General features: G+C 46.8%; 1 long non-coding RNA gene across 1 annotated transcript; it reads left to right on the top strand.

The window, feature by feature from the left end:
* The first annotated feature begins 38,559 nt into the window (after positions 1–38,559).
* On the top strand, positions 38,560–40,927 carry LOC119285674. The gene is made up of 5 exons (XR_005139645.1): positions 38,560–39,089; positions 39,517–39,647; positions 39,807–40,125; positions 40,258–40,369; positions 40,499–40,927. It is a non-coding gene; the product is annotated as an uncharacterized LOC119285674 (long non-coding RNA).
* Positions 40,928–72,089: the final 31,162 nt, after the last annotated feature.

Genomic DNA, 72,089 nt, shown 5'->3' with positions numbered 1-72,089 from the left:
GGCCTCTAGATGAATCGAAATGAAAACAACTCATGAAAAGGATTTGGGACGGTCATGAAAAGAATTTCTCACAATTGGAAACAATTTGAGAGGATGGCATCCAGCTTGAAGTATTAATCTTCAAGAGAACGGACCAAGATTTTAATGAAATCTTCTTCGGTCCTCAATGCTAAGAATGACGAGGAGGAATACCACCAAATTGTTGAGACACTCCGGATAAATTAATAGATAAAAGGTTGAGCGAAAGATGAAAATAATTTGAAAGTGATCTTGGGGAAGGCATTTTACTGATGAAAATTCATTCTTACATGAACTTTTAAAAGAATATGAGAATAACTCCAGAAAAATTAGAAGAGTCAGGTAAGATCCTAGAAAAGGACCAGTGGGTTATGAACCCTCTCAAAAGAGAACACCGTTGAACAACTTTTAAGGAGAGACTGCACCGGTTGAATTAAATGGCTTGAATGAAATAACAACCTCAAAATAACTTGAACAGATTAAGAATGGAAACGTTAATCTTCTTAGATATCCTTAGCACTCCGGATATGAATAGAGAGAGGAAAATAAACAAGGGTAGCTTGGATAATAAATTCCAACATGGGAAAACATGTGAAACAAAAGGAAGATATATGATCAACGTTGAAGCATGAATTTAGACCACCAAAGAAGAAAACAAGAATGAGTGATGAACTTGTAGCTCCTGAGCATCTTCACGAGAATCACCGTCTAAGAATAGCGAAGGAAAAGAATGGAGAGACTTCTCATGAGTAAACGGATACTTGATTTGACATTTCAAGCTCCTTGAAGAAGGTGGGAGGGTGGAAAAATAAAGACAACTTGGGACGGATGGAATGGACACCGTTGAAAAAAACTTAGAATTGATCCTGCAAATGAGGAAAATGAGAGGATCATCTTGAAGAGAAGCACGCCGATTGGGAAGAAATTTCCTTGACAACGCGATTGATCAAAATGATCGGCATTCATAGAGAAATATGAGAACACCGCTTAGGAAAAGGTTTGGATCAACACTTGACTTCGAAGCAACTTGAGTACCACAAATAGAACAAAACAAAGGATTTGGCTTGCAGAGTTAGCCAGAACAAACATATGATAGAGATTTCATCCAAAATTTTCATGGTGGGCCCACACGGGCTCAATCGTACATCACCATCATGTACAAGGCAGTGCACATGACATACATAGCGTCCCCGAGCCATAGCAAAGTTACACATGGCTCATTAATACACAACGAGACTACTTTAAAACCAACCGTAGACAGGCGGACCACTAGACATCAAACCCCAATCTCATATCATGCGTCTGTTCGGAAGATATCTTAGGTAACTACTTGAATTCCCACCTGAGAACTCCCGCAGTTTTCCGGTTATGCCATCTGGTCCAACGGATACAACGAGCAAAAATAATCACACAACTCCTAGCAGAATTCTATGCTCCATATATATATCATACCTTAGGCACAGCTCAAGCTGGCAGATAATACAGCGGAATTATACGTAGTCGCTAAGTTAGGCTCCATCAACGCCACTGGGCTCATTGAGTGTAGACCACAACCCTATCGTCTCTTAATTTGTCGAGATCTGCACATGACAGGTGCAGATGAGTACGTGGAATGTACTCGCAAGTTGCAAAAGAGAGTATAACAGATTATATATGCAGGGTAATTATTGGTGGAGGGTTCCTTTGCATAAAGCCAATTTTCTACTATAATAAATTTTGTAAACTTTGTTTAAAGTAGAAATATTTTTTTAGTATAAAAGATAGGAGTGAGACACTTGGATATACACACCAGTGCTCATTCTCTAAAATAGTTTTTAAAAATACATAAGGTTGAAGTGAAACACATTCACTATGCTCATTCCTCAACTTTAACCCTTAAAAATAGACTTTTAGAAAAGAAAGGGGAGATTCTTCTTCAGTCCAAGTCTTCAGTTGCTCAAAATTGCCCGTAACCGAGGGCATGGCTAATTGATTAGGTTAAAGCTTCTTCAGAGGTCGTACATGTTCCCCACATGACACAACCAACCCCGTTTATCGTTAAACACTTGGGTGTACGACTAGGAGGAGATTGCAACGAAGCCTTCCATAACAGCCCCCTATACCTGACCAAGCCGCCCGCAACTTAGGCAATGAAAGCCCCTCTCCGATGGCGGTCCTGAGGTAAGGGTTTCCCGTTAGTACTAAGCTAAGCCAGAGCCCATAGTAGCATGTGGCTATACTGGAAGCTACATCAAACTGTACTTGTAAGATCTCATTCACCTGGATGGCAATCCCGACCAAAAACCTGTGTGCAAGACCCCAGTCGGGCGCATTCACTGCAAGACCCCGATGGGCGCAATCACTTGTAGACGCTCCCGTCAATACCATTCCGCCCAGGGAGTAGAAGTAAAATAGTATATAGTTTTGGTTTTCAAAAGTTTTCACAAAACATTGTCCCAAAAGAGGGCAAGTTTATTTGTTTAAAACTTGTTTGATTTTCAACCCACCCATTTGTGCAAGCGCGGCCAAGCATAGTAGTTAGTCCTTATGGCTCTAGCTAAAAATAATACTTTGCAAAACTTTTATAAAATATGCATAGTATTAAAATTTAAAGAAATATGCATAATATGATAATATAGGTCAAAGCATGATTAATTTGCAACTTGCCTGAGTCTTGAAGTTTATTCCCTACTTGTTATCGTCACTCCTTTACTTTACGATATATCTAATGACGAAAGAAAATACTTCAACACACAACAATTCAAATAAAGATCCAAATAAAAGATTCAAATTAACAATACAAACACATTCTAAGGATAATTATCACGTCATGGCTATGGTTGAGATAAGAAGTTTCTTTGGATGGGAATGTGGCATAGATTTTATTCTAGGGTGGGTGAAGTTGGTTCAAGGAAAGATCATGGTGTCAATATATAGAGTGATTGAGAGACAAGTTTTGATAACCAAATTTCCATAAAGAAACTATTTAAAATATTAGACTTGTGGTCAACTATGAGAATTGAAAGTCATGAGTTTATGGAATTGAAACTAATAATTTTCTAACTGCAAATTTGTGTGGTAGTAACATATGACCACAGAGATTTGTAGGGATCAATCTAAGAGATTTATCTAAGCATAAAATTTAATTGGTTAAAGATGTTAAATTATGTGTAAGGAAAGTGATTTTATGGTGTAGAGGCTAAAACATGAACTAAGCATGGTTAAAAAAATAAGGTGTGGGTCCTAACACACAGGTATGGTTCTAATGGCCAATTTTTATATAATAAGCTTTTGGGTATGAATTATAGATTAAAAGATATGGCAAAATATTCAATTTACCATTTAAATCAAAACTAAATTTTAATTTGCTCAAAAGTGAAATTTTATAATTTCATAAAAAACTACAGGTTCCAATGAATCTGGGATATCTTATTTGTCAAAATCGGACATACGGTTTGGGAGATACAAATTTCTGAGGTTTAGATATTTTACTGGAAAATGACTTACGGAATTTTAGAGGAGGCTTGCCGGAGTTGTCGCCGGAGTTGGGGAAGAAGGTCGCCGGAGTTGTGGAAGAAGGTCCCCAAAGTCAAGTAGCAGGGGGGCGGCGAAGAGCTCGACAAGGGGAGTCCGTTGGATAAGGTCACGGGCTCGGCGTTGTCCCGTAGCGGCGTGGAGCGGCTGCTGGAGCTGCCGAACTCCGATGAGCAATTGCTCGCAGAGGAGGGCGAGGTAGAGAGGGGTTTTCTTGGGAGGGGATGAGGACTGTGAGGTTCACCTATGGGTACTATTTATAGGAGAGGGGGAGGTCAGAATTCGAGCAGATGGTGATGCTTAATGGTGGCTGTTCCTCTGCCTTGTAATGGCCACTATGGGAGTTTTCCCAGGCGCACTGAGGAAGGCAAAGGGTCGAGGGAGGCGAGAGGGTTCCGTTCAGAGAAGTTTTGGGCGCGAGGAAGAGGATGGGAAGAGGTACAGGCGTCCATGGTTGTAGGCTCTCTGTAGGTGTTCGTGTTCGTGAACAAAAGAAGAGAGGAGGAAGAGGATGTTACCTGGAGTTGGGCTAAGGAAAAAAAATAACTTGGTCTTAGTGGAAACTGGACCAGGGAAAAGAATAGAAGTGGGCTTGGTCCAATTAGGCTTAGGATAGAATTACCAATTAATCTTTTTTTAAGTGTGCAAGACATTTATCTAAAACAACATATAAAATAAATGTTCACATAATATTTTCGTTTAATTTAAGTGTGTAAAACATTTTGTTTAAACAGGAAATGAGAAAACAATGTTCACATGAACCTAAACAATATTTAAACATTTCTAAAAATAGTTTTAGCCACAAATAAAATAGTTATCGTGCTCTTATTATTGAATAAGGGCTTTATAGTTTCCCCATAAATGTTTTATTTTATAAATTCTCAAGAAAAACAAATAATAATTGAGCCATATTAAACATTTCCAAATAAAATTTTGGAGAAGTCATATTATCTCCCCTCATAAATTATATTAGTTTTATTGGAAATATTTAAGTGGCATGAAACTCCAAATAAGATTTAATTTCGAATGAACTCAAAAATTCAAAGAACTCCAAATGGAATACTCATCCCCACATTTGAGAAAGTCATTTTATTCTCACTCCGTAAGTTCGAAAGTGGTTCATAATATTTCATACGATTCCAAATGAAAGAAATCTAATTTGATTTTTTAACAAGTCTCAAAAAGTTTTTTTTGACAATCACAACAACTCACTCAATTATAACTTATTATTAACATACCAAAATTTGGAAAATTTTGGGATGTGACACACCGTGTGTTAATGCTTTGTTCCGGTTCTCTATTAAAAGGAGGCATTAATATCCCCTAGTTTCCAATAGGACCCCGCTGCCTTGGGAGGGTAGGACAAAAGATGTCATGCAAGTTCTTTCCATAAGCACGTATGACTATTTACGGAATACATGCTACATTATATTTATGAACTAGAGCTAGTGCCGTATCGCCCTAGGTTATGACTGTTATATGATGAATATCATACAACAAACCGTTGATTCTGTGCCTACGATTTTCCTACATATTCATCTTGCTAAAATACTACTGTTGTTGTTACTATTGTCTCTGCTACAAAACTATTACTATCACTGTTACAGTTACTGTTGCTGCTACCACTACTATCAAAGCTATCATATTACTGTGCTACTAATCACTTTGCTGCAGATAATTAATCTCCAGGTGTGACTGAATTGACAACTCAGTTGCTAATACTTGCAAATATTCTTTGGCTCCCCTTGTGTCGAATCTATAAATTTGGGTTAAATACTCTACCCTCGAAAACAATTGCGATCCCCTATACTTGTGGGTTATCAAAGATCATTAGATATGATAAACTTGATTCCTTGTAATAGTTTTGAGATATGGAGATAGTAATATGTGAGTCACATTGGTGAATAATGATGTTTTAGTAAGAATATTGGTGTTAAGGTTTGTGATTCCCAATGCAAGCACGAAAGTCAATAGTTATGCAATGAAGTTACATCCTACTTCTGGTGCATTATTCGGTGTTAGTTATGTTTAATGCTCGTTTGTGATTGTTTTTGTCTCTTGGTTGGTTGCTTCTCAATCTATTTGCTATCCCTCTATAGCGCCCAAGATGCGATTCTATCAAAATCACGTGATGAATTCATGATTGGGGCACAACCACATTTCGAGCACATAGCAAGGTGGATATCATTATAACATACCATTTATTGAATAGATGAGAATACCAGATAAAGGCTAACATTGACCACAAGCTACAACATGAATACATGAATACATCAATACATAGCAACATCATCCAGAAGAGCAGGATCTGACTATGAATGAAATCAAACAAAAAAGAAGAGCGACATCAACCCTGCTAATCCCAAGCTCCCGACCCGGAACCTATCCCTTGATCGAAGAAGAAGAAGTAGAAGAACTCCAAAACAAGCAAGCATCCCTCTCACGTCAGATCGTCGCATTACATGTACCTACATCTTTTGTTGTAGTAATCTATGAGTCACGTGGACTTAGCAATCCCATTACCATGGGTATCAAGACTAGCAAACCTTATTGGGTATGGAATGGATAAGTGGTGAGTTTGCTGCAATCACTAAGCATTTGTATGGTGGATAACTTACGAGTACATGAGTAAGAAGAGTAACTACGCATAACGATCACAAACTAATAACGATCAAGAAGTGATCCTGAACTACTTACGAGTCAAACATAACCCCACCGTGTTCTCTTCCCGAACTCAGTCGAAAAGAGACAGTCATGGTTACGCACGCGGTTGCTATATTTTAATTCGGGTTTAGTGTCAAGTTCTCTACATCCGGATATTAAAAATTTCCAAGTCACCACATAACTGCAGTCACGGCTTCCGAAAAGATTTAACCCTGCAGGGGTGTCCCAACTTATGCCATCATAAACTCCCCGGGTCCAATCCATACAATCAGGAGGCACCAAGACAACATTCCCGCCACATCGATATCGCAACGATTCCAACAATACCAACGTGATCCTAAAACAAATTCAAAGGGGGAGGTAGTAGAATCAAAACACCTACATGACAAATCCTCACCAGAGCAACGAAGCAGATAAGGAGTAAAAAGAATTCCTACTCTTCGACATATAGGTAGACTCAAAATACTTTTTTCTAGACTTGACAATGGCAACGGTTCGATCAATCAAGGGGGCTCCTGCGGTCGGTAAGGCTCTGACACCAACTTGTAGCGCCCAAGATGTGATTCTATCCCAATCACGTGATGAATTCATGATTGGAGCAAAACCGCATTTCGAGCGCATAGCAAGGTGGATATCATTACAACATACCATGTACTAAATACATGAGAATACCATATAAAGGCTTACACTCGCCACAAGCTACAACATGAATACATGAATACATCAATACATAGCAATCATCATACAGAAGAGCAGGATCCGACTACGGATGAAATCAATCGAAAAAGAAGAATGGCATCCACCCTGCAAATCCTAGGCTCCCGACCCGAAACCTATCCCTTGATCAAAGAAGAAGAAGCAGAAGAACTCCAATACAAGCAAGCACCGCTCTCATGTCAGATCATCGCATTACATGTACCTACAACTGTCGTTGTAGTAATCTGTGAGCCACGAGGACTCAGCAATCCCATTACCATGGGTATCAAGACTAGCAAACCTTAATGGGTATGGAATGGATAAGTAGTGAGTTTGCAGCAAGCACTAAGCATTTGTATGGTGGTTAACTTACGAGTACAAGAATAAGAAGAGTAATCACACATAACGATCACAAACCAGAAATGATCAAGAAGTGATTCGTAACTAGTTAAAAGTCAAACATAACCCCACCATGTTCTCTTCCCGAACTCACTCGAAAAGAGACAGTCGTAGTAACGCACGTGATTGCTGTATTTTAATTCAAGTTTAGTGTCAAGTTCTCTACAACCGGATACTGTAAATTTCCAAGTCACCACATAACCGCGGGCATGGATTCCAAAAAGATTTAACCCTGCAGGAGTGTTGCAACTTAGTCCAACATAAACTCTCACGATCCACTGAGGAAAAACCTCAATCTCAAGACAACCCGGTCAAGCTTGGAATCCTAGTGCACAAGACATTTCGACAATGGTAAAACAAAACCAGCAAGACCTGGTGACATGCCGACACCCCGATAGAAGCCGCACGTATCTCGTCTCAGGACACGATCGGATGAGCTGTCCATACAACTAAAACATGTCCTCGAGTTTCCTCGTGGTGGCACTGCAAGGGGCTCTAGGTTGGACCAACACTCATGAGGAGCACCGACCTGGGTTGTTGAGTAATTATCCTCGGGTGCTATCCGGTTCTTATGCAAATTTTAGTTGTTATTAGGCAAATGGTAAAATCAAAGTTGGGCCTTGATGAAAGAGTTTTATTCAAAGCGAACTATCGAGGGGGGCACATAAACCCCGGCCGTGTAAGGAACACAAATCAATGAACATAACACTATTTTGATGAAAACGAGGGCAGAAAGAGTGGGACAAAACACCAAACAAAAGGCCAAGCCTTCCACCCTTTACCAAGTATATAGATGCATTAATTAAATAATAGATATTGTGATATCCCATGATATCCATGTCCCAACATGGAACAACCTGCATTTCACCTGCAACTAGCAACGCTATAAGAGTGGGCTGAGCAAAGCAGTAACATAGCCAAACAACGGTTTGCTGGGATGGTGGAAAAGGTTAGAGGTTATATCATGGCAAATTGGGAGGCTTGACAAACAAGTGGTTGGTAGTTCGACATAGCGAAAGCATCGAGACAACTCGCAAATCAAAGATAGTAGTGATATCCAAGGTAATAATCATCTTGCCTGATATCCCGCTAGGAAGAAGACCAAATTCATGAAGAAGACAAACGGGCGTAGTCGAACGAATCCTCACAATCGGAATGTAACCTGAACTATCAAGAAGAAGCACAACCGAAAAGAAGCAAACAACATGGTAAACCAACAAGCATAAACATGGCATGATGCGCAACCAAGTATGATGCATGTCTAGTTTAATGAGGCATGGCATGACGAAGTGCAACAAACAAGCATTCATATTAACTGGAGCTCAATATGCAATGAGTTGCATATCGATGAAACACCACATTTAATTACTTAGTTCGCTCTCGTTTATGAACAAGACAAGATTAAATGTTGGTAAACATGGCAAGAGGTGAAGCACAAGTAAAATAACTATTTAGGCTAGTTTAAATGAGGTCGGAAACAATAAACAACAATTCCGAAAAATCCCCATATACATATTTCGAATTTGGTACCATTCTCCCCTTAACAATATTTTAGAATCATTAAACATGAAAAGTAAGTGCACCATGCTAATCTACGTATTTTTGTACCTCATTTACATATAAAGTTTATTTAATTCGGAGCTATGGTTATTTAGTTATGAAATAAACCATTTAGCATGTTATTTATGTAAATTGATGCAAATAACAATTTAAAACATTTTAACATGGATGAAAGTTGCATATTGTGAAAGTACATGAAAATCTACTCAAGTTTCATATATGATATAGTTTATTTTGATGCACGGTTCTTTAATTATGAGCAATGCAAAATAATGGCAGTTTTTCTGTAATTATGCATGCAATGGATATTTAGCAAGTTCGTCTAGGAAAAAAACGTCCACGGGATGAAACTTTATCTGGCCCAATAGTGTATCAGAGAGAGGAAGATGCGCTTGGCTCACAATAGGCCATTGGCCCGGCTAGGGTTGGGAGCTCGGCCTTGGAGAGGCCGACTGCAGCTTGCAGTCACTAGTGGCCCAGGCACGCTGGAGGAGCAGTCAATGCGAGGCAAAGGATCGAACGAGCTTCTCGTCTCCTGGTTTGAGCTTGAGTGCCTGGAGAAGACGAACATGGCAGCAGGAAATCCGGTAGGCGGCAACGCGGCTAACGGCAACGCGAGCGGCGGTAATGAGGAAGCGATGGGGGCGTGTGGATCTGGGGCGGGGAAGACCGGAGGCGCTGAAGGGCCGGTACTGGCTACTACTCATTGCAGGGGAAGCAGAGGACAAATGCGGACTTGGCATGAGCTCTTGGTGATGTGGCGTGATACATGGGAGGCACACGAGGTCCTGTACAGGCGGCTTCATGGATCTTGCCGAAGATGGGGCAGATCGGGCAGAACCGAGGTCGGGGAGGCGTGGAACTACTCGATCCGATGGCGAGGCAAGCTACGTCCGGCGTTTATGGAGGTTCCAGTGCAAGAGTTTCCTGGAGAGAGATATGGGATAGGTGAGGCATCATCTGCTCAAGGAAGCAGGTAGGGAAAAGAAGAAGACAGAGAGGGAGAGGAGCGGATCACCGGGGTGCTGCTGCTCCGGTAGCTCGCCATCCGGCCGGACGCGAAAAGGAGGCGGAAGGGTCGAGACAGGAGGAGCTCTCGATCCAAGATCGAGGAAGCGGCTCAGGAGGCGTGGCTGTGGGTCACCCGGATTGCTAGTGGCCGTCGGATCTCCATCCGGTGGTCCCAGATGCTTGGATTGGTGGTTGGTGGATCTGGTGGTGCGAGGTGGCGGTTGCGGGCTGGACATGAGCGGAAAACAAGGAGCGGCGGGGGATGCTCGGGAATGGATGGCTAGGGCTAGGCTTAGTCCAGATTTTGAATGTGGTGGGCAGCTATTTATAGTAGGTGGTAGGTAGGAGGGAGTGTGGGGCAATTTGGACCCTCCGATTGTAATCGGATGGTCCGCAACAATTGGATTAGGGTAGACCAAAAGAAATGAAGATGCTTAGGGGGTATTCGGGGTTGGTCCGGACTCTGTTGGGGAATGTAGTATTTCAAAAAAAATCCTATGATCACGCAAGATCTATCTAGGAGATGCATAGCAACGAGAGGGGAGAGTGTGTCCATGTACTCTCCTAGACCAAAAGCGGAAGCGTTTAGTAACGCGGTTAATGTAGTCGAACGTCTTCGCGATTCAACCGATCCTAGCACCAAACGTACGACACCTCCGTGTTCAGCACACCGTCAGTAGGATGACATCCCTCGAGCTCTTGATCCATTTGAGGACGAGGGAGAGTTCTGTCAGCATGACGGCGTGGCGACGGTGATGATGAAGTTATCGGCGCAGGGCTTCGCCTAAGCACTACGACGATATGACCAAGGTGTGTAACTGCGGAGGGGGCATCGCACACGGATAAGAGATTATCTGTTGTGCTATTGGGATGCCCCCTCCCACGTATATAAAGGAGGGAGGGAGAGAGGCCGGCCACCTAGGGGCGTGCCAAGAGTATGGAGTCCTACTAGGACTTCCAAGTCCTAGTAGGAATCCCTTTCCTTTTTGGAGTAGGAGAGAAGGAAAGAGGAAAAGAGAGAGGGAGTAGGAAAAGGCAAGGGGGGCGTCGCCCCCTTCCCATAGTCCAATTCATACCCATGGTGGGGGCGCCACCTCCCCTTGGTCTGCCTCCTCTTTTTCCTGTATGGCCCAATAAGGCCCATTACTTCTCCCGATGAATTCCCGTAACTCCACGGTACTCCAAAAAACACCCGAATCACTCGGAACCTTTCCGATGTGCGAATATGGCCTTCCAATATATGAATCTTTACCTCTCAACCATTTAGAGACTCCTCGTCATGTCCATGATCTCATCCGGGACTCCGAGAAAACTTCAGTCATCAAATCACATAACTCATAATACAAATCGTCATCGAACATTAAGCGTGCGGACCCTACGGTTTTGAGAACTATGTAGACATAACCGAGACATATATCCGGTCAATAACCAATAGCGGAACCTGGATGCTCATATTGGCTCCTACATATTCTACGATGATCTTTATCGGTTAAACCGCATAACAACATACATTGTTCCATTTGTCATCGGTATGTTACTCGCCCGAGATTCGATCGTCGGTATCCTCATACCTAGTTCAATCTTGTTACCGGCAAGTCTCTTTACTCGTTTTGTAATGCATCATCCGGCAACTAACTCATTACTCACATTTCTTGCAAGGCTTATAGTGATGTGCATTAGCGAGAGGGCCCGGAGATACCTCTCTGATACACAGAGTGACAAATCCTAATATCGATCTATGCCAACCCAACACACACCTTTGGGGACACCTATAGATAATCTTTATAATCACCTAGTTACGTTGTGACGTTTGATAGCACACAAGGTGTTCCTCCAGTATTCGGGAGTTACATAATCTCATAGTCAGAGGAACATGTATAAGTCATGAAGAAAACAATAGCAATAAAACTAAACGATCATAATGCTAAACTAACGGATGGGTCTTGTCCATCACATCATTCTCTAATGATGTTATACCGTTTTCCAAATGACAACACATGTCTATGGTAAGGAAACTTAACAATCTTTGATTAGCAAGCTAGTCTAGTAGAGGCATACTAGGGACACTTTGTTTTGTCTATGTATTCACACATGTATCAAGTTTCCGGTTAATACAATTCTAGCATGGATAATAAACATTTATCATGATATAAGGAAATAAAATAATAACTTTATTATTGCCTCTAGGGCATATTTCCTTCAGTCTCCCACTTGCACTAGAGTCAATAATCTAGTTCACATCGCCATGTGATTTAACACCAATAGTTCACATCTTTATGTGACCAACACTCAAAGGGTTTACTAGAGTCAATAATCTAGTTCACATCGCTATGTGATTAACACCCAAGAGTAATAAGGTGTGATCATGTTTTACTTGTGAGAGAAATTTAGTCAACGGGTCTGCCACATTCAAAGCCGTATGTATTTTGCAAATTTTCTATCTCTACAATGCTCTGCACGGAGCTACTCTGGCTAATTGCTCCTACTTTAAATGTATCTAGATCGAGACACAGAGTCATCCAGATCGGTGTCAAAACTTGCATCACGTAACTCTTTACGACGAACTCTTTATGACCTCCATAACCAAGAAATATTTCTTTAGTCCTCTAAGGATAATTTTGACCGCTATCTAGTGATCTACTCCTGGATCACTATTGTACCCCTTTGCCAAATACATGGCGAGGTACATGATAGGTCTGGTATACAGCATGGCATACTTTATAGAACCTATTGCCGAGGCATAGGGAATGACTTTCATTCTCTCTCTATCTTCTGCCGTGGTCGGGTTTTGAGTCTTACTCAACTTCATAGCTTACAATTCAGGCAAGAACTCCTTCTTTGACTGATCCATTTTTGAATTCCTTCAAAATCTTATCATGGTATGTACTCATTGAAAAACTATCAAGCGTCTTGATCTATCTCTATAGACACTACTAGGGAAAAGCCTAGCAGTAGCGTGGGTTTTGGGTGTATCAGTAGCACGGGCGCCCGCGCTACTGATACGACGCCACAGCTAACTTGTAGCAGTAGCGCGTGTTGACACGCGCTACTGCTATACATGGTTAGCTGTAGCGTGCGTTGCAGTACAAAGCTACTGCTAATTATCTGTAGCGGGTCTTATACCCCGCGCTACTACTATTACTTTCAAAAGTAAAAAAAATATATCGATCCCGTGCGTGTTGTCAATGGCAACAGTTGTTCGATCCAGTGATGGTTGGGGTCACCGAAGGCATGAACAAGCAGCGGTAGACCAGATTCGACGGTGGTTGTTGGAGGAGGGCCTGTTTCCATGGAAGAGCAAGGCAACGGCGTGGGGCTCCTCTTCCCGACCATGCCATATATGGTCGTCCATGGCGACTACCTGCACGGGCATGGACATGGGATTGTGAGTCAAACTAGAGGGAGAGAGAGAGAGAAAAAAAAAGAAAACTGAGGGAGAGAGGAAGGAGATGGAGGGAGTAGCGGGGCTGGTCACCGGTGGTTAGGTCTCCGGCATGGTGGCGTGAGGCGGCGGCCTCCTAGACGCCGGTGGAAGACCGGCGAGCTCCTAGACGCCAGTGGTGTGAGGCGGCACCCTCTTTTGGTGCCATGGAGGAGGAGGGGCGCATGGGCAAGAGGTCAATGTGAGAACGTATGGAGAGAGAGAGAGGAGGGAGTGACGAAAGAGAGGAGGGATTTGGGGGAGGGGGAGGACGGGTGGGGAAAAGGTGGTGGGTGCGGATTAGCAGTAGCGCGGTACGTAAAACGCGCTACTGCTAAGAAAGTAGCAGCGGCGCGCTTTCGGTACAAGCGCTACTGCTAACCGGGACCAAAAGTGTGCCCAATTTGAAAATTAGCAGCATCGACCTCAGAAAAACTGCGCTACTGCTACGGCTATAGCAGTAGCGCGGCTCGCGGCACCGCGATGCTACTAAATGGAGTTGGGTGGGCACTGTCGGTCGATATTTGTAGCAGCGCAGGTTACGCCGAGCGCACTACTGCTAAGCACTTGTCAGTAGCGGGTTTTCCACACCCGCGCTACTGCTAATTAGCAGTAGCGCTCCTTTTTGAGCCGCGTTGCTGCTAAGATTCTGTGTATAGGGTTTTCCCTAGTAGTGAGATCTTGATGCCCAATATGTAAGTAGCTTCACCAAGGTCTTTCTTTTGAAAAACCCCTTTCAAAAACTCCTTTATGCTTTCCATAAAATTCTACATCATTTCCAATCAACAATATGTCATTCACATATACTTATCAGAAAGGTCGTAGTGCTCCCACTCACTTTCTTGTAAATACAGGCTTCACCGCAAATCTTTATAAAACTATATGCTTTGATCAACTCATCAAAGCTTATATTCCAACTCCGAGATGCTTGCACCAGTCCATAGATGGATCGCTGGAGCTTGCACACTTTGTTAACATCTCTAGGATTGACAAAACCTTCTGGTTGCATCATATACAACTCTTCTTTAAGAAATCTATTAAGGAATGTAGTTTTTCCATCCATTTGCCATATTTCATAAAATGTGGCAATTGCTAACATGATTCAGACAGACTAAAGCATCGCTACGAGTGAGAAAATCTCATCATAGTCAACACCTCGAACTTTTCGAAAACTGTTTTTCGACAATTCAAGTTTTGTAGATAGTAAGACTACTATTAGTGTCTGTCTTCCTCTTGGAGATCCATTTAATCTCAATGGTTTGCCGATCGTCGGGAAAGTCAACCAAAGTCCACATTTTGATCTTCATACATGGATCCTGAGGGAGTCCTGGATTAGGGGGTATCCGGACAGCCGGACTATAACCTTTGGCCGGACTGTTGGACTATGAAGATACAAGATTGAAGACTTCGTCCCGTGTCCGGATGGGACTCTCCTTGGCGTGGAAGGCAAGCTTGGCAATACTGATATATAGATCTCCTTCTTTGTAACCGACCTTGTGTAACCCTAACCCTCTTCGGTGCCTATATAAACCGGAGGGTTTTAGTCCGTAGGACAACATACAATCATACCATAGGCTAGCTTCTAGGGTTTAGCCTCTCTGATCTCGTGGTAGATCAACTCTTGTAATACTCATATCATCAAGAATAAATCAAGCAGGACGTAGGGTTTTACCTCCATCAAGAGGGCCCGAACCTGGGTAAAACATCGTGTCCCCTGCCTCCTGTTACCATCCGCCTAGACGCACAGTTCGGGACCCCATCTACCCGAGATCCGCCGGTTTTGACACTGACATTGGTGCTTTCATTGAGAGTTCCTCTGTGTCGTCGCCGTTAGGCTTGATGGCTCCTTCTATCATCGATAGCGATGCAGTCCAGGGTGAGACTTTTCTCCCTGGACAGATCTTACTGCGGGCCAACTCGCTTGGCCATCTGGAGCAGATCGAAAGCTACGCCCTTGGCCATCAGGTCGGGTTTGGAAGCTTAAATTACACAGCTGATATCCGCGGAGACTTGATCTTCAACGGATTCGAGCCCTTGCCTTGTGCGCCACGCGGTCACGATGAGTACGATTTAGCTCTACCATCGGACCGTATTCAGGAGATCGCACCAGCAGCCGCTCCGAGCCTCAATTCGGAGCTAGTTGCGCCATCCATGGACGGGTGTATAGACCCCGTAACGGAGGCCGTATCCTCAGCGGCGATCGAGCCGAATATCAACCTTACCCTTCACAAGAGCTGTGTTGTCAAACTGCCGGATCCTTCTCCGGCCACGGACTCTGAACCGCCTGCGCCCGTGCCTATCAAATCCGACTGGGCGCCAATCATGGAGTTCACCTCCGCGGATATCTTTCATCACTCGCCCTTTCGGCGACATACTGAATTCATTAAAGTCTCTCTCCTTGTCAGGAGAGTCCTGGCCGAACTATGTCCGGCAGGATTGGGATGCGGATGACGAAGAAATTCACCACCCACCCACCACCCACTTAGTAGCCACTGTCGATGACTTAACCGACATGCTCGACTTCGACTCCGAAGACATCGACGGTATGGACGACGATGCAGGAGACGAACAGGAATCACTTCCCACAGGGCACTGGACGCCCACTTCATCACATGACGTATACATGGTGGACACACGAAAAGAAAACGACGACGAGGAACGAAAGGACACAACGAAGGGTTGTCCACTCGAGAAGCAGTCAAAACGGCGGCGTAAGCGCCGCTCCAAATCCCACCTCGGCAGAAACAATGATTATATAGACTCAGCATTAGAGCAGGGTGAACCATCGCCGGACCACGGCAACATGGAGAATCAAACCAAACAACCCGACTCTGTTAGAGATAATAGTCCTGACGACATCACACAGGACAGACACCTGGAGCAACAGAATGCCCGTCAAAGGCTTGTTTCCACCGCGAGGAGTCTAGAAAAGCAGAAGCAAAGGCTCAAAGCTGCGCAAGACACACTCAGAATCAGATGGAGTAAAGTACTCAACACAACAGCGAAGTACGGCGGTAATCGCCCCACCAAGAGCTACCCGAAGCGGAAGTTGCTACCTGAATTCGATGAGGAGGCCTTAGATCCCCCGCAACCAAAAATTAAAACGGCCATCTGGCCGGATAGACGACCTCACGGCCAACACAGAGCGGCAAACAACGCCGCACATAAGCCAATACGCGATCCATGCGAGGGCTCGCATCAAAAGCACGACGCAACCAGATCCATCTATGGACCACGCAAGCGCGCTCCAGCATACAATGCAACACAACAAACATCCGAACAACATGGTACACCTAGATACAGGGGTGCCGCACACCCCCTATGTTTCACCGACGAGGTGCTGGACCATGAATTTCTAGAGGGATTCAAACCGTAAACATAGAGGCATACGACGGAACAACAGACCCTGGGGTCTGGATTGAGGACTATATCCTCCACACCATTAAGTATTTACCCCTCAAACTCAAAGGGCCAGCTCGGCACTATCTTAAAAGTCTCCCCGAAAGCTCCATTGGAAGCTGGGAAGAGCTCGAAGACCCTTTTCGGGCAAATTTTCAAGGGACTTATGTCCGACCTCTGGATGCGGATGATTTAAGTCATATAACTCAACAGCCCGGAGAGTCAGCTCGAAAGCTTTGGAACATGTTTCTTACTAAAAAGAACCAAATAGTCGACTGTCCGGACGCCGAAGCCTTGGCAGCTTTTAAACACAGCGTCCGAGACGAATGGCTTGCCAGACACCTCGGCCAAGAAAAGCCGAGAACAATGGCAGCATTAAAAAGCCTCATGACCCGCTTTTGCGCGGGCGAGGATAGCTGGCTAGCCCGATGCAGCACCAGCGACCCAAGTACATCCGAAGTTAGAGATGGAAACGGGAAATCACGATGCAGCAAAAATAATAAGCACCAGAATAAAGAAGACAACCCGAAGAGCACGACGGTAAACGCCGGATTCAGAAGCTCTCGGCCAGGTTAGCAAAAGCCGCCCTCTAAAGGCGCCAGAGATGAACTGTCCAGCCTAAACAAAATTCTGGACCAAATATGTCAGATCCATAGTACCCCCGATAAACCTGCAAATCATACCCACAGAGAATGTTGGGTCTTCAAGCAGTCCGGCAAGCTCAACTCTGAACATAAGGGGAAGGATATACCAAGCAAAGACGAGGATGAGCCTCGCAAACAAAGCACTGGGGAACAGAAGAAATTTCCACCAGAAGTCAAAAAAGTAAACGTGTTACACGTGATAAAGGGGAGAAACAAAGCGGCACTCCTAGATAAATATGCCCAAGGGCCTATCACCGAGTTCTGCCACTGGCCGTCTCAGCCGATCACCTTCGACCATCAGGATTACTTGGCAAGTATCCGGCGCACAGGATGGGCTGCCTTGGTATTAGGTCCAATAATTGACGGATACCACTTCACACGAGTCCTGATGGACGGTGGCAGCAGTCTAAACCTGATCTATCAGGACACAGTCCGCAAAATGGGGATAGACCCAATGAAAATTTGCCACAGCAATACTACCTTTAAAGGAGCAACGCTAGGCCCAGGGGCTCATAGCACGAGCTCCCTACTACTAGAGGTTATATTCGGCTTCCACGATAACTTCCGTAGCGAAAATTTAACCTTCCACATTGCTCTGTTCCAAAGTGGCTATTAAGCACTACTCGGACGCGAAGCTTTCGCTTGCTTCAACGCAATACCACATTACGCTTCCCTCACGCTTAAGATGCCCGGTCCACATGGCATCATTACAGTAAGTGGAAACATTGAGCGATCCTTGCGCGCCGAAGAGAGTGCGACTGCCTCGGCAGCCGCACTCTAAAACGGCCTCACCAACTAAAGCATTTGATAGGTCGTCAAGACCATGAACACGGTCAGACGAGTCCGGCGCAGCTATAGGTAATCCATACAGTTTGATGGCCACACCCCTATTACAAATACAAGGGGCTCAACGCGCGCAGACAAGTGGCAATTTTTACTCATCTTAAATTGTGCATGGTTCTTTAAACCTACCTTTTTGCATGACAACTTTTCACCTAAGTTCCTCTCTTTTACAGATGACCATCGTGCTACACCCGTCCAGGATACGGCACAACGGAGACACAAGCGCAGGCGTGCAGCAAGGACCCGTTCCAATGATTCTTTTTAGATTAAGACCCTGCGTAAACCTTTCTTACTGTCTCTTGTTGATACACATCCCTCGGGTTCTCAGTACTATTGAGAAGGATGCTGACGTCTTGGCATGTGGCCACGTTAGAATAATGCATGTACCGGACACCAGGGGCTTCTTACAAAGGGCACTGTTTAGGCCCGGTTTATACCATAAAGACCGAATACCTTAGGGAGTGTTCGGCGTCGCGAGTTTGGCCTTATATGCATCAGCTCCGAATCATGTCTTTGGTCAAATGTTGGGTTTTCCCGGCTCCTGTGTTTTGTTGCCTTACGTTCCGCTCTATCGGCTAAGGCGGCACCAGGAGAACTACTCGATTGTGCCCCAGTTCATCCGGACGAGCACCTCAGTAGAGAAAGCCGAAAACTGACTGTCATGATATAGCGTGAGACTGGTCAACCACTCGATGACCTATCGGAATGTTAGAATTCCTCCGCCTTAACAAAGGGCCGTTTCCCGGCCAGGCATGTACGCACCCCGAATTCGGGAGAGTGCGGAGCCACCAGGGGCTATATAGTAGCCCCACCATCAAACTCCTATGGCTAAGTGAAAGTGCTAAAGCATTATAGTCCGGTTGCCTCGTTCGCTGCGCTATCACCTCCTCAATAGGACCAAGACGTTGGATTAAGTGTGAACACACGTCTTCTGCGAACACCTCCGCATTATATGCGTGGGGGTTGAAGCCGACGACTGCAATCTTTCAGGTTATATACATATATACATAAACAGCCGCACAGGAGGCATCATATTACTTTCAGGAAAAAGTATAAATACAACCTTAATAAATTTCATAAACATTGTTTTGGGAATACATGTCACTCAAACATAACATTCTTCGAGCACCGGGCCTCTATCGAACGAGCGCCCTAAAGAACTTCTTCAAAATAGTGCTCGGCTGCCACTCGACCTATGGCCGAACCCTGCGCCGCGACAGTGGTGGCAGCCATCTCCGCCCAGTATATGTTGACACGGGCAAGGGCCATCCGCGAGCCTTCTATGCACGCCGACCTCTTCATCGCATTAATGCACGACACCGCACCAAGGAACTGCCGCACCAAGCTAAAATAGCTGTTCGGCTTTGGCCTTTCCGGCCACAGATGATCCACGACAGACCTCATGGCGAGTCCAGATAATATATTGAGTTCGGCCCATTCGACAAGCTGATCAGTCAATGGAAGCGGACGCTCTGGAATGTTAAATTGCGACCAGAACAGCTTGTCCACTTCATGATCTATTGGATCTCAGAAGTATTCAGCCGCATCGACAGCGCTCGCTGCTAAGTCCATATATGCGTCGGCCGAACTCCATAGCCGATCCATAGGGGCATACCGTGGATCGCCGAACTTCCTCCGTAGCATAAAGGGCTTCCCAGCCACAATGTCCCCAGCTTCACGCAGTTCCTCCTTCTTCGCTCTCATTGCAGAGCGGGTGTCTTTGGTCGCCATTGTGGCCTTTTGAAGGTCCGTCGCCTACGCTCGGTTTTCTTCTTCAAGGAGCTGGCAACGATCGGCAGTGTCTTTTAACTTTACAGCCATCTTGGCCATTTTCTCTTTGCTCTCGCAATGCACGGCCTTCTCGGCTCTCAACTCTTCGGCCGCCTTCAAAGCAGCCGCATTACTAATCCTTGCTTGTTCTTTGGCTCGGGCAAGTTCCGCCCGAAGGGTCTCCACGGTGGCAGCTCCATCTGCAGTCACAACATATTAAAGATATTGGCATCACATTGCTCCTCCTATGTGACATTCACCAGAAAACATTACTTACCCTGTGCCTCATCAAGCCGCTTGTTAACAAGCTCGATGTCGGCATCTGCCGCATCCAGTTGCCGCTTTAGTTCGGCAAACTCATTAGTCCGGCTAGCCATCGGAGTTTCCACGACCTGCACATAAATGTGGTATGGTTATAACCTAGGACTACGATCCTCTATTTGCCGCCGTTCTCAGCGACAACCAGAGTCTCAGGGGCTACTATCTACACAGGGCACACCTAAAAATGTGCGGTACTATCACAAATGTATATCATTTCACGCACCTCAAAACCCATCAGTAGACTCATAAAGGCTTCATGCAACCCGCTTTCGGCGGACGAAATCCTTTCAATCACCGTACCCATCAATGTATGGTGTTCTTTTAAGATAATTTCTCGCTCTAGCAGATCCCTCAGTGCGTCCGACCGCATACCATACGGTGCCGAATTCTTTTGGTTGCTCCCTTCAAGAGCCGGACACTAGGGACTTCGGGCGACCATAGGATTATCTTCTGGCCTCACCTGATCCGGCGAGGCCCTCCATGACGACACTTCAAGGTCGCCTGCTTTGTGAGTGGGGGAGTCCGGGGAAGGCGTTTCGCTCTCCATCATCTTCGGAAGAAGATCCCCCAAAGACGAGCTCTGCTGAGAAGGGCTAAGAACCGAACTGCAAGATAAATGCTTCGGTTATTTTCCTCAGAGGTAAGGTAGTATATCCTCACTATTAAAGTACCTTTTGAGTACTTACAGCTCGTTAGAGGGCTGATCCCCGCGCAGACTTTGTGCGGCAAGAGCACCCTCCAAGGTAGGACCCTCTGGTGGAGATTTCTTCTCCTGTTTGGAAACCTTGGTTTCCGGATCTTCAGAAGTAGTCCTCTTCCTTCCCCGGGGTGAGAGAATGTCAGGTTCCTCCCCTTGGTTATCCTCCCTCATGGAGGCACTCGTTTCCTCGGTTGGAATTGGTAGCGATGGAGGCCCACTTTCGCCCTCATCATTCCCCCCTTTATCTTCCTTTGAGGGCTCCGGGCAAGGTGCTAGCTCGAGCATCTTTTCCAGTACCGGATTATTCAAAACCTCAGGAAGGGGGGCCGAACACCGAATCATCTTCGCCTTTGTTAGCCAGTCCTGGTCAAAGAGCGATTTCTCAGAATGATGTCATGATAAATGTAAGACGGTGTGTTCGGCTAGAGGATTACTTACCTGGTCGGCGGTGCGGTTGCTGCTCAGGCCCACGTCCTCGGTAGTATCCGGACACTCTATTTGGGGTCCGAGGAATGATTTATACATCTCCTCGTGCGTCAGGCCGAGGAAATTCTGAATAGTGTGTGGTCCTTCTGGGTTGAACTCCCACATGCGGAGGGGCCGGCGTTTGCAACGCTGGACTCGACGAACCAGCATGACTTGCACCACCATAACCAGACTGAAATCTCCTTCGAAGAGATCTTGAATGCGGCTCTGCAGTATAGGCACGTCCTTGGCTGGACCCCAGCTCAGCCCTCTGCTAATCCATGACATCAGTTGTGGTGGAGGGCCCGAGCGGAAAGCAGGGGCAGCCACCCACTTGGCACTTCTGAGAGCTGTGATGTAAAACCAATCCTGTTGCCATAATCCGGACACCTCTGGAAAGGAACCCTTTGGCCATGGAGCTCGAGCGATCTTGCTTATTAATGCGCCTCCGCACGCTACATGCCGCCCCTCGACCATCTTCGGCTTCACGTCAAAGGTCTTGAGCCACAGGCTGAAGTGAGGGGTAATGCGGAGGAAGGCCTCACATACGACAATAAATGCCGAGATGTGGAGAAGGGAGTCCGGGGTTAGATCGTGGAAATCTAGCCCGTAATAGAACATAAAACCCCTAACAAAGGGATCCAGAGTGAGGCCTAGACCTCGGAGGAAGTGGGAGATGAACACAACGTTCTCGTTGGGTTCGGGAGTAGGGACGACCTGCCCTCGGGCAGGCAGCCGATGCGAAACCTCGGTGGTCAGGTATCTGGCCTCGCTCAACTTCTTGATATCCTCTTCCGTAATGGAGGAGGGCATCCACCAGCCTTGAAGGCTAGATCCGGACATGATTGAAGGTCCGAAGCACCTGACCTGGGCTTTGGGTGTTAGAACTCGAGGCGGGGGAATGATTTGATTGAGCACGGGAGGGAAAAAGTAAAAGCCTTGTCCCTTTATAAAGAGGGTGAATATCAAGCGTCCTCCTAGTGGCCGTTTGGGACTTGCCTAAAATCTAGGAGTCCTAGGCACGGTTAGGTTACCCACCACCGTATTGATGAGAATCCCGTAATTAGGGGAACACGATCTCTGCTTTGACAAGACGTGTCAAGAAACCGCCTCGCGTTATGTGTGGAGCTGGTTGAAGAAAAACGGTTCGAATAATCACCGAGTCATGGCCTAATGTCATGTTGCCAAAGCGTGTCAGCAGATTAAGATTTGTGGAAATATTATTCTCTCTACGGTGGTATGTGGAATTTATTTTGCAAGGTCGGACACTATCCTGGTATTCAAACTCTTCTGTGATGTGTTCGGAGGAGGAACCCGCCTTGCAATGCCGAAGACAACAGTGCGCGCCGGACTCATCGTCATTGAAGCCTGGTTCAGGGGCTACTGAGGGAGTCCTGGATTAGGGGCTATCCGGACAGCCGGACTATAACCTTTGGCTGGACTGTTGGACTATGAAAATACAAGATTGACTTCGTCCCGTGTCCGGATGGGACTCTCCTTGGCGTGGAAGGCAAGCTTGGCAATACAGATATATAGATCTCCTTCTTTGTAACCGACCTTGTGTAACCCTAACCCTCTCCGGTGTCTATATAAACCGGAGGGTTTTAGTCCGTAGGACAACATACAATCATACCATAGGCTAGCTTCTAGGGTTTAGCCTCTCTGATCTCGTGGTAGATCAACTCTTGTAATACTCATATCATCAAGAATAAATCAAGCAGGACGTAGGGTTTTACCTCCATCAAGAGGGCCTGAACCTGGGTAAAACATCGTGTCCCCTTCTTACTGTGACCATCCGCCTAGACGCACAGTTCGGGACCCCCTACCCGAGATCCGCTGGTTTTGACACCGACAGATCCCATCTCAGATTTTATGGCCTCAAGCCATTTTGCGTAATCTGGGCTCATCATCGCTTCCTCGTAGTTCGCAGGTTCGTCATGGTCTAGTAATATGACTTCCAAAACATGATTACCATACCACTCTGGTGCGGAACGTGCTTTGGTTGACCTACGAGGTTCAGTACTAACTTGATCTGAAGTTTCATGATCATTATCATTAGCTTCCTCTCTAGTTGGTGTGGGAATCATTGGAACTAATTTCTATGATGAACTACCTTCCAATTCAGGAGAAGGTATAATTACCTCATCAAGTTCTACTTTCCTCCCACTCACTTCTTTCGAGAGAAACTCCTTCTCTAGAAAGGATCCATTCTTAGCAACAAAGATATTGACTTCGGATCTGTGATAGAAGGTGTAGCCAATAGTTTCTTTTGGATATTCTATGAAGACACACTTATCCGATTTGGGTTCGAGCTTATCAAGCTGAAGCTTTTTCACATAAGCATTGCAACCCCAAACTTCAAGAAACAACAACTTAGGTTTCTTGCCAAACCTTAGTTCATATGTTGTCATCTCAACGGATTTAGATGGTGCCCTATTTAATGTGAATGCAACTGTCTCTAATGCATAACCCCAAAATGGTAGTGGTAACTTGGTAAGAGACATCATAGATTGCACCATATCTAATAAAGTACTGTCATGATGTTCGGACACACCATTACAATATGGTGTTCTAGGTGGCGTGAGTTGTGAAACTATTCCACATTGTTTTAAATGAAGGCCAAACTCGTAACTCAAATATTCGCCTCTGCGATCAGATCATAGAAAGTTTATTTTCTTGGTACGATGATTTTCCACTTCACTCTGAAATTCTTTGAACTTTTCAAATGTTTCAGACTTATGTTTCATTAAGTAGATATACCCATATCTACTCAAATTATCTATGAAGGTTAGAAAATAATGATACCTTCCGCGAGCCTCAACACTCAACGCACCGCATACATCGGTAAGTATTATTTCCAACAAGTCAGTTGCTCGCTCCAATGTTTGAGAGAACGGGGTCTTAGCCATCTTGCCCATGAGGCACGGTGCACAAGCATCAAGTGATTCCAAAAGCCCATCAGCATGGAGTTTCTTCATGCGCTTTACACCAATATGACCTAAACGATAGTGCCACAAATAAGTTGCACTATCATTATTAACTTTGCATCTTATGGTTTCAATATTATGAATACGCGTATCACTACTGTCGGATTCCGGGCTCCGCAAAACCCTTAAGATTCGAACACAGGGGCGTGATGAAGATCTCTCCCACTACACGTCTACCTAGCGCCTCGCTCTTCTCCTGGTGGTGGGAATGGAATGCAAGCAAGCAAAAAGTAGAGCACACAAGAGTTTACCCAGGTTCGGGCCACCTTGCGATGTAAAACCCTACGTCCTGCTTTAGTGGATTGGCCTCGCGAGGGCTCTAGTATGAACAAGTACAGTGGTCTCCTGAGCTCAGGAGGTGAGCTCGAGAGGGGTGAGGAAGCGGATGTTCTTGCTCCTTTGCTATCTAAGTCCCAATGGGTTGGTTCCTCCCGATGCTAGGAACCCTAGCTACTTATATAGACGGCCAGGGCCCTCTTCCCTCGAAATGTTTAGGCGGGAAGGGAATCCCACAACGGCCATTTGAGCGGGAACACAAGGACGCTACTATCCTGACAAAAGGTTGTCTTCGCCTGCAAAGAGGGCAGGTGGTGACGCGATGGTGGGCTCGGCGATGACATCCTTACAGCCGTCCTTGCGGTCTTCGGTCTTGTTGCACCAAAGGGGAAACCTTTGTCTCACCCCTCGGGAACCTGTGCCTGCGCGGTCTTCTTTGCACCGATATGGAAACTGTGTCCGCTAGCGCGCTAGCGCCCGCTGGCATGGTTCATCATGGCTTGCGTCACTGCCTCCTCCTGAGGCAGCCCTTGCTTTGAGATCTCCGCCCTCCCGAAGCAGCCTAGTTGAGGCCACTCTTGGGAGAGGTCTTGGTTGCCCCTCTGGAGTAGCCTAGGTGAGGCCGCTCCCTGAGGAGGTCTTGGTCGTTCTCCTCGCTAGGGATGCCCCCCTTGCGAGGGTCTTGAGCAGCTGGTCAATCAGCTGGGCCCTACCGGGCCGTACCAGGAACGTGACGTGGGCCGCAGACAGGCAAGTCTGGGTGCCCTAGTTCCCAGTACGCCGACAGTAGCTCCCGGGCCCAAGGCGCGCATGGAGTTGGCTTCTGGGTGAAGCCTGGCCGAGGACGAAGCGCCGCGGGCCCCAAAGTCTGCGGGCCAGGCTGGCGCGTGACAGTTGGATGGGACGTGACGACTCCACTCCCCATGAAGCCTTGGTAACCGTGTGACTTGACAACTCCTTGGCGCGGGCGATAGAACCGGCGTGCCCGCACGCGAGTGGCTGGCGATTTGCATTCTCAGTTTATAAATGGGGGACGAAACGCCACCCCCGCTCATTTGGCTGTTCCAGGCCAAAACCCCAGTTCCTCTTCCTCTGGCGAGGGTTTTTCAATGGCGCCGATTCGTAGGTTCTCCGCCGCAGAGAAGGGGAAGGACCCGGTGGTGGAGCCCGAGCAGCTCCCGCCGAAGAAGAGGCGCCGCGATTCGCCGAGGGCGCCTCGGAGCCCGGCGAATGCTCGCACGTGGTGCATGCGGGCGCCACCAGGGCTTCCGCCTCATACGGCCGCCCCGACGACGGTCGTGCGCGGCGTGGGCGACGACAACGGGGGCGGCACAGGTAACCGCCCGGCGAGGCGAGTGACGCCATGCCTCTCGCCGCTGCCCCATGCTGAGGACGACGTCCGTGAGTTCATCGTGTGGACAGGAGCTCCCCCGCACACTTGGATCCTCCTCCCCGCGTTTCTGAGGGAGGTGCTTCCAGCCCGCGGACGAGTGACGATGCAGCTTCGGCATGATGGATGTCATATCCCCCATTTGTACGCTGACGTGGAGGTGACTTTCTCCGGCCAGGTCTACATGACCTGGGTTTGGAGCATGGTGCACCGCGCATGCGCCCCTGCCGGGAGGCATGTTCTTCACTTCAGGCTGGATGGGCTGGCTTCGCTGACCTTCAAAGTCTTCGGGGAGGATGGCCGGCGACGAGCGTGCAGCGAAGAGGAGGGGCTTGCCGACGACCATTTCCGGTGCTACCTGGGCGCCGAGGCCTAGGGCGAAGTGTTCGCCGTTGGCTCCGCCCCGACTCCCCTAGTAGCAGCTCCGCTTCTCCCGCGATGGCCTCGAGCTCTGACGAGAGCTACGAGCCGCCGAGCTGCAGCCCCCGCCGCGGGAGGGATGCGGCGTCCTCCGACCGTAGTCGCCGCTGAAGGAGCTCGGGCGTCATTCCTCCGGAGGCGGTTTTCTTTTGCTTGGTCCCTGCGAGGCAACCATGAATGGCCCCCCGAGGGTGTGTAAATGTTTGCAACTTTCTTTTGCTGTCGAACAAGCGTCGTAAACCCGGGTTCCTCATGAGATCCTTTGTTAGAGCAAGACCTTCCTTCTCTTCCGTCCCTGCGGTAGCTTAGTTCCCCACGCCTGCGAGACCCAGTCCCTAGGCAAGCTTTAGTCGTCGCTGCCTCGGCTGCACGGGCGCGGGAGACCACGGAAGCCCATGCAGCGTCCTCCCAGAAGCGTCGTCAGGAGGCGGAAGACGAACTTAAGACCCTTCGTGAGGAGAGCACGAAGCACGCCCTGGAGCTTGAGAGGTTGGAGAAGGAGCTCCAGGGCGAGAAGGCCGAGACATCACGGTTGCAGGAGGAGCGGCTTGCCGACCGCGCGAGCCTAGAGAAGCTGAAGACAGAGGCCGAGGAAGCCAAGGCGTCCCAAGCCAAGCGCGAGGGCGAGCTGAAGGCCAGGGAGGACGCCCTCGCAGCCTCGGAGAAGACGGCGACGGTGGGCCGTGAGGCCCTCGCCGCCTTCGAGCTCGAGGCCCGCAGGCTGTTGTAGATCGCCTACGGGGAGGGGTTCTAAGAGCCACTGGCCACCCCGGAGGATGGCGCCACCGGGCTCCTAGCTGCGCTCGTGAAGGCCCTGGGCGACATGGCATCTGCAATCGGTCAGTTAGCTGATGCCGAGGGCCGATCGCTTTTTACCTCTGCCTTGGCGCAGGCGTGCGGCCATCTCTTCCTTCGTGACCCCAGCTTCGACCTAGCCACGCTATCCCAACCGCTGGCCGTGAGCCTGGGGGGCGCGGCTGCTGAGTGTGTGGCGGAGAACGTCAAAGAGCTCGTGGAGGCGTTCCTTCTGGCTGCTGTTGATGCGTCTGAAGAGGCAGAAGCTGATGCCAGCGCGTCCGGCGATGCCTGACCTGTTCCTGCTGAGGAGAATGTGAGTGCCTCGGGGAGGCGTGAGACTTGTTTGAGTTTGATGAACTTGAGCTTATTGTAATAGCTAGGCTTTGAATTCTGTGATTTCCGTGCTTGCTTCCATTCATGTTTGCTTAAGTGCTCTGTGTCGGCAGGGCCCAGCCCCGCGCATACCTCGATCGCCATTGAGCCCTCCGGGTCACCAGGAAAGGCTCAAGGAGTGAGGGGCTACGTGACTAGTGAGGCCCATGGGTCGCGATGCCCAAGGGTCCCCCTTAACGCTCAAGCGACCCATTTGCGTTCTGCGCCGGCAAGTGTCGATGTCAAAACCGGCAGATCTCGGGTAGGGGGATCCCAAGCTGTGCGTCTAAGGCGGATGGTAACAGGAGGCAGGGGACACGATGTTTTACCCAGGTTCGGGCCCTCTTGATGGAGGTAAAACCCTACGTCTTGCTTGATTTATTCTTGATGATATGAGTATTACAAGAGTTGATCTACCACGAGATCGGAGAGGCTAAACCCTAGAAGCTAGCCTATGGTATGATTGTATGTTGTATATGTCCTGTATCGACTAGCCTGGCCTCAGTTTATATAATGCACCAAAGGCCTAGGATAACAAGAGTCCTAGACGAATACGCCGGTGGGGAGGAGTCCTTGTCTTGATCACCAAGTCTTGTGGAATCTTCCATGTATGCGACAGGTGTCCGAACTGGCCCATGAGTATACGGCCATGGGGGTCCTCGGCCCAATCTAACAGATCGGGAGATGACGTGTTGAGTACCCCCTAGTCCAGGACACCGTCAGTAGCCCCCTGAACCGGTCTTCAAGTTAGGGACGCTCCTCGATTCTTCTGAACTGTTCTTCATCTTCGGTTGTCGGTCTTGAAAACTGGTTCAACAAATCTTCTCATCTTCGATCTTGAGGATCGCCGAAATGCATTCGACGAGTTTATATGTTGGGTATCGGAGGAGCCCCTTTAAGTTTCCGCCCTTTATCAATGCCTTGTTATTTTTATGCCACACCTCGGGTTTGAAGTTCTTCCCGGGAGGCAGTGTCCTCTTGCGTCCGAGCTCCAACGGTGGACTGCATTCGAGGTATCTTTTGTAGACGAGCACCAACGCCGGACCGCTTCCGAGCTCCAATGTCGGAATGTATCCGAGCTCCAACGCCGGACTGTATATGAGCTCCAACGCCGGACTATGTCCAAGCTCCAACGCCGGACTGTCATAAATCACCTTGGTTCAAAAAAGTTGAAGGAGTTTAGCCGAGCTTAATGCCGTAAATGCCCTCTATGGAGCCAACCACTAGCGCCTGAGCTTTATGCCGGACTGCTTCCGAGGTGGTTCACCACCCCGACTGTGGGCCGATTTTTTGTCAATATTTTTGATTGGTGCAATTTATTCTCTGCCGAGATATATAGCCAGTAGCCCTCAAGGTGTGTATCGGTCTAAAACCTGAGATGCACCTGAAGGATGACGTAAGACCGCTGATCCCAGTAGCCGCTGAGACTCAGGTTGATTTGCAAAATCGGCCTGAGGATCAAGTCCTAACTCGGCAGAATACTTCGGGACACAAAAAGCGGCGTGCTCAGTCCTCGAGACTCACTTTGGGTGCGGCCGACCAACCTGAGGATCAAAATCTCGTCGGAAACTGTATTGCACTTAGAATTTTCTGCATTGAACATGCAATGCAGTAGCCCCCGAGACACTGGTCGGGTGGCAACACCAGATCAGGGGATCGATGTGCACCTTTAATATTTGTAAATAATAAGCCCGAAGCCCAGTAGCCCCCGAGCCCTAATGCGGGCACGGGTGGCCGTATTAAGGATCGATATCCATAGTAAAATCACAAATTATGTGTAATGACTCTATGTATCCAAGTACTTTACGTCATTAATGCTCGGATCTGCATTGTATAAAACTTTGTTGACCGACCATCGGCTTCCACCTCCTCGGCCAGTAGCCGAGGAGTGTTTGTCCTACTTTATAAAGCCTTTATGAGGGCAAAGATTTATGACAAACAAGACAATCTGGCCATACGGTTTTTTAAACAAAGGTACACAGAGAGATATGTTATATTACTGTTTAACATAAGAAATGTCTTCCAAAGAAAATAGTCCCACTATCGGTTCCTTTCTTTGGGTTGTCATGCTAAGCAAGAACATGAAACCTCAGCTCTAATGTAAGAGCAAAATATCAAGGATTTAGTTTGTGAGGCCAGTTAATAGCCCCCGTAGTGTTCGGCGACAGTCGAGGTCAAGCCGTAAACACTTCGGCCATTGTTATGAATGACCCGTCATTTAGCACAGTCATCGGATCGCTGACCAGTTTACACTTATTGTGACAGTCAGTTTTCGGCTTGCTCCACTGAGGTGCTTAACCATGTGAGCTGGAAGCACAATCGCAGTGGTTCTCCCTTTGCACACCTAGCCGAACAAAGCGGAACGTAGGAGGCAAGCACAGGAGCCGGGCAACCCAACTATTGACCGAAGACACAATTCGAAACCGATGCATATATAGCAATATCCAAGAATATTTTTGCCGAATCTCTAAAGGTGTCCGGCGTTGCACTGCAAGACTTGTGCTGAAAACACACAAATAATGTAAAAGTGCCAAAAGCTTGGAAAACCAAAAAATGTCAGTAAAAACATGACGTCCGGACAAGATCAAGTGTTCGATGCCAATCCAAAAATTGGTTTTAGAAAAAAAGAGTGCTTCTGTCGTGCTTTAACATGACACATCCTATCTCAAGACTCCAAGTAGGTCAACCTACGACTTCAACTTCCTATCCCGAAGGTGGAGTACTTCTCATTAGGCCAGTTTAGCGAACTAAACTCTAGCGGCTTTGAGAGAGAAATTAGGCTCCTCGGCTAGTGACCACACACTCGTGTCGAAAAAAGGAGTGATGAATAATAATAGTAATAAAAAATTTGCAACAATTAAGAAGAAGAACACTTATTATAAAACGGCTCATATAAATTTAAGAGCCCCCAAGTGACTTGGGTAAAAGAATTTTATGTATAATGATTGTATGTACCAAAGTACTAATATCATATCTTTGTTCACCCGAACTTTAAACGCATCTTAATCGACCGTCGGCTTCTCCCTCTTTGGTCAAGGACCAAAAAGTGTTATGTACTCCACCTATCGAGAATATCGACAGTGTTTCCGATAACCAGACAACCGGGCCATAAGGCTGTAACAGACAAAGCGCGCTCAGAGAACTTATGCTATACTAGTCGAATGCCCATGCGTTGCCACGGGCTCTTAAAATATTTTGTAAGTGTTATACAAAGACAGTGCATGTTAAATTTTACACATATAGACAATATAACACGGACACAATTAATTAATAATTGAAGTCCACTTCACTTGCAATGTCCACGAACTTGGTTTTCTTGGGGGCAGACATGATTATTTCGATGATCGTAATATCTCTAGGGATACAAACATAGTCTGTCGACATGATACAAAAATGACCAAATTAGTAAACAAAATGAGCCAAATTAGTTGAATACAAAAGGAAATATGACAAAGGAAAGATCAATAATAATATTGAAAAATACCTTGTACGATAACATTGAAATTGGCATCCTTTTTTTTGGTTTGTTATGGGATATCACCGCTTTCACATCATTATGTTGTAAAAACTCATGAATTTTTGGCCCTTTTCAACGGCGTCGCTTCGGAACTTTTATCGATGGATTCTTTTTGTGCATCTCCAAAATCCGTATCTATGTCTCCTATATTCCGAAAAAACACCTTTTTGTATTATCATGTATCACTTTCTATCTCTGATGAAATATAAATGAAATTTTCAACTGCATCATATAAATAAAAATATATAATGTATAATAAAAATAAAAGTGAAACTAACACAACTGTTTTATTTTCTAAAAAATAAAACCTTTTTCATATTATTAAAAAAAGATGTTGCATTTCTCTTGGGGAAAACAACCAACAATAATGTTCATATATAAATAAGTAGTCATCTAAACTTTCTTAAATCATTTTAAATTATTTATATACGTTGTGGAAAATTGTCCAACAAAAGATAAAAACATGCAAGCAAACCAACATAAACCGAGTATATTCGGTTTCTTCTCTCAATATTTTTGTGATACTCTCAATATATCTAATAAGTATAAAAATATTTATTTGTATGAACCATGTTTAATATATAATTATATACATACTTTAAATTTTTTGTGAGGTATATATATACTTTAATTATCTATATTTTTTCGTAGAGCAAACGTTGCCGATCCAAGGCCCAAATTAGCTATCCAGCACGGCCCTACCAGCCCCCAATCTAACACCTAAAAAAGGAATTCTCAGAAAACAAAATCAAACGGAACGCTACCTTATCCCCTAGTACTCTCTCGGTCTCTCCTCTCCTCTCCACTCACTCAACCTCTCTCGCTCCCGGTCTCCCCTCCCTCCCCCGGCGCATCCGCCGCGCGCGTCGATGAGCTCCTGCCGCAACCACGCGACTCCGACCATCGACCACCGCATTTGTTGCATGCATCGGCAGTTGCCGCGCGACGAAGATCGCTGCTGGTCCCGCAGCAGCCTCGGACGCTCAAGTAAGAGGAGCGGCCCCAATGGTGGCGGCCTCGAGCACCGGGATAAGTGCAGGCTGGGGATGCAGGAGAGGTGCAGCGCGGGGCTCGGGGCTCCGACGAGCTGGGTGCGGCGCGACGAACGACGACGGACGCAGGGACGCGTTGATCCGGGCACTGGTGCTCAAACCGGTCCCGTTCCGGCCAGATCCGCGGCGGTGCTCATCTCCGGCGAGGTGGCCGGTGACTCGCGGGCCGACGGCAGCGCAAGACCACGGGAGGAGCTCATCTCATGGGGCTGGGGCGCGAGGTCCTATTGGCTTCGGTTGCCGGTGGCTTACGTAGGGGTGGCGGGGGTCCAGCATCATGGAGGCTCTTCAAGGGCGAGGAAGCAGACGGCGACGACAACTTTGAGGCCGGCGGGGGCACCGTCTCCGCGTTCGATGGTCGTGGTGAACGCCGTGGGCTCCAACACGGCCGCCATTGGCTCTATCCCCTACAGGTAATTCCCCCTTAATTTTACCCCTTGAAATTGACATGATTATCCCAGGGAGAGGCACAGCCTTTTTCTTTTTGAGATTCAGAGTAGTAAAGCTACTCAGTTGAAACCACAAATTCAGAGATCATAAGCAGGCGGAGGCAGTCCGGTAGGTCCGCAATCCTCTCCTGGTCTTACGAATTCCTGGCCAACGCTGCAAGCCCATCAGCAAGGGCATTGCACAATCTCTCCACGCTACTGATACTATGATCCGAGAAGTTTGTTAGTGCTTGCTTGATGTCTCTTAGCAGTCCATAGCACGGGGAGAGGGACTGCTTCCCTGTCATCAGTTCCTTAATCCGAATTTGGCAGTCAAGTTCCAAAATCACGGGGCCCTGTAGATCCTTGAGAGCATGCAACCCAATGAGGGCTGCTTTTGCTTTGGCCTCCTCAACACCTGCGACAGCACCTGCAGAATATTCAGAATACCTCGCAAGAACTGCACAACATTAAGATAGAAATAACAACATGCCCTCTGCTGTCCCTTGCGACGGCACTTGCAGAATATTCACCCTTTTGCTCCAAGTACGAGGCTACATAATTTAGTTTGATTGATCCCAAGGCCGGCCCTGTCCAATGCAAGTGCTGCGTGGTGGGGCAGCGGGGCTGCTGTACCACAATTGCACCCACACCTTTTCCTGCTTCATGATCGCCACTCATTGCCGCTGATTTAAAATTTTCAGAATACCTCGCAAGAAATGCACGGATTCCATAATCGATTCTTTGCCCACACTGCGAATGCAGTCCTCACGTAGGCACAACCTTTTTTTGTGGTATTCATACATATCAGTTTGTATATACTTTGCGGATTGCTTGGCAATTTTTGTATCTATTCATGTGAATTATCTATATATTTTTCAGTCCAACAATTCAGTGCGCTCTTAGCGCTTTGGTGTCTTTGGTTTAATCGCAAAGTGTGTACACTTGGTATCGGTTCTGTCAAAATGAATACAACAATAACTTGGTTGGAAAAGGAACTACAACATAGCAGTGGGCACTCAGGGAATATCAATGCACAAAAGGACACCATTGTTAACACAAAACAAAGTTCTTCTTGTACCTCAACAAAAATGCAACCGATCCTCTAGATTTCAATAGAAGGACTCTGAATTTATGTCACTCTGAAAGTCACATCTCTCCATCTCCATAAACAAATCATATCACAGGAACATACATCTAGTATGAAACTTCAGACAGGGAAATAGATTGAATTAAATTCCAATCCGGGTGGCAGCCACCTCTGAGATATCCACCCTTACAAACGACCAATCCTCTGATTTTTGTTGTTGCAAACTGCACTAAAGAGCTTTTTGAATCGCATGGTCGATCAAAAGGCCCTGGAAAAATATGCCAAACAATATCGATAGATTGATGTGCAGACGTGAACATATTTAAAGGGCGGGGAAGACGAACCAGCAGTAGTCTTCTCTGTGATCATTTGCGTAGCCACCTTCTTAACCTTATCTTCTGTGAGCATCCCAACAATGTTCATGTTCCACCTGTTAATGTGAGACACCCAAAGGAATTTTTTTATCAGTATGTTAAATTGACTTAAATTGAACATAGCTTAGTCCAAGATGTGGTCAGTAATCTCCGTCTAGACCTCTCTGAGCCGATCCTTGTTAATGCCTTCACCCGTCTCAATGTTCCTCTGCCTCGACATATCCTGAACAGCTTGTCAGCAAACTCCTTGGAGTTCTCCATGCCTTGGATCTGAGAAGCATGCCCAATAGAAAATTTAACAATTAAATGGCACTGCAAAAGTAATTAGAAAGTATAACACATTGGCACAATTACTCTATCATGAAACCTGTAAAAACTTAGTTACTGGACGGGCATACAAACTGAAAATCCTACTGTTTTATATAATCTTCACATTCCATTCATCAAGCAGATAGTAGCAATCATTCTAATAAATTGAATCAAAACTTGGAGACTCCCAATTACGAAAAGCACAAGCGTTGAACAAATTGAAAGTTAAGTTGGCTGAGATGGTTGTGCCCTCCAATTGCAGTCTGATGGATCGTGGGTTCTATTACCCTTGTTCGCGACATATTTTTCTCAATCCCCACCTTTGTTTTCCGCCATCAATCATTAAAAAATTAGGAGTGCGGGCAATCAAGGGATTTGGCGGGAGTGTGGGCGATCACTGGATTAGTGGGGACATAAGCAAACAAGGAATAAAAAGGCAGTTCGAGCGGACGTACAACCAACATAGGATTTAGATCCGATGGCAAAGGATCCGTTCGGATCTATTGCAAAATTCCTGTGTTTAGATTTTTTGCGTTTTTGTATAAAAACATTTTATATATTAATATTAAACATATATAAACAAGAGTGGAACAACGAACTGTTTTTTTCCACCCACACAGCCTTGCCCCCTCCTAAAAAAAGTCTTATCCCCTAAAAAAGCATGCTTATCCTCGATGCACAGGACATCGACTAGTTTCTCTCACTCTCTCCCCCTCACAGCCACTCCAGTCGATGGCGCCCCTCCCATCGACCGGCGCAGATTCTCTAACTTGCTTATAGCAAGTCAGAGGCAGCCTTGAGGCAGCTGGATGCCGTTTCTTTTCCATCGTGTGTCCCCTGCTCTGTTTCATGTTTCCTTCCCTCACACAACACAGTTCAGCCAGGCCAGCCCACATAAGCGACAAGGGAGGCCCATTCGGGAGCAAACAGCCCAGCTGCAGCGACAAGTGCATCTATGGACAGTTAACTGAATGTAAACAGCAGAATAGAACAGAACATATTCAGACTGGATAGAAACCTGTAAAAATACTCCGTTTTCAACCAGAATTCAACCAAAATCAACCAGAATACAAACAGTAGTCATGATACAAATAACCATAATAACCTCCAACAAAATATAGTACTAGAGCTGCAGGTTCTACACAAAAGAACACCATTTTGCAGTGTTTTTCACAAATTTCTTCAAGCTGAACATATTCAGGCCAAAAGAAGAAGATGGACTATCTTCTTCTTGTCATGAAATAGGAACCTAAAGAAGATCTCCAAAATCCATATCATCAATTCCATTAGAACCCTGGAAAGAAAGAGGATCAAAATGAAACGTTGGAATAGAATAGTAGTTTAGAGAAGATACAACAACATTTAAAGTACCATTAGCAAGTCTGTGTAGCTCCTGAATGCATTGCTGGCATTATTAGCATTTTCAGTTGTTGCTTGAGTTTCTCCACCAACTTGATTCTCTTTCTCTTGCTGCTGCAAAAAGAAACCCAACAAATTTATATATGATGTAGTAATAAATAAGTACACTAAATTGCAAGAATTTTCAGCAACATACGCTAGATTCCTTTGGGTCTTTCTTTTTGTACTTGCGTGTCTTCTCGATCCAAGGTTTATGTCTCTTTGAACTTTTCGGTTGAACCTCTTTTTTCTTGAGGCGTGCAGAACTAAGCAAACCCTCATCTTGTTGAACACTAGGCTGCACATTAGAGGATTCACTCAAAATACTTCTAGATATCCTCAGTTTTTTCCGTACTTGCTTGGCAAGGATGTCCAATGCATTGTCCACCAACAAGATACATTCCGGATCGCTTGCGGCTTCACTTGCAAAATCATGAAATTTGTGAGAAACAAACTTGTACCGCAACATAGCATCCAATTTTGGATCTTCAATTATATCCCTTCCTTTGGTATCTTGTATAGTTCCAGATTTTGCTTCTCGGGTCCATCTCTTTAAAGGATAATGGTTTGGCAATAACTTGATATTCATCAAGTCAAGAACTTTTAAAGCATGCGCACACAATACTCCGGTCCTTTTAAACTGAAAACAGCTACAAGAAGCCGTTTGCTCCAAAGGATCACCGACAACTATGCGCTCTAGTTCGGAACTCAAATCACCATTAGCCCTCACAATTGTAACAGCATATGTATTATCTCCATCCAATGCTCTACTACATGCAGCCATGGATCTTCTATATTCAGATTTGAATGCTTCAAATATGGTCGGTCTGTAAGCTTCGCTTGTTTGCAACAACATAGGAGTCTCCATCCCTATTCTAGGAAGTTTTTTAGTAGCTTCAAATTCTGCATCTAGCTCCTTGTTTCTTTTTCCTTGCACAGCCCTTTCAAAATGTTTTAAGAAGCGAATGATGTCAAAATCTGATTTGAGATGTTTTTTCAAATCACTATTGAAACTCTCACTTAATTGTGTGCTTCTCATTCCCAATGTGAAAACATCCCTCATGTAACATTCAGTCCACTTTTCTTTTAACTTGTAGATGCTATCTAGCCATGAGGCCTTCTTCTTATCCACCTTATTTCTCATGATGTCAAATGCCTCTTCAAAGGCTGCCTTGTCCTCAATATTATACATACAAGCGCTGAAATCTAAGAGGATATGAGGTTCTTCATCTTCCTCTTTTTTTGATTCTTCAACTTTGCTATTGCACAAGTGCTTGACGGCATTTTGCATGATGTGGTAGGTGCACAAGCCATGCCATGCTTGGGTGAAAACATCCCCAACAGCCAATCCCATTGCCGTGTCTTGATCGGTAAATATAGCTCTAGGTTGCTTTCGGTTGTGTGCCTCTACAAAAGCCTCAAATAACCATTTGAAAGAGCCACGTGTTTCATCAAACAAAAGAGCAGCACCAAAAATAACGGTCTCTCTAAAATGATTGAATCCGATGAAAACACCAAAAGGCCTATATTCTTTGTTTGTGCCAAAAGTAGTGTCAAAGGCGATAACATCTCCAAAGTGTTCATAATCAATGCACATCTTTGCATCAGCCCAGAATATAGTACTTATTTGTTCTTCGGAATCCAATTGTAAAGTATACTGGAAAGACGGATTCTCAGCCTGCTTTTGTTGAAAATACTTCAACATGCTTCCCGCCTGACCATATGCTAACTCTCTTTGGCGCCTGCTCTGCAAGTGATTTTTGTGATCACGAGGCGTGTAGCTGAGATTCATTGGCCCCCCAACAAGGCGACTAGCCAAGTCATGTGCATGCCTTGGCCTAATTCCAGAGTCATCGACAGCCTCAATTTCAACGGCTTGCAATTCTGAAATCCTCCGTTGTGATGACATCAAATGGAAAGTTTGTGGTAAGTAGACACCATGATTGTGAGCAAGCGCTACCTCCACCACTTCATAATGTCCTGCCACTCGATCTAATGAAAGACACATATGGACATCACAATCTGTTCTTGTTTCAGCTCTAGGGTTCTTTGTGAGATGATCCCTCTTGTCTTGTACTCGACAACCCTCCTTTGCACACACATATCTACATGAAGTTACCACTCCATCAATTTTACTTTTCCAGCTTGACCTTTTTCTGACCTCAAAACCTGCCCGGCCTCCGTAGTTAACCCAAATGACCATGCCTCAGCCAAGTCTGTGAATTTCTGACCAACTTGAGGTAAGGACGTACGAATCACATTCTCCCTGCACCAAAATAAATATGTAGGTAATTCCAGTGTAAGCCTAACTTGCTATAGATCTAGATGTCAGCAAAGGAATTCCAGTGTAAGCCTAACTTACTTGTTGGTTTCTGCCATTATCTCTTAATTTGAAGACATGAACTCGATAATTACTGCAGGAATCATGAACAAATACAAGTAAGAAAATTTCCAATTTGTGAAGAAAATACAAGACAAAGAGGGGAGATTTATGGTTGCTACCTGTAATCTGGAAGGAGGAGGAACGATGGCTGGAATCGATCGCCAGAAGTTTTCCTCGATCGGCCAGCTGATTTCCTTGGAGTTGCCGCAGCGATCGCCTAAAGCTGAGACAGCGCGCGACAGAGCAGCGCAGCACACGTTTCCCCGCCAAAATCCTCTCGTGTTCCCGCCTGAAGTTTTGTTTTCCCTCCACTGTGTTGAAGTAGGCCTTTAGGTGGGCTATGAAATCTGGGCTGGGCTGCTTATTTTAGGCTGAGTGAGGGATCGAAAGAAGCAGCCGACCGATCGAGAACGAGCGGCATCTGGCGTGCGCTGGGCTGCCTCTGACTTGCTATAAGCAAGTTAGAGAATCTGCGCCGCCCATCGACGGCGTCGCCCGACCCTTCCTCTCCCCGCCAGGGCGTTGCCCTGCCATCTCTCCTCCACGCCACAGCTCCGCCCGCACGATCCTCTCCCCACGACGGCGTTGCCGGCCTCCTTCTCTCCCCGTCAACATCTCGCGCCGCCGTGTCGACGCCAATCCCGCGCGCCCGCCGGTCTGGCATCCTGGGCAGCCAGAACCAGATGGTAGTTGCAGAAGGGCTCACGGCTCTCCGTACATGCCGGCCACGTGGCTGTACCATCTGGATGTGGGTGGGAAGACCACGGCGCCCTTGTCGTCGAGCCCTGTCTTCTACCCCACTCAAACTGCGCTGAGCACAGTCGCGCTGCTGCCTCGTCGATCTCCATGACAGGCCACCCCAGGCCGATAGGTAATGCACTAATGTAGCCAATTAATCGCTGAATTTCCAAAGTGTAGAATACTTCTTTTCATACCTTCATATTTTTGGAGAATACAATGTTGTTCTGAAGTACCACCAGGCTAGTTCAGAAAACTGGTATCAGTTATTTGCGCAATGTATTCACATATGCCTCTTCTACTGTACAATGTTCTTTTTTCTTGTGAGCTATTGATCGCAATGTTTGACTAAAATGGATTCAATGATATACATAAGCATATGAATGCAGACATACAGATGCATTATCCGGAAAAAGAAAGATTCAGAAGTATTAGAGATGCCATCAGTTGAAGCTAGACATAAGTACCTGAAATACATTGGAGCCATGCTCTTCATGATACAATAGACAGCTATGTATCATCTTCCAGACACAACTAAAATTTATTTGCTAAACAAGCAGGGCATTACTCAACTGAGCTGATGAAGTAAGAGGAATCCAGAGGTGTGGGATTTGCACTGTGTATCATTTTAAGCATGGTTGGCCGCATCGTTGGCTCCTCTTGAAAGCACATGTACTACTTGCACCAAGAGGTAATTTCCAGTTAAATTCTCTCCCTTACCTTAGTTAATAGTCTGGGTTAAAACCGTAGTTCCTGTTATTAGCTAGATTTTTGTGTGCTAACACCATTGTGTTTAAGAACATGTTGTGATGTTCGTTCTAATTTGTATATAATTTTTGTATTTCTGCAGCAAGAATTTAACAGTAGAAAAGCCGTATCAACTATATGTATGCCCCAATGCGATCAACAACAAAAAATTATGCTCGCAATTACCTAGCGCGGGCACTGTGTCATTTGGGAAGGATGCTCAAGATTAGGAATGTCACCAAGAGGGGCTCGGCTAGAGTTATCACCAAGAGGGGATCAGCACAGATTTGTCGCCTCCATATCTTCAAGCGTCATGGTCTGTCGGCGCTTGTAACGAAATAAAATAAACCATTATTATTTCTGTGAACTATACACATTAAATATATACTGGGACAAAATCCAACTTTGAAGCATGCGATCAGGTTAGGCGAGATAATCTACATCTGCACTATTAGATTAGTACATTGTCATATTTTGCTTCAATGAAAAACACAGCATCAGTGATACAACTTTGTTTCACTAATTGATCAGTACATATGTTTTTCAACCATTAGGTTTTTAACCAGGTATATTTGTCTTGAATGGAAGGACAAACACAAAGAACCATTACATCAAGAAGCTATCAGGCTTGAGGGTCTCACATATTTTCACGACGCTTTCTGAAGTGTAAGTTACTAAGTTGAAATCCGTTCTCTCAGCACTATTTTTATCATGTATGATATTTTTATTCTTTCTTTCCCAGAACTTATCTCTTTCCTTGTGTTGGAAATGATATTTTATATGGTTACTTGACAGTATGAGCCACAGCTATTTCCTAGTCTGATTTCTCCTGGGTGTACTCTGCTTTCTGGTGTCTGATTTGGTGACAAGAATATTGTGTCAACGGTCAGCGCCTGGATTGTAAATTGGACTTGAAAGCAAATAGCTCTCTAGGCACGTAATGCAGATTATAACCCCAAGGTAAAATCATTATCCTAATGCATTCTTCATGATGTTGGCTTTTCCCCCTCACTGGGCCTGTGATGCTATATTTCCAAAAACATCTAAATTTTATCACTTTGGTAGCATCCACATGGCTTTGTGAATCCTGCTGTGTAGATGGTGGATAGCCTGGTAAAAGAGTAGAGACTTTGTACATGGGTTCTTTTGTGTATGTACCCTTCTGAATTTGTGCTCATTCGCTGAGAAATTAGAGAACAACAGCTTACTAAACAGTTTTTGATCGAATGGTGACTTGAGACTCTCTACCTGACTACCTTTTAGGCTTTAGCATGACGGTAAAGGTTATTCAAACATGTAAATGGTCAACTAATAATATGAAGTCAAAGTGCATGAGGTCACGGGTTCAAGTCCTGGAAACAACCTCTTACAGAAATGTAGGGAAAGGCTGCGTACAATAGACCCAAAGTGGTCAGACCCTTCCCCAGACCCTGCGCAAGCGGGAGCTACATGCACTGGGGCTGCCCCTTTTTTAATAATATGAAGGTTTTTTTTTGCGGGTAATATATGAAAGGTTATACCGTAGAAAAGTCATTATACCTGGAAGTTGACAATCAAGCAATAACCTTAGGGAATCTACAACTAAAGCATGCATGACATCCACCTAAACAAAATTTAGACATGTACATTGCACTTAACCAATTGCTGCAGGTAAAATGTGATGTGAAGACGTGACTGCAAAGTTAATGTGTATGACCGCAAGAAACAAGACCGTAATGTATATAACAATAATAATAAAATAAATATGAATAGCTTACTCACCCCCATCAATGCATCCACAGACGAAAAGAAATATGAATAGCTTACTCACCCCCATCGCTGTTGGGTCGATTTATTTTAATTTAATTTTTGGGCTCATTGTTTCCTGCATCCCACCGTAATTCTGTTTAGACGTATATATGCATGCACGCAGCACCAAGCATTTGCATCCATATGTTTCAGATGATGATTGTGCACAGGCATACCTCGTTGGGATAAATCTGCCCGTGGTACGCCACAGCAGCTGGAGGTTGGTCCGGCTCGTAGAGCCATCCGCTTGTGCAGGTAGCAGTCATACGTCCGCCGCTGCACAACCTCATTAGCGTTTTTTTACTATCTATCATTTTTCAAAGTCGGCAAACATCTTATACTGCTAGTAGGAGTATTTGACTGACTCACTCCGGCAGGAAAGGAGTGACATCAAACTGAAGAGAACCAAGTTGTGTCCAGAACAATAAATACGTCCAGAGAAATCTAGATTTGATGAGATTAGATGAGATGTGCACCGGGGGGTAGGAAGCTCACCACGCCCACGTGAGGGGGCAGGGTAGGAGGAAGTAGAACCATGAGGGAGGGAGGGAGGGCTCGTGTGTTTAGTTGTCCAACTGCTGCTGCAGCTGCAGGTTGTGCGTCCAGATCCGGGGCAGTCATCCTGCACACAAAAGAAAAGAAACCAAGGAAGGAATCACGAGCGGGGGGAGATGATGAATCTAAGGAAGAACGTCCGCAGGTACACACTCAACATAGCCGTCACTGGAGATCTGCGGTCGCCGGCGCCGTCCTTGAAGGTTGAGGCGTCGTCCGGGGTGGGGTTTGGGGCGTCTCCGTCCGTCCATGGCTGCTACCGACCCGCGTCGGACCTCCATGGCCGACCTCCCTCGAGGACGGACGCGGATTAGGTCGACGAGAGCGCGCTGATGCCGCCGTGGATCTGGGCGCTCCCTCTACCTTCCCTTCCCTTGCCTTCCCTTCCCTTCCCTTCCCTTCCCTTGGGAGAGGAATAGAAGGTTGGGGGCGGCGGCGCAGGGGGGCGAGGAGATCGCCGGCGGCGGGGTTGGATTGGGGTGCGGCGGCGGCTGCGACTGGAGACGGGTGACGAGGTAGGGCTAGCGAGGGATTGGTTCTGTCGCGATGGAAAAACCAGCGGAGGGGAGGTGGTGGATGGAACCAAAATAACCTACGAAGGTTAACCTATGAAAAAACCCAGACAAAAGTGGTGGGACGAAAATTGACCGGCGGAGACTACCAACTGCTTCATTAGGAGTAGAGATTACAAGCGAAGTGTAAGAAGCATCTTCGAAGAAAATAGTACCCCCACCGATACCTTTCTTCGGTGCTCATTATTACTATGAGACTTGTGCAATAGATTTTTTGTACTCATGAGTTCCGTTGTGTGCCGACCATGATTGAAAACAATAAGAGCGGTAGCTTTCGGATTCACCTAGTCTGAGGTCAGAGCTCGGAGGACCCGGTCGTGACAATCGCAGAGGTGCTCCCTTTGCTCCCTAGCCGAACAATCGGGAACGTAGGGGTAAGCACAGGAGCTAGGCAACCCAGCTTGCAAATCGCTTAAGTCAATATGGTGCATATTGTGGTGTAATACACGAACAAAGAACGAAGCCGTACAAGTATAATCATATGCAAGAGGAAAAACTTCATAAAGGAAGCCCCCAAATAAACGGGGTATTTGAATTTGTGCGTCACAAACAAAGTTTGGACAAGGAAATTTTTTACAAGCAACTTTTTTCCAAAAAAGTATAATGCTTGGTCTAATCGAAAACAAGTTAAAAAATTAAAACTTTGAGCATGAAGGCAACTTAGCTGGTTAATGTGTTCGGTATTGATGACACGGTCCGAGCTTGATGCGGGGCAAGGTTCCATCCCCCAAGCCGGTCCTGAGGTGGCGGAGCATAGGGCTCGGCACTTCGAAGTGCTGACATAGCATGGTCAATGCAGGCCGGCAGAGTGATGCCGAAGTCCCTGGCATGGGGTAATGAAGTGTTGAGGAAGCCCCCCGTCCAGCCGAGGTGACGTGGTATGTCAGTACGCCGAGTTGACGATACTGCCCAACCCGGATCATTTTCCTGTGCACAAAAAATAGTGCAAAACCGGATATAATAGTAATGATAATAAAAAAATGTTGCATAATAAACAATTTATGCAAAGTGAGTAATAAAAGAAATATGGCCTGGCGCCGAAGTCAATGTCGATGCAGGGCGTTGGCATGATGCGGTAAAGATGTTGAAAGCCTGAATTCACAGGTCGGTTCGAGTTTCGGATGCGGCGTTCGCCGGACTATGTACGGAAGCTGACCGGACCACCACGCGGCTGTCGTTAGTGCGGACATCATTCGATAGACCTGTGTACAGGAACAAACCAGAGTAATACTTTCTTGGGAAAAATAAACTCCAACAAGCAAAAATTACTAGGATTAATAGCACCTAGTTTATTTGTTGTAGCAATCCGAAGAAAGGTGACTCCCAAAATTGGGACTGGATCCGCACACCCATTGCCCAATGGGCGATAAAGCGACGGCATGGCGATGCTGGCATAGGTTGGCTTGCGGAGGCAAAGCCCTCGGTCCAGCTAATGTGATGAAGCTGGTCGGCTAGTGAGCTGAAGTCTCCGGAGTAGGTTGATGAAGAGATGGCGAAGCCCCCGGTCCAGCCGAGATGTTGAAGCCTCGATGTTAGCCGATGAGTCGAAGTAGGTCGGCATGATGGACATCGGCTTGAAGAAGCAGTAGTGCGGCCTTGCCGATGCAGGTCGTGACGTGGTCGATGCTGGCTTGATGAAGTGACCGTGCGGCGATGCCGGTATGCTCGCTCCATGTAATCCGTGGGGCGACGATGTTAGTGATGATTTATCCTTCGCGATGCCGGACTCTTGTTCGGCTTGTCGAGATGATGATCCGAAGAAGTTGAGCTCGGCTCAACAAAGTGACGACGTGTCTAGCGCAGGTCGGCAGTCTTGGAGCAATATTGACGGACTGGTTTGACACCAGCATGATGATGAACATGACCTCACGGAGGATTTAAAATTTATGGGCACGTGTTTAAAAACAACTCACAATACCCTAGAAGATAATTCCTCTAAAAAGGTTGTCCAATATCACGTTCATAAAGAAACATGAATTCGGGCCGGTCCGTATTCGCGCAGAAAACGGATCCAAAAATTGGTCCACTCATCGGAAGGTTCCCGAAGTTTGAACCGTCGGATCGAGCTGAAATTTGGAGGGGTGGTAGATATGGGAATTCTGCAGTAGATGAACGGTTGGATGTTCCAAAGGACCTCCGAGCTGGGCTCTAGAGACCACGCCCTAAATTTGTCCAGATTCCCTTCCAAATTTGATAGGGCTCCGGTATATTGTAGATTGTCGGAGATTCCTCCATCGGAACACGACGAACTTTTGCATGGCTGTTGTAGACGTAATTACGCATTATTCCACCGAAGCAATCGTTAAACCGACGCTCGAGGAGGTAGTGACGGCGAATACAAGTTTGCTGTCCATAAAAACAGCACGGCTGCCCGAGGGCGATGTTGACGTTAAGCCCTCGAACTCCATGGATGACTCCTCTATGATCATGATAGAGATCAGAGTTGATGTTGAAGGAGGCCCCCGTCCGAACATGACAATCAGAGATGGATCACGGTCCTCGGTCGAGCCAAGGTGACCAGTCGAGCCGGCGACGAAGATGCTGGCGTCGCAGTTGACCTGCGGGCGAGCCATTGATCTTGCCGATCACACAGCGGAACTCTCAATGAAGGCACCATTGTCGGTGTCAAAACTGGCAGATTTCGGGTAGGGGGTCCCAAGTTGTGCGTCTAAGGCGGATGGTAACAGGAGGCAGGGGACACAATGTTTTACCCAGGTTCGGGCCCTCTTGATGGAGGTAAAACCCTACGTCCTGCTTGATTTATTCCTGATGATATGAGTATTACAAGAGTTGATCTACCACGAGATCGGAGAGGCTAAACCCTAGAAGCTAGCCTATGGTATGATTGTATGTTGTATATGTCCTCTATCGACTAGCCTGGCCTCGGTTTATATAATGCACCAAAGGCCTAGGATAACAAGAGTCCTAGCCGAATACGCCGGTGGGGAGGAGTCCTTGTCTTGATCATCAAGTCTTGTGGAATCTTTCATGTATGCGGCAGCTGTCCGAACTGGCCCATGAGTATACGGCCATGGAGGGCCCTCAGCCCAATCTAACATATCGGGAGATGACGTGTTGAGTACCCCCTAGTCCAGGAGACCGTCAGAAGGGCCCAACCCCGCGCATACCTCGGCCGCCGTTGAGCACCGGGCCCAAGGATTGAGGGGCTACATGACTAGTGAGGCCCCTGGGTCGCGATGCCCAGGGGTCCCCCTTGACGTACGAACTGCTCTCATGAGGGAGAACGAGCACCATACCTTGCTAACGAGCCTTCGCCTAGGATGGGGGCGCGAGAAAGCCAGACGTCTGGGCACCTGGTAGGGTGGCGTCTGCCAGGCGTGACCTGAGCATAGCCCCCGTGCCTAGCCCCCCTCGCGATACCCTTTCAAGGAGAAGCTGTGAGCGTCGTGAGATGAAAAGCTCCCTGAGGTTGGTGCGACCGCTGGGGGCTGCCCTCAGTTGTTTATAACTAGCGCGGAGCATAGAGCTACCACACTTGCGCGGAGTGTGGGCATAACCGCTCCTCGGTCGTATCGGCTAGCGCGGAGCTTGGTGCTTCCAATGGTTCATGGGCACAACCGCTCCTCGGTCTTGCCAGCATGGAGCTAAGCACTTCCACTGGATCGTGGGAGGGGAGCCTCCCACCGGGAGAGACTCCCGGGCGTGTACAGCCCGTTCGGACACGTGGCTTGCACAGCGGGACAACCAGGGTGTATATGGGCCCTCCTCAGGATGAGCTGAACGACTCTGTGAAAGCACAAGTGTCCCTAGGTGATTTTGGTAATTAATGACAGCATATCTCTTGTTGGACTAACACTTTTACCTAGTATGTTTCAGATGAGTTCAACAATGAAGTGGCATGGACTAGAGGATGTGGAACCCCTTCAAAATGCTAAGGACAAAGGATTAGCCCAAGCTTCAAGCTCAAGACTCTACATTTTATATCTTAGTGATCCAAGATCACATTGAGTCTATAGAAAAGCCAATACTATTAAAAAGGGATGAGATGTTGCTTAATGGCTTGCTTGCTCAAAGTGCTTAGTGATATGCTCCAAAGCCCTCATCATTTTCTCACTTCCAAATATGTCCTAAACCAAAAGTCAAACTCAGCCCCACCGATTCTTTCTATCCGGAGCCACCGAGTTCAGTTGAAATAGCCACTGCCAGAAACCCTAATCAGTTCGCTCTCACCGATGGGATCTCGGTCTCACCGAGATGGGCTTGCAAACTCTCTGTTACCTGTTGCAATATTTTCAGTCCCACCGAGATATGCAATCGGCCCCACCGAGTTTGCTTGGCCAACTCTCTGTTTCGCTTATTACCCAAATCAGTCCACCGAGTCCGAGTAATTGGTCAAATCGAGTTTTGGTTTTACCCTAACCCTAGCACATCGGTTCCACCGAGTTGATCTAGTCGGTCCCACCGAAAATCCTAACGGTCACTAGGTTTGCTAAATTGGTCCGACCGAGTTTTTCACTTCGGTCTCACCGAGATTGGTAAATTGTGTGTAATGGTTAATTTTTGTGTGGAGGCTATATATACCCCTCCACCCACTCTTCATTCGAAGAGAGAGCCATCAGAACGTACCTACACTTTCAATACACATTTTCTGAGAGAGAACCACCTACTCATGTGTTGAGGCCAAGATATTCCATTCCTACCATATGAATCTTGATCTCTAGCCTTTCCCAAGTTGCTTTCCACTCAAATCTTCTTTCCACCAAATCCATATCCTGTGAGAGAGAGTTGAGTGTTGGGGAGACTATCATTTGAAGCACAAGAGCAAGGAGTTCATAATCAACACACCATTTGTTACTTCTTGGAGAATGGTGTCTCCTAGATTGGCTAGGTGTCACTTGGGAGCCTCCGACAACGATTGTGGAGTTGAACCAAGGAGTTTGTAAGGGCAAGAAGATCGCTTACTTTGTGAAGATCTACCGCTAGTGAGGCAAGTCCTTCGTGGGTGATGTCCATGATGGGATAGACAAGGTTCCTTCTTCGTGGACCCTTCGTGGGTGGAGCCCTCCATGACCACGCGCAACCGTTACCCTCCATGGGTTGAAGTCTCCATCAACGTGGATGTACGATAGCACCACCTATCGGAACCACGACAAAAACATTTGTGTCTGCAATTGCGGTTGTATTCTCCAAACCCTTCCCTTTACATTCTTGCAAGTTGCATGCTTTACTTTCCGCTGCTCACATACTCTTTGCATGCTTGCTTGATATGTATTGTGTTTGTTAAACTAGTGCCTAAACTCTACTTCAACTTAAAAAAATTAAAAACTGCAATTTTTGGCACTTAGTGTCTAATCACCCCCCTCTAGACACCTCTTCTCGATCCTTTCAATTGGTATCAGAGTTTTGGTCTCCATTGCCTTGGTTTAAACACCATTGGAGGAAGATGGATGAGTCTACTTTGGGGAGTCTTAGGCGTACAATGCCTATTCTTGATGGAGAATATTTTCATGAGTGGAAAAATGAAATGCTTCAGATTTTCAATGAATATCACTTGAACAAGTATATTGCTAGCCCTTGTGCACCTCATGTTGATCCCATGCATCCTACCCTTGATGAATCAATTGGCATGATTCACAATCTTAGAACTGTTAATCTTATCACTAGAGGCTTGCCTAGAAACTTGATTGGATGTTTGCCGACTCTTAAGTGTGCCTACATCATATGGAAATTTCTTGAGGAACTCTTTCCTAATTATTCCTTGAAAGATCTAGATGAAATCCTCCATAAGTGTATTTCCTTGATTAAGATGAGTTCCAATGATCCCAAATTTGGCGACTGCTTAATTGAGCTTACTAATCTTACGAGTGCCAAAGGAGATGTTGGAGTTATTAGCAATATCATTTCTAGAGCTATTAGAATTCATAAGGATAACTATAGAAATGATCATTTATCTAATGAATTGCCCTATCTAGGAATTGATCAATCACAAGATGATGTTGAACATGAATACTCGGATGAGGATGATGACGATAGTGACTATGATCTTGATGATGCGATGAGACACTTTGGTCTTATGGAAAATCTTCGCGGCTACATGGCTGGAGGAAAGGAATGGGTCCTTGATAGTGGATGTACTGATCATATGACCAGAGATAAAGACATGTTCCGTGAGCTTGCTGAAAATGACGGCCCTCGAAAGTATGTCATTTTTGGTGATAATTCAAAAAGTATGTCATTTTTGGTGATAATTCAAAGGGTAAGGTGGTTGGCCTTGGTAAGGTGGCCATCTCACATGATAGCTCCATACAAAATTTCATGCTCGTTGAATCTCTTGGCTACAACTTACTTTCAGTATCTAGACTTGCTAATTTCGGTTTCAATGCCCTATTTACTGAAGTAGACTGCCAAGTGTTTCGTAGAGATAATCATAAAATGGTCTTTATCGGTATACGTTGAGGAGATCATTACATTGTTGATTTCACTAAAAAGGCTCAACCTAAAACTTAATTGCTAAATCTTCTAAAGGCTGGTTGTGGCATAGAAGGCTAGGCCATGTGGGCATGCGAAACCTTGACAAACTCATTAAAGGAAATCATATCCTTGGCGTTAACGATGTCATATTTGACAAGGATAGACATTATAGTGCTTGTCAAGCATGGAAACAAGTTGGAGGAAGTCATCGCGCTAAGAACATCATGACCACAAGAAGACCACTCGAGCTACTTCACATGGATCTCTTTGGTCGAAATGCCTACAAGAGTCTCGGTGGTAACTTATTTGGTCTGATCATAGTTGATTATTTTTCAAGATTTACGTGGGTGTTCTTTCTTGATGACAAATCGCAGGTCCAAAAAATCTTCAAAAACTTTACTAGGAAGGCCCAAAATCAATTTGACGTGAAGATCAAGAAGGTTCGAAGCGACAACGGAGCGGAGTTCAAGAACGGAAATGTGGACACCTTTCTTGACGAAGAAGGGATCGCACATGAGTTCTCGGCTACGTACACACCTCAACAAAATGGAGTTGTTGAGAGGAAGAACCGAACTCTTATCGAGATGGCAAGAACGATTCTTGATGAGTACAAGACGCCAAAACACTTTTGGGCGGAAGCGGTAGAGATAGCTTGTCATGCAACAAATCGCTTGTATCTTCACAAGCTACTCGGCAAAACGGCATACGGGCTCCTCACCGGTAACAAACCCCAAGTTGGGTACTTTCGAGTATTCGGCTCAAAGTGCTACATTCTTGATAAGCATCATCGTTCTAAATTTGCTCCTAAGTCTCATGAAGGTTTCCTACTTGGTTATGGCTTAAACTCTCATACATACCGTGTCTACAACAATTTCACCCGAAAGGTTAAAGAAACGGTAGATGTGAAGTTTGATGAATCTAACGGCTCGCAAGTAGAGCAATTGCCAATTGGTGTAGGAGACAAAGATCCCTCGAAAGCAATCTAAGACTTTTCTATTGGCAAGATTCGTCCAATGGCGGTGAGGGAGAGTACCTCGTCCGTCCAAGTGGAAGCTTCTACCGCACGACAAGGTGAACCAAGAATTGATACGGAAGCATCCACGAGTGGGACACACCAAGAAGAAGAAAACAAGGAAGTGCACCAAGACGAACGTCAACAACCTCCTTCTCCACCACGACAAGAGAACGACAATGCCAACAATGAAGAAGGCCAAGAAGAAGAACAAGATGAAGAAGATGTTCAACAAAGACCCAAGTAAAAGCTTTCACGAGTTCGAGCAAGAATTGCTAAAGATCATCCCGTGGAGCAAATCTACAATGATATCCAAACCGGGATAATCACTCGCTCAAAAACTCGTTTAGCTAACTTTTGTGAACACTATTCATTCATCTCTCGTATTGAACCTATGAAGGTTGAAGAAGTATTGGAAGATCTGGATTGGATAAACGCTATGCATGAAAAGCTACACAACTTTGAGAGAAATCAAGTGTGGACATTGGTTGAAAAGCATGACAACAACCACAATATCATCGGTACCAAATGGGTGTTTCGCAACAAGCAAGATGAAGATGGACAAGTGGTTCCCAACAAAGTGCGTCTCGTCGCCCAAGGCTACACACAAGTCGAAGGTATGGACTATGGTGAGACATATGCTCCCGTTGCTAGACTTGAGTCCATTCGCATCTTACTTGCCTATGCTAATCACCATAATATCACCTTGTACCAAATAGACATTAAAAGTGCTTTTCTAAATGGTGAAATTGAAGAGGAAGTTTATGTTAAGCAACCTCCCGGCTTTGTCAACCCTAAGAAACCTAATCATGTTTACAAACTTTACAAAGCCCTTTATGGTCTTAAACAAGCTCCTAGAGCATGGTATAAATGCTTGACCAAGTTCCTTATTGAAACAGGCTTTGAAATTGAAAAAAATAGATTTTACTCTTTTTACTAAAAGGGTTAATGGAGAACTATTTGTATGCCAAATTTATGTTGATGATATTATATTTGGATCAACTAACCCTCATTTTAGTGAAAAGTTTGGGAAGTTAACGTCGGAGAAGTTTGAGATGTCTATGATGAGTGAACTCAAATTCTTTCTTGGTTTGCAAATCAAGCAAACTAAGGAAGGCACCTTTGTCTCTCAAACGAAGTACACCAAGGACTTATTCAAGAAGTTCAGTATGCAAGAATGCAAAGGTGTGACTACACCCATGCCTATTAGTGGACATCTTGATTTGATCAAAGATGGTGAACCGGTTGATCAAAAAGTTTATCGCTCTATGATTGGTTCATTATTATATCTATGTGCTTCACGTCCCGATATCATGTTAAGTGTGTGCATGTGTGCACGATATCAAGCTGCTCCTAAGGAATGTTATCTTAAGGCCGTGAAAAGGATAGTGAGATACTTAATACATACACCAAATTTTGGCATTTGGTATCCAAAGAGAACTTCCTTTGATCTTGTTGGCTACTCCGACTCGGACTATGCCGGTGACAAGGTTGATAGGAAGTTCACTTCGGGTACTTGTCAATTCCTTGGTAGATCTCTTGTGTCTTGGTCTCCCAAGAAACAAAACTCGGTATCCTTATCCACCGCTGAAGCGGAATACATAGCTGCGGGTTCATGTTGTGCTCAATTACTCTGGATGACCCAAACAGTCGGTGTCAAAACCGGCGGATCTCGGGTAGGGGGTCCCGAACTATGCGTCTAGGCCGGATGGTAACAGGAGGCAAGGGACACGAAGTTTTACCCAGGTTCGGGCCCTCTTGATCGAGGTAAAACCCTACGTCATGCTTGATTAATATTGATGATATGGGTGTTACAAGAGTAGATCTACCATGAGATCAGAGAGGCTAAACCCTAGAAGCTAGCCTATGGTATGATTGTATGTTGTGATTGTTGTCCTACGGACTAAAACTCTTCGGTTTATATAGACACCGGAGAGGGTTGGGGTTACACAAGGTCGGTTACAAAGGAGGAGATATCCATATACGTATTGCCTAGCTTGCCTTCCACGCCAAGTAGAGTCCCATCCGGACACGAGACGAAGTCTTCAATCTTGTATCTTCATAGTCTAATAGTCCGGCCAATGGAGATAGTTCGACTGTCCGGAGACCCCCTAATCCAGGACTCCCACAGTAGCCCCTGAACCAGGCTTCAATGATGACGAGTCCGACGCGCAGTACTGTCTTTAGCATTGCAAGGCAGGTTCCTTCTCTAAATACATCACAGAAGAAGTCGAATACGAGGATAGTGTTCGACCCTGCAAAATAAATTCCACATTCCACCGCAAAGAGAATAACGCCTTTGCAGATCTAATTTGCTGGCTTGTTTTGGTAGAATGATGTTACGTCATGGCCCGGTGATTATTCGAACCGTTTCTTTTAACCAGCTCCACACATAACGCGAGGCGGTTTCGTGACACGTCTTGCCGAAGCGGAGATCGTGTTCCCCCAATTACGGGATTCTCATTAATACGATCATGGGTAACCCAACCGTGTCTAGGACTCCTAGATTATAGGCAAGTCCTAAACGGCTACGGAGAGGACGCTTGATATTCACCCTCTTTATAAAGGGACGGGGTTTTTGCATTTTCTCTCTCGTGCTTAATCGAACCCTTCCTCTGCCTCGAGTTCTAACACCTAAAGCCCAGGTTAGGTGCTCCGGGTATTCAATCATGTCCGGATTCAGCCCTCAAGGCCGATGGATGCCCTCCTCCGTGACAGAAGAGGACATTAAGAAGTTGAGGGAGGCCAGATACCTGACCGCCAAGGTTTCTCATCGGCTGCCTACTCGAGGGCAGGTCGTCCCTACTCCCGAACCCAACGAGAACGTTGTGTTCATATCCCACTTCCTCCGAGGTCTAGGCCTCACTCTGGATCCTTTCGTCAGGGGCTTGATGTTCTATTACGGGCTAGATTTCCACGATCTAGCTCCGGACTCCTTTCTCCACATCACGACATTTATTGTCGTGTGTGAGGCCTTCCTCCGTGTGACCCCTCACTTTGGCCTGTGGCTCAAGACCTTTGAAGTACAACCGAAGATGATCAAGGGGCAACATGCAGCGTGCGGAGGTGCATCAATAGGCAAGATGGCAGGAGCTCCATGGCCGAAAGGTTCCTTTCCAGAGGTGTCCGAATTATGGCAATGGGAGTGGTTTTACGTCACGGCTCCTAGAAGTGCCAAGTGGGCGGCTGCCCCCGCGTTCCGCCCGGGCCCCCCACCACAACTGATGTCATGGATTAGCAGGGGTCTGAGCTGGGGTCCAGCCAAGGACGTGCCTATACTGCAAAGCCGCATCCGAGATCTCTTTGAGGAAGATTTTAATTTGGTTGCGGTAATACAAGTTATGCTGGTTCGTCAAGTCTAGCCTTGCAAACGCCGGCCCCTGCGCTTGTGGGAGTTCAACCCAGAGGGACCACGAGCCATTCAAAGTTTCCTCTGCCTGACGCACGAGGAGATGTACAAGTCATTCTTCGGACCTCAAGTGGAATGTCCGGATATCACCGAGGACGTGGGCCTGAGCAGTAACCGCGCTGCCGAACAAGTAAGAAATCCTCTAGCCAAACACACTGTCTTTTATTCGAAGTTATTTCTGAGAGTTTGCTTTTTGACCAGGACTGGCTAACAAAGGCGAAGATGATTCGGTGTTTGGCCCCCCTCCCCGAGGGTTTGGAAAATCCAGTATTGGAGAAGATGCTCGAGGTCACACCTTGCCCGGAGCCCTTGAAGGAAGATACCGAGGGAGACAATACGGGCGGACGCGGGCCCCCATCGCTATCCGCTCCAACCGAGGGAACGAGCGTCTCCATGAAGGAGGACGATCGGGGGAGGAAAAGGACTGCTTCCGAGGATCCAGAAGCCGAAGCCTCCAAACGTGAGGAGAGGTCTCCCACTGAGGGTCCTGCCTTGGGGGGTGCCTTTGCCGCACAGAGTCCACGGGGGGATCAGCCCTCCAACGAGTGGTAAGTGATCCAAAATATTTTAATAGTAAGGGTATGCTATCTTTTTCCTCTGAGAAAATAACCACCGCATCTATCTTGCAGTTCGGGCCTCAGCCCCTCTCAAATGAGCTCGTCTTCAGGGGATCTTCTTCCAGAGATGATGGAGAGCGAAACGCCTCCCCCGGACTCCTCCGCTCCAGAAGCGGGCGACCCCAAAGTGTCGTTGCGGAGGGCCTCTCCGGATCCGGTGAGGCTAGAAGATAATCCCGTAGACCCCCAAAGTCCCTAGTGTCCGGCTCCTGAAGAGAGCATACAAAAGAGTCCGACACCGTCTGGTGTGCTGTCGGACGTTCTGAGGGAGTTGGTGGGGCGAGCGGCCATCTCAGAAGAGCACCGTACGCTGATGGGTACGGTGATGGAGAGAATCTCGTCCGCTGAAAGCGAATTACATGAAGCCTTTATGAGTCTATTGACAGGCTTTGAGGTATGTGAGATAATATGTGATAGTATTGCACATGTTAGGTGTGCCCTGTGTAGATAGTAGCCCCTGGAGACTCTGGTTGTCGTCGAGAACGGCGGCGAACAGAGGATCATATTCCCAGGCAATAACCAAACTGCCTCTATGTGCAGGTGGTGGAAGCTTCGGTGGCTAGCCGGACTAGGGAGTTTGCCCAATTAAAACGGCAACTGGATGCGGCAGACGCCGACATCGAGCTTGTTAACAAGAGGCTTGACGAGGCACATGGTAAGTGTTATTATCCGGTGAACGCCACATAGTAAGAGCAGCATAATGCCAGTATCTTTAATATGTTGTGACTGCAGATGGAGCTGCCTTCGTGGAAGCCTTGCAGGCGGAACTTGCCCGAGCCAAGGGACAAGCGAGGATTAGTAATGCGGCTGCTTTGAAGGCAGCCGAAGAGTTGAAAGCCGAGAAGGCCGTACATTGCGAGAGCCTGGAGAAGATGGCCAAGATGGTCGTAGAATTAAAAGAGACTGCTGACCGTTGCTGGTTCCTCGAAAAAGAAAACCGAGCGAAGGCAACGGACCTTGAGAAGGCCGCGGTGGCGGACAAAGACACCCGTTCTGCTATGAGAGTGAAGAAGGAGGAGCTGCGGGAAGCCGGGGATATTGCGGCTGGGAAACCCTTCATGTTACAGAGGAAGTTCGAAGATCCTCGGTATGCCCCTCTGGATCGGCTGTGGAGTTCGGCAGATGCATATATGGATTTGCTGGCGAGCGCTGCCGATGCGGCCAAGTACTTCCAAGGTCAGACAGATCGTGAAGTGGACAAGCTGTTCTGGACGCAATTCCACGTTCCAGAGCGTCCGCTTTCATTGACTGACCAGCTAGCCGAATGGGTCAAACTGAATAGGTTGTCCGGACTCGCCATGAGGTCTGTTGTGGATCAGCTATGGTCGGAAAGACCAAAGCCGAACAGCTATTTCAGGTTAGTGCAGCAGTTTCTTGATGTGGTGCCGTGCATTAATGCGATGAAGAGGTCGGCGTGCATAGAAGGCTCGCGGATGGCATTTGCCCGTGTTAAAGCATACTGGGCGGAGATGGACGCTATCACTGTTGCGGCGCAGGGATCGGCCATAGGCCGGGTGGCTGCCGAGCAATATTTCGAGGAGGTTCTCGAGGGTTCTCATTTGATAGAGGCCTAGTGCTCGAAAAATATTATGTTTGAGTGATATGTATTTTCATTGTAAGCACAATGATTTTATGAATTGTTTATAAGGTTATTTTTATACTTTTGCCTGAAAGTAGTATGATGCCTCATGTGCGGCCGTTTATGTATACCTGTGTATAACCTGAAAGATTGCAGCCGTCGGCGTCAACTCCCACGCATAAAATGCGGGGGTGTTCGCAAAAAACGCATGTTCACACTTAACCCAACGTCTTGGTCCTATTAAGGAGGTGATAGCGTAGCGAGCGAGGCAACCAGACTATAATGCTTTAACACTTTCACTTAGCCATAGGAGTTTGACAGTGGGGCTACTAGATAGCCCCTGGTGGCTCCGCACTCTCCCGATCGCGGGGTGTGTACATGCCTGGCCGGGAAACGGCCCTTCGTTAAGGCGGAGGAATTTTAACATTCCGATAGATCACCGAGTGGTTGACCAGTCTCACGCTATATCATGACAGTCAGTTTTCGACTTTCTCTAGTGAGGTGCTCGTCCGGATGAACCAGGGCACAATCGCAGTAGTTCTCCTGGTGCTACCTTAGCCGGTAAAGCGGAACATAAGACACCAAAACACAGGAGCCGGGCAAACCAAACATATTACCAAAGACAATGATTCGGAGCTGATGCATATAAGGCCAAACTCGCGATGCCGAACACTCCCTAAGGTATTCGGCCTTTATGGTATAAACCGGGTCTAAATAGTGCCCTTCATAAGAAGCCCTTTGTGTCCAGGTACGTGCATTGTTCTGACGTGGCCACATGCCAAGACGCTAGCATCCTTCTCAACTGTGCTGAGAATTCGGTGGATATGTATCAACAAGAGACAGTAAAAAAGGTTTACGCAGGGTCTTAATCTAAAAAGAATCCTTGGAGTGGGTCCCTGCTGCACGTCTGCGCCTGTGTCTCCGTTGTGCCGTATCCTGGACGGGTGTAGCACGATGATTATCTGTAAAAGAGAGGAGCTTAGGTGAAAAAGCTGTCGTGCAAAAAGATAGTTTTTTAAAGAAAGCATGTATAATTCAAGGTAAGTAAGAATTGCCGCTTGTCTGTGCACGTTGAGCCCCTTGTATTTGTAATAGGGGTGTGATCATTAATCCGGTAAAAATTGCATATGGATGCACCGGACTCGTCTAACCGTGTCCGAGGTCGTGACGACCTGCTAAATGCTTTAGTTGGTGAGGCCGTTTTTAGTGTGCGGCTGCCAGGGCAGCCGCACGCTCTTCGTCGCGCAGAGATCGCTTAATACTTTCGTTCACTGTAATGATGCCACATGGACCGGGCATCTTGAGTGTGAGGGAAGCGTAGTGTGGTATTGCGTTAAAGCGAGCGAAAGCTTCGCGTCCGAGTAGTGCTTGATAGCCGCTTTGAAACAGAGCGATGTGGAAGGTTAAATGTTTGCTACGGAAGTTATCGGGGAAGCCGAATATAACTTTTAGTAGCAGGGATCCCGTGCAACGAGTCCCTGGGCCTGGCGTTACTCCTTTAAAGGTAATATTGCTATGGCAAATTTTTGTTGGGTCTATCCCCATTTCGCGGATTGTATTCTGGTATATCAGGTTTAGACTGCTGCCACCGTCCATCAGGACTTGTGTGAAGTGGTATCCGTCAATTATTGGGTCTAATACCAGGGCAGCCAATCCTGCACGCCGGACACTTGCTGAGTAATCACGATGGTCGAAAGTGATCGGTTGAGACGACCAGTGGCAGGACTCCGCGGTGATAGGCCTTCTGGCATATTTTTCTGGGAGTGCCGTTTTGTTTCTGCCATTGATCACGTGTAACACGTTTACTGTTTTGACTTCTGGTGGAAATTTCTTTTGTTTCCCAGTGTCTTCCTTGAGAGGCTCATCCTCATCTTCGCTTGGTGTATCCTCCTCTTTGTGTACGACATTGAGCTTGCCGGACTGCTTGAAGACCCAACATTCTCTGTGGGTATGATTGGCTGGTTTGCCAGGGGTGCTATGGACCTCACATATTTGGTCCAGAATTTTGTTTAGGCTGGACAGTTCGTCTCTGGCGCCTTTAGGGGGCGGCTTTTGCTGACCTGGCCGAGAGCTTTTGAATCCGGCGTTTACGGCCGTGCTCTATGTTGGCCATGAGGTCGTCTATCCGGCCAGGTGGCTGTTTTGATTTTTGGTTGTGAGGGATCTGAGGCCTCCTCATCGAATTCAGGTAGCAACTTCCACTTTGGGTAGCTCTTGGTGGGGCGATTGTCGCCGTACTTCGTTGCTGTGTTGAGTACTTTACTCCATCTGATTTGGAGTGTGTCCTGCGCAGCCTTGAGCCTTTGCTGCTGCTTTTTCAGACTCCTCGCGGTGGTAACAAGCCTTTGATGGGCATTCTGCTGCTCCGGATGCCTGTTCGGCGTTGTGTCGTCCGGACTATTATCTTTGACAGAATTGGTTTGTTCGGTTTGATTCTCCGTATTGCCGTGGTCTGGCAGTGGTTCGCCCTGCTCCAACACTGGGTCTGTGTTATCATTATTTCTGGCGAGGCGTGATTTGGGGCGGCGCTTGTGCCGCCGCTTTGACTGCTTCTTAGGACTCCCACACAGACTCTTAAAGATTATGGGATATATGCGAAACATGTTCCATTGCTTTGTGACAATGAAAGTGCTATCAAGATTGCTCACAATCCCGTGCAACACTCTCGAACTAAGCATATCGAAGTTTGTCATCATTTTATTCGAGATCATGTTGCTAAGGGTGACATAAACCTTAAGCATGTTCGCACCGATAAGTAATTAGTGGATATATTCATGAAACCACTTGATGAGAAAATGTTTTGCAGGTTAAGAGGTGAATTGAACATCATTGACGCTTTAAACTTGGAGTAGGAACTCCATTGGATACATGCAAGACTTGAGCTCATGACTAATCACTTAATATTTTGATGATTATCTTATGTCTTGAAAATTTGCATTTTGCATGTTATCTAACCCTTGTAGTTATTTGAATGAATCTAATGCTATGAGATTACAATTCACTCACATCTTGAGCAATCTCTACATCATCAAGTCTCTACACAATGGTGATTGATGACAAGGAAACACGAAACCTTTCAAACATATCCTTTGACAAATTCTATGTTGAGTTTCATGATTGTCATGTTGGATACACAAGTGCTCTTCCTTGAGAAAACTAACCCATGTAGGTAGATGAACTCAATCCAAAGGGTGCTCCCAACTCTTGATGGGCTAAATCAACCTTGAGCAACCCACACAAGTTCAACTACATGATCAAGATCAACACCGCCACCCAAGGTATATTATTCCATCTTAGAGTAGCTTTACTCCAAGTCATGAGTCAAAGCAACTCGACAAGATGTGAATATATCAAGATACTTCAACGAAAAATGATAACCCCATTTTGAGCTTAAACGATGAGTACGACCTATGATCAAGTGATCTCACTTGACTCCTAAGTCAATGTACTCTAACATAGGTGACTTTGTCACCGCCCAATTCTAGATGAAGTTCTCTTGTGTTCTTTTCTGTGTTCTTGCACTTGTCTCATGCATGTTTGTTTCCCCTTTCAAACTTCATCTAGACCTTTTAGTTTCTTTTCTTTGTTCTTTGTTCTGCATTTTTCTGCATCCAATTCACTGCAAATCTTTGTGAGATCTTATTTGTCTAGTGAGCTGAGGTGACAAGTGTTTTTCTATGATGAACTCGGTTCCACCGGTTTCATGTTTCCGGTCTAACCGAAGATTTTCGGAGCAACTGAAGCATACAACTCAGTGACACCGATTTCACTATAGGAAAAACATTTTGCCATTTATTCCTGCTTTATTCTTGATCCAGCTCCACTCAATGAATCCTGTCCTCTGCAAGCATCACATTTACCTTAATGCTTTGTACTGTGATTCAAGGACCGAACCCATTCACAACAAATTCCAGAAGACCCTTCTTGAAAATTGATGTCAAAGGGGGAGAGATAGATCACATCAAAGCTTAATCATATCTCTAGGGGGAGAGATCTCTAGGGGAGGGAATACTCTAGGAAAGAGTAATCTTCAAGGATCCCAGATGTTTGATGTTCAAGAGGAGAGATGCCACATGTCTTCTTGGGGGAAAGACATGTTCATATGTGCTTATTTGCATTAGCTCTATTCATTTGTTTCTTTGAGCTCTGTTTTTCTGTTCCCTATCTTCTCCCAGTATGCCATGCTAGATTCAGGGGGAGCAAGACATCCAAGGGAAAGAAAATTCTTAAATTCATTGCATATCCTTCTCTGTGGGGACATGTCAATACCTATCGTGGTACTCTGTACTCACTCTACATGTCATCCCAGTCTTGGTACTCTTGTGGTTTCTTTTGTTTGCTCTAGCTAGTAGGTGCATCTGTGTTATCTAACCTTGTTTACGCGGGTTCATCACATCCTAGCCAAGTCAAGACCACAAGGTAAGTATATGCATCATTGTCATGTGTATGACAAATTCTTGCTGATGTGCATACTGTTTGCAAGAAGGACTCATGGGCATGAAGGTACATTTCTCATGTTTTTATCACTTGCTCTGATGCATATAGCCAAGATACATGTAACACATTGCTACTCTGTCATGGTTATGCTTTCACATGCTTCTATATACCATATTCACATGATTGCATACATGTAGGGGGAGACTATGCTTGTTACATGTCTTTCCAAAACTTTACTTGCTATTCTCTATATCTTTATCTAAAGCTTTGATGTATGTTGCCATCAATTACCAAAAAGGGGGAGATTGAAAGCACAAGTGCTCCCTAGGTGATTTTGGTAATTAATGACAACATATCTCTTGTTGGACCAACACTTTTACCTAGTATGTTTCAGATGAGTTCAACAATGAAGTGGTATGGACTAGAGGATGTGGAACCCCTTCAAAATGCTAAGGACAAAGGATTGGCCCAAGCTCCAAGCTCAAGACTCTACATTTTATATCTTTGTGATCCAAGATCACATTGAGTCTATAGGAAAGCCAATACTATTAAGAAGGGATGAGGTGTTGCTTAATGGCTTGCTTGCTCAAAGTGCTTAGTGATATGCTCCAAAGACCTCAACCACTTTCTCACTTCCAAATATGTCCTAAACCAAAAGTCAAACTCGGCCCCACCGATTCTTTCTATCCGGAGCCACCGAGTTTAGTTGAAATAGCCACTGCCAGAAACACTAATCAGTCCGGTCTCACCGATGGGATCTCGGTCTCACCGAGATGGGCTTGCAAACTCTCTGTTACCTGTTGCAGTATTTTTGGTCCCACAGATATGCAATCGGCCCCACCGAGTTTGCTTGGCCAACTCTCTTTTCCGCTTATTACCCAAATTGGTCCCACCGAGTCTGAGTAATCGGCCAAACCGAGTTTTGGTTTTACCCTAACCCTAGCACATCGGTTCCACCGAGTTGATCTAGTCGGTCCCACCGAAAACCCTAACGGTCCCTAGGTATGCTAAGTCGGTCCGACCGAGTTTTTCACTTTGGTCTCACCGAGATTGGTAAATTGTGTGTAACGGTTAGTTTTTGTGTGGAGGCTATATATACCCCTCCACCCACTCTTCATTCGAAGAGAGAGCCATCAGAACATACCTACATTTCCAATACACATTTTCTGAGAGAGAACCACCTAATCATGTGTTGAGGCCAAGATATTCCATTCCTACCATATGAATATTGATCTCTAGCCTTCCCCAAGTTGCTTTCCACTCAAATCTTCTTTCCACTAAATCCATATCCTGTGAGAGAGAGTTGAGTGTTGGGGAGACTATCATTTGAAGCACACGAGCAAGGAGTTCATGATCAACACACCATTTGTTACTTCTTGGAGAGTGGTGTCTCCTAGATTGGCTAGGTGTCACTTGGGAGCCTCCGATAAAGATTGTGGAGTTGAACCAATGAGTTTGTAAGGGCAAGGAGATCACCTACTTCGTGAAGATCTACCGCTAGTGAGGCAAGTCCTTCGTGGGCGATGACCATGATGGGATAGACAAGGTTGCTTCTTCGTGGACCCTTCATGGGTGGAGCCCTCCGTGGACTCGCGCAACCGTTACCCTCTGTGGGTTGAAGTCTCCATCAACGTGGATGTACGATAGCATCACCTATCGGAAACACGACAAAAACATCTGTGTCTCCAATTGCATTTGAATTCTCCAAACCCTTTCCTTTACATTCTTGCAAGTTGCATGCTTTACTTTCCGCTGCTCACATACTCTTTGCATGCTTGCTTGATATGTATTGTGTTTGTTAAACTAGTGCCTAAACTCCACTTCAACTTAAAGAAATTAAAAATTGCAACTTTTGGCACTTAGTCTCTAATCACCCCCTCTAGACACCTCTTCTCGATCCTTTCACTCCGAGGAAGTTCTCGCGAGGTTACGCATCACTCACGAGACCCTACCCTGAGGCGGGTTGCGCCTAAGTCTTCTTCTGCAAAATGTGAAAAGAGATGGGTTGCCTAGACCTGCGCCGAATGCATCTCCAGAGGGCATTGCATGAGAAGGCCGCGACACCAACGACCCCAGGAGGTGACATAAGAGGGACCGACCCGTAAGACAGAGCTCAGCCGCTGGATTTATCGACGCTGCAGGGACGGACCCAAGCACACACGCCGCGCCTAGTCTTCTCATGCTATAGTCCAAAAGATAAACAACCGATGTGCAGTTCCTGCGGGAGCGAGGCACCTGCCACGGGCCCCTACTTACCCACCAACTATTAGCCCATGCGAGGACAAGGCACCAAGGACCACGGGAGGCGACGTCACGGGAATGGCTCGCGAGAGAGAGCTCAGCCCTTGGGTTTAGCGGCGCTGCAGGGACGGACCCGAGCACAGACTCCGTGCCAGTCCTTAATCATGGGGCGGTCACGGGTGGGCTCACAAGGGCTCATGACCTTAGTGGCCGTGAGGGTGCCAACCATATAGATAATGTGAAAGGAAGCAACCAGTTCTGATTCATGCGCAAAAAGAGACAGCTGTGGGGGTAAGCCCCTAGCAGCTCGAGGATGATGTAGCCTGAGGGGCGCCCTCGACAGAATACCTGAGACATCACCTGGTACTTGCCGCTGAAGAGGAGTTGGGGTAGCTGGAGACGCGAGCCATGCAGGTTGCTCCTGAGGAGAGCCGAGCTCCCAAGGCCCAGGGGCTCCGGAGGCCCTCAGCTGTCGCGGGGGTCCTGGTCCTGCTCCATCAGGACCGCCTGCCGTTGAGCCTTCTGAGCCCCCACGGCCTATTGTAGGAAGTGCTGGTACGTGGCGGCCGCGTTGCGGAGGCCTGAGGGGAAGGCCCTCCTCCAGCCGACCGCCATCTGCTGGAAGAGGCCCTGGGCGTCCCAGCGTCCTCCGCCATGGCCTCCTCCGCGGCCGTTGTGTCACACCCTGATTTTCATGCCACAACACTTAAGCTAACAATCATGATAAAATGTGGTTTGAAAAAAACTTTTGAGTGTTTTGGACCTTGCCTTGATTGGATTTTTGTCTGTTGTTTGCAAGTCCTCTAAAAATCAAATAAATCCTCCAACTCCTATACTTCATCTCCTTGGTCCAAACTCTTGAACCAATGATCATGCCATGTGTATAGAGCAATATAGTATTTCTTACAAAAATAATTTGGCCAAAAAGTATTTTCAAAAATTAGTTTTCCAAAAACCCCTGAATTAAGATTTGTACTGCAAGTACTTAATTCAGGGCAGTAAAAATCTTTCCAAAAATATATTTGAATCCTATTAGATATAGGACTCCCATAAACCACAAAAATATAATTTTAAAAGTTATTTTACTATTTTATTTAAAAGCTTTTTCTTAATGCCAGAAATGGTCTTTAATAGGGAAAAATTATTTTATTGTTTCAAAAATATTTGAGAAAATTTAGGGAAACTCAATGGACATATATTGTCCATATATAAGAGTTTCAACACATGGTCATGTTCAAAATATTGGTCAAATCCCTCAAAAACCATTTCTACCCATTTCAAGGATTTGAAATATTTCTACAGGAAATATTCCCCAACAATTCCAAGAAAATTCTAGCATGTCACATATGACATGTTTGATGATCTTGCCAAGTATGATGTCATGGAGAATAGTATAACCCCATGAAATCTCCTCAAAACCATTTTTGTCCATTTTGAAGTTTGAGCAACTTTACATTGCCAAACATGTCCAAATGTTCTCAAACCTTGTGAACATGCTTAAATGGTCTAATTATGCATCTAGACCAAATGGCACAAGTTGGAGAGAATGTTATCTTGCTCAAAGTACCCCAAAACCCTTCCTGTTCAGAACCAAATTTGAACAACTCTACATTGGCAACTTTCTTCTTTTGATCTCAACTTTTATGGACATGTTCATAACCTCAAATGATGACACTACACCAAGTGGTGCATCAAGAAAAATAGATTTGCATGACTAAATCTTGGTAAAGCCATTTCTGTTGATTTCTAGGGTTTACCAAAGTTACGTTGGCTACTTTGCCCAAATGAGCTCAAACTTGGTGGAACATCCTACTTCTATTTGCCATTCCATCCTGTTAATTCTCATGGCAAGTGGAATTAATTTTCTTGCCCAAACCAACAACAAACACCTTTTGCCATTTTCCAAAATCATCATTTTGACCTCTTCCACTAATCTCCTTGAGCTCAAATTTTTACCACATCTCCTCCTAGTCTTCTCCTATCTCCAGTAACTCTTCCCTAGCCTCAGCTCAATTATTTTGGGGGTGAAACCCATCTCTTTCTCTCTCTGTTTACCCATGGCAACTCCTCTCTCTCTCATTTCTATATGCAGCCCCCCACCTAGCTCCTGACCACTCTAGAGCATCCAAGGAAGCTCCAGGACACAAGTGGACATGCCCCTGACCTTTTAAAATGGCCATGCCGGCCATATGCATGCTCTGGAGCACGCTACAGTGCGCCCTTGCACTGTAGCTGCCCTCTGCCCGATGCCTCCGACCACCTTGGCCCTCCCCCGCACGCCTGTCGACGCGCCTCGACGTCCGCAGCACGCTACACCCCTGTCCCCCTCCTCCTTCTCCCTCCTCGTGCCCCTGCTCGCACGCGCGCCGGCCGCCTGAGTACACCAGTGAGCAAGCTCACACGCGCGGTGCCCCTGGCCCCCCTGCTCTCTCTCTCTTCTCTCCCCTAGCTCTGGACCGAATCCAGGAACGCCCCAGACACACCGCGACGAGCTCCTGTGACCCGTGGTGGCGGCAATGAGCTCGCCGGCGCACGAGTCCTCCGTGGACCGTCGCCCGCCTATTTAAAGGCCTCCCCGAGCCCTCCTCTCCTCACCACTCGCCCTCTCTCCCTCCCAGAGACCCACGGGACGAAGCCAAACCTCTCCTCGAGCCCTCCATCCACCTCCAAGGCCGGAGCCGAGCCGCCGGCCTCCACCTAAATTCAGCCGAGCCCGAGCTCTTCTCCCTCTCCTCTCTCCACCAGCAGGCTCCCCTGAGCAAGGCGGAGCTCCCACGCTCTTTCCCTCGTCCGAGGACGCACCGTAGCGCCGTGCCCAATCTCGCCCGACGCCACCGTCCGCCGGCATCCAAGCCGCCGTCGCTTCGACCATCCCCGATAGCTGTGGCATACACGAATGGATGCGGCGCTCGACGCCGAGCTCATCCATAGCCAGAGCGTCGCCAGAGGTGCTCCGTAGCGCCGACAGTCGCCGTCGGGGCTCTCTGCTCCCTCGGCCAGGCAAGCGCGCGGGAGGAAGAGGAAGACGAAGGCCCTGCAGGCGGGCCCCGCTCGTCAGTGGCCCAGCCACCGGGCCATGCTGGCAAGTGGAGGCGGGTTCGCCCCCTCTCGCGTCCCCGCGGTGAAGGCGCACTTCGCGTGGGCGCCTTCGACGTCCCTCGGTCACCCCGTGCGGCCATTCGGCTGGGCCGGCCCACGGCCTATCTGCTGCCCCGTGTGCAGGATAAGGTTAAAACCTTATTTCCTTTTTCTTTTTCCAGTCAGCTTCAAAAATCCATAAACAATTCAAATTAACTCCAAATTTGATGATTCAAATTTCTAGTAGTTCCTAAAATCATGCCCTATCACATGGTGCTTTTTGCACATTTTTCTAGCACATTTCCCTTCACACATATTAAATAAATCCTATTTTCTTATTTCGGTGCTGAACTTTAGAAAATCACAGAGAGCCCATTTTTGATCCAAATTCCATGATTCAAAATCCTAGATGTCTATAAGTTCAAATCTTAGTTTTTGAACATTTTTACTAATACTTTCTGTATCACCTCAAATAATGGTCTATTTCTTCATATTTGTCAACTTTGCAAATTCATAGGAAAATCATTTCAACTCAAATCCAGTGAAACCAATTCCTAGATGCTTCTAAAATCATCCTTTGTTAAATGGGTGCCTTTGCTCATTTTTCAAAAATATATTTCTGTACACTTCTTGCAAATCCATAAACCCCTTGATTCCATCATATCCAAATGTTTAGAAATATCCACTGACCCAATTCCAATGGAACCACTCTGGTTAATTTTCGTATAACCAGAGATGTCCTAGAAAAGTCAACTTCATATTTTTTGAGCACATTTATTCTTGCCTTGTTGTGTTGCTTATTGTGTTTGTTTCCGACGTTAGTTGCCAAAGTAGACGGAGTACTTGGAGAAGGACCAGAAGATCTCAAGACTTTGATGAACCAGGCAAGCAGCCCTTTGACCATGATGAACCATTTTACATCATGATGGCATTTTCGTTGCTTCCCTGAGTGCATGATATATTTTGAATGGCAACCTTGCTAGGCTTGCCTCCGTTGCATACTCCATTGATACTTGCATTGTTCATGACTCTACCCTTGCTTAGAGTTGTGTTGGTGGGTTGTAGAACTATGCTATAGTAAATGGCTACGCAAAGTGGGTCAGGGTTATGCATGGAAAGAAACAAGTGTGGTTTGACATACTTGCAAATAGCCCAGTGGGTGCCACTAATGCCCCTGGGAGATGATGATGAACTAGGTCACTACTTGGTGGAGAAGTAGTGTACCGAGGCTCGATAAAAGTGTTGTTTACAGAGACGGATTAGATTTAAGATTTGTCGACTGTCCCAACCTTACACGCGCAACCACTCTACCCTTATATGGGAAAGTGCATTATTGATTACCTAGGCCGATACTAGCTTGCAGCCCACATTACTAGTGACGGGAGAGTTGTTGGTGCGCTCTCTCGGGACGGGGTCGTGCCAGGTAGGGCGGCCATGACTGTTTTCACAGGGCACCGGATACACCGTTGTGTCCCCTCTCGGATGTTACGATCTCGAGTGAGTCTCGTATGATGTATATCGAGAGGATACGGAACAACGAGTGGACTCCTTGTTAGTGTCGTCTAGGGAAAGATAGTGATCGGGTGCTTACCCCGGGTACTTGAGGTACCGCGGGTCGTGGATGACACGGAAGTTCCCCGGATCTTGTGGGTAAAGTGTGCAACCTCTGCAGAGTGTAAAACTATTCGAATAGCCGTGTCCACGGTCAAGGAAAGTTGGGTGGTGCTGCTTAGACTACGTCCATATGTTTCTGACAAACAACACGGTTTGGTTGATGTGATTCATGAGGAAGTCACGATGAGCTTGAGTATGAGTTGTTCACAACTCTATCCCGATGTTGATGTCTGTAACCTCCTGATACTTGTTGCAGACGCATTCATATCCTTGATAAATGTTGATCATACTTGCATGATAAAAACTAGTTTTCCGCAAAAATGCCAAATTAGCAGTAGTGCCTTGCATAATTATTCTGTTATCACCCTTGGGTTGCTTGCGAGTACATTCAAAGTACTCATTGGCTTGCCACTGGTTATTTTATTGGCCAGGCATGAAAGAACAGGATAGGATGAAGAATACTTTGGTGACGGACATGCGAGCTAGGACGCTTCCCAATCAGAATGCCTGTAGGGTTAAGGCAGATGGCATGGGTCCAAGTTATCGACGAAGATTTCCGCTGCAATGTTATACTCAAGACTTGACCATAATGGTCCTACTTGTGTAATACGGTATGTATGGATGTAAGACTCTTGTTATTCAGCTTCTGTGTGTTCAGTGAGCATTGATCTCTGGGATCACTGTACACATGCATTCGGTGATCACGACTTATGAGTCGGGGTCCCCACACGTAGCCACGGTTGTTGCGCTCAGGGCGCTACCCGACGCGCCCACCACGCATCGCCCTGAGCTCTTGGCAGTCGTTGGTGTTATGGCTATGGACATCATGGAAGACGCAGTACGGACGGTTGTCTCTTGGAGGGTCGTTGTAGCCGCAGCCGCGCTTCACTTCTGGCTCCACGGCCAGCACAGCTGGTCCCTTGCGCTTTGCTTCCTTGGGCTTGGTCTTCTTGTCGTCGGCCTCTGCCTCAGGCAGTTCCAGGAGGGAGAGGCGGCCTTCCTCTGCCCTGGCACACTTCGCCGCGAGATTGAACATCTCGAGGGCCGTGCATAGGTCCTTGTGGATGGCAAGCTCCTCATTCATCCTGACGTCGCGGACACCATCGGAGAACGCCGAGATGATGGCCTCGTCGGAGACCTTGGGGATCTTGAGGCGCACGGTGTTGAAGCGTTGGATGTACTTCTGCAGGGTCTCCCCAGGCTGCTGCTTCACACGGCGCAGGTCTGTGGCCGCTGGAGCTCGGTCACGGGTACCTTGGAAGTTGGCGATGAAGCGCTCATGAAGCTCCTCCCAAGAAGAGATGGATCCTGGAGGAAGGTTCAGGAGCCAGGAGCGCGCACCGTCCTTGAGGGCCATGGGGAACCAGTTCGGTATGACCTGCTCGGTGCCGTTCGCCGCCTCGATGCTGAGCTCGTAGAGCTGGAGGAACTTCGCCGGGTCGGCGGTGCCGTCGTAACGCGAAGGCAGGTCCGGCTTGAACTTGCCGGGCCAGACGAGGCACCGTAGCTCAGGAGCTAGGGCGCGGCATCCAACCACGCTCATGATTGCTGGCGCCCCCTGTGCCTGCAGTGCTGGATCTTGGGGTGCGGGCGCCACCACCTCCTGTGGGGCGCGGTTCTGGTGCTGCTGAGCGGGGAGCACGCCGCTTCTGCCTGGGGGCGCGGGACCACCTGGCAGCTCTCCTCGTCGCGCGCGGGGGCCCTGCAGGGCTGTTCGCGCCATGGAGCCTCGCGCTTGAGCCCCTGGCCGGCGCTGCGCGGTGGAGGTGGGGGCGGAGAGCCGTGGTCCTTGTTCCCCGCCATGGGCGACAGAGGGCGAGAGAAATAGGTCGGTGCGGGTGCCTCCCCGATGGCGTTGACGAGCTCGGTGATGCGGTGGAGCCACTCGTCGTAGATGTCGTCCGCCGGACAGTAGCGTAGGAGCTCCCGCACCATCAGTAGCGCAGGCTGCTGGTAGACCGGCCGGCGGCGGACCAACGAGGACGACGCCGCGGTCGGCGAAGGTGACGGGGTCACCGTGCGGCCTTCGCGCCGCACGGACAGCGGCAACGACGAGTCCTGTTGCTTGTGAATGGCTGGGTCCGTGGCCGCGTTGGCGACCGGCGAGTTGGGGCGGAGTGGTGCGCCGTTACCCGCGGGCGCCGCCTGAGCGACGTTGGCGGCGCGACGGGCGGCGCATGCTCGGCGAGTGTCCACCATGGCGGTGAACCAAGGTCGACGGAGAAGAGCGGAGCGAGGTCGTCGGAGAAGCGAGATTTCGACACGCCCCCTACCTGGCGCGCCAAATGTCGGATTCCGGGCTTCGCAAAACCCTTAAGATTCGAACACAGGGGCGTGACAAAGATCTCTACCACTACACATCTACCTAGCGCCTCGCTCTTCTCCTGGTGGTGGGAATGGAATGCAAGCAAGCAAAGAAGTAGAGCACACAAGAGTTTACCCAGGTTCGGGCCACCTTGCAGTGTAAAACCCTACGTCCTGCTTTAGTGGATTGGCCTCGCGAGGGCTCGAGTATGAACAAGTACAGTGGTCTCCTGAGCTCCGGAGGCGAGCTTGAGAGGGGTGAGGAAGCGGATGTTCTTGCTCCTTTGCTATCTAAGTCCCAATGGGTTGGTTCCTCCCTATGCTAGGAACCCTAGCTACTTATATAGACGGCCATGGCCCTCTTCCCCCCAAATGTTTAGGCGGGAAGGGAATCCCACAACGGCCATTCGAGCGGGAACACAAGGACGCTCCTATCTTGACAAAAGGTGGTCTTCGCCTGCAAAGAGGGCAGGCGGTGACGCGATGGTGGGTTCGGCGATGACATCCTTCTTGCCATCCTTGCGGTCTTCGGTCTTGTTGCACCAAAGGGGAAACCTTTGTCTCGCCCCTCGGGAACCTGCGCCTGCACGGTCTCCTTTGCACCGATATGGAAACTGCGCCCGCTGGCGTGCGCTGGCGCCCGCTGGCACGGTTCATCATGGCTTGCATCACTGCCTCCTCCTGAGGCAGCCCTTGCCTTGAGATCTCCGCCCTCCCGAAGCAGCCTAGCTGAGGCCACTCTTGGTAGAGGTCTTGGTTGCCCCTCTGGAGCAGCCTAGGTGAGGCCGCTCCCTGAGGAGGTCTTGGTCGTTCTCCTTGCTAGGGCTGGCCCCCTTGCGAGGGTCTTGAGCAGCTGGTCGATCAGCTGGGCCCTACCAGGCCATACCAGGTACGCGACGTGGGCCGTAGACAGGCAAGTCTGGGTACCCTGGTTCCCAGTACGCTGACAACTACGATCGAGATTCAATAAACCATTCACCTTGGGTGTATGACCACAGAAGGTTTTATTCATGTAAACAGAATAACAATTATTCTTTGACTTAAATGAATAACCGTATTGCAATAAACATGATCCAGTCATATTATGCTCAACACAAACACCAAATAACATTTATTTAAGGTTCAACACTAATCCCGAAGGTAAAGGGAGTGTGCGATGGTGATCTTATGAACCTTGGAATCACTTCCAACACACATTGTCACCTCACCCTCAACTAGTCTCTGTTCATTTTGTAACTCCTGTTTCAAGTTACTAATCATCGCAACTGAACCAGTATCAAATACCCAGGGGCTACTATGAACACTAGTAAAGTACACATCAATAACATGTATATCATATATACTTTTGTTCACTTTGCCATCCTTCTTATCCGCCAAGTATTTGAGGCAGTTCCGCTTCTAGTGACCATTTCCTTTGCAGTAGAAGCACTAAGTTTAAGGCTTGGGTCTAGCTTTGGGCTTCTTCATGTGAGTGGCAACTTGCTTGCCATTCTTCTTGGAGTTCCCTTTATTTCCCATGCCCTTTTACTAGAAACTAGTGGTCTTTTCAACCATGAACACTTGATGCTTTTCTTGATTTCTACCTTCGCCGATTTCAGCATCGCAAAGAGCTCGGGGAATCGTTTTCGTCATCCCTTGCATATTATAGTTCATCACAAAGTTCCAGTAACTTGGTGATAGTGACTAGAGAACTCTGTCATTCACTATATTATCTGGAAGATTAACTCCCACTTGATTCAAGAGATTGTAGTACTCAGACATTCTGAGCACATGCTCACTGATTGAGCTATTCTCCTCCGTCTTTGTAGGCAAAATGCTTGTCAGAGGTCTCATACCTATCAACTCGGCCATGAGTCTGAAATACCAATTTCAGCTCTTAGAACATCTTATATTCTCCTTGTCCTTCAAAACGTTTTTGAAGTCCCGGTTCTAAGCCGTAAAGCATGGCACACTAAACTATCAAGTAGTCATCATACCGAGCTTTGCCAAACGTTCATAATGTCTGCATCTGCTCCTGCAATAGGTCCGTCACCTAGCGGTGCATCAAGGGCATAACTCTTCTATGCAGCAATGAGGATACCCCTCAGATCACGGACACAGTCCGCATCATTGCTACTATCATCTTTCAACTTATTTTTCTCTAGGAACATATCAAAAATAAATGGGGAGCTATAACGCGAGCTATTGATCTACAACATAATTTGCAAATACTATCAGGACTAAGTTCATGATAAATTAAAGTTCAATTAATCATATTACTTAAGAACTCCCACTTAGATAGACATCCCTCTAGTCATCTAAATGATCACATGACCCATATCAACTAAACCATGTCCGGTCATCACGTGAGATGGAGTAGTTTTCAATGGTGAACATCACTATGTTGATCATATCTACTATATGATTTATGTTCGACCTTTCGGTATCAGTGTTCTAAGGCCATATCTGCATATGCTAGGCTCGTCACGTTTAACCCGAGTATTATGCACGTGCAAAACTGGCTTGCACTCGTTGTATGTGAACGTAGAGCTTATCACACCCGATCATCATGTGGTGTCTCGGCACGACGAACTGTAGCAACGGTGCATACTCAGGGAGAACACTTGTACCTTGAAATTTAGTGAGGGATCATCTTATAATGCTACCGCCATACTAAGCAAAATAAGATGCATAAAGGATAAACATCACATGCAATCAAAATAAGTGATATGATATGGCCATCATCATCTTGTGCCTTTGATCTCCATC

Source organism: Triticum dicoccoides, chromosome 4A (genome assembly GCF_002162155.2).
Source record: "Triticum dicoccoides isolate Atlit2015 ecotype Zavitan chromosome 4A, WEW_v2.0, whole genome shotgun sequence".
Lineage (NCBI taxonomy): Eukaryota > Viridiplantae > Streptophyta > Magnoliopsida > Poales > Poaceae > Triticum > Triticum dicoccoides.
The sequence above is the reverse complement of the archived record's forward strand: the minus strand, read 5'-3'. Positions and strand labels throughout refer to the sequence as shown.